Consider the following 70463-nt stretch of genomic DNA (forward strand, 5'->3'; position numbering starts at 1 on the left):
CCTATGGAGCCCGTGTGCCACAACAGCCGAGCGAGCCTGTGCTCTAGATCCTGGAAGCCACGATGCCGAGTTCACATGCTGCAGCCACTGAAGCCCGTGAGCCTGTGCCCCTCAACAAGAGGAGACACTGCAGTGAGAAGCCTGCAAACCACTAGTTATGGCCCATGCTCACCAAAACTAGAGAAAAGCCCACACACAAAGAGGCAACACAGCCAACAATCAATAAAACTGTTTTCCTAAAACAATGCATATCTGACAAAGAAACTGTATTCGAATTGTCCAAGAACACTAGAGCAAACAAGCCCATTCATAATTGGTAGCGACTGAAATAGACACCTGGCCACTGAGGGTATACTGATAGTAAACTATCATACAAAAACATACTCAAGATACTGGTGCAATGCATGCAGAGCCCCCTTTGAAAGACAATCTGACAGTTTTTTTTTCAGTAACCACGTGGGACAAGCACTGAATTCTGTGTATGACAAGCGGTGGAAGCCAGGTATCTTACCATTGGAATGCAAAGTTACAGATAAACAAAAGGAAACGTTACAATGTCCATGTCGTGGTGGATCAGGTTGGAGACATCACAAATTACCTTTAACTGAATATGTTCAAAGGTGAGCTGGAATACATGTATATATATATATATATATATCCATGTATTGTCAGCTGAGCATATTGAGCTCCTACATGTATGTTTTAAATATCATTCTCTAATAAAAGGGAACAGGAAACATCTCCAATGGCCCGGTGGTAAAGAATCTGCCTACCGATGCAGGGAACACGGGTTCAATTCCTGTGTAGGAGATTCCACACGCCCAGGGGCAATGAAGCCCTTGAACAGCTCTTGAAGTTTGCATGCTCCAGAGCCCAAGTTCTGCAAACAGAGAAAGCACTGCAATGAGAAGCCATGGCACAGCAACTAGAGGGTAGCCTCTGCTCACTACAACTAGACAAACGAGCAATAAAGACCCAGCACAGTCAAAAATAATGTAATGTTTAAAAAAAGGACAGTTCTTTGAAGAAATGACTGAGACTAGGGGTGAGACTGTAAATATATGAGACAGGGTCATCTTAAATTATGAGAAATTAAAGAAACTAAAGACAACTATCAAGCTGTCCAAACTGATACAAATGAATGATGACACAGTGTTATCTGTATACACCAGCAAATAACAATCTGAAAAGGAATTTAAACAAACGATTCCCTTTCAGTCATGTCAACATTAATAAAAGACTTTGCTATGGACAGAATGAGGATAACAAGACTGGCACACTGGAAATGATACATGATTGCTGAAAAATACCCTAAAGACATGGACAGATATGCCATAGCGATGAAAAGGCTTCAGTTGGCAATACCATGGAATGCATCTTCAATCTGAAATGAAGATTCAATATGAATTTCAAAAGGCTGAAAGGTGGTTGCTAAACCACAAAAGATGCCAGCATTCTTGGACTCCAGAGGAGAATTCAATCCAGGGCAAGTGACGAAGCTTGATGGCTCAGAGGTTTTCTGTTAAAAAGTTTTATTAAAATATAAAAGAGATCGAGAGAGCTGCTGACGTAGACAGTAAAAGGGGGAAGAGTACCCCCTGCTAGTCTTTAGCCAGATGTTATAGAGCCACTAGCAGTCTGCTAATGAAAGAAAGACAATGTGTCAGAGAATGGCACCAGGCCCCTCACCCACAGCATGCATTGAGATAACATTGGCAGCAGATGAGTCATCCCAGGCCATAAAATGATGGACATGAATCTTGAAGAAAGGCAGATTTCCAAGCAAATATATAGTTTCATTCACATAGATTAAGAGAACAAGGTATGAGTAAAACATACTGGTTTGTCAAGTTTTTTCTGAGCCTTTAGGGGAAACTGACCTGAAGACAGAGCCTTGGGTAAATACATAGTACATTAGCATACCTTAAGACAAACATTTCCATAAGAAAAATGCATTGCTTAGTTCAAGGTTTGAGGAAAGTTAAATTCAGGTGGAGCCAGGAGTGGTCATGGCAACACAGAAATTTCTGAGAAACCTTTTAAATTTGTATCAACATGGAGAAAAAAAAATGCAGCACTCTTTTGTCTCCTCCGGCCTCTTAAGAGAGAGAAAAAAACGTCTGACACTTGCAGTCTATTTTCTCTGTCTGGAGACCCCTGGCCTTCCTGCCTGTTATCCTCTCCAGGCCTGTAGGAAGCAATACACTAGGCTGCTTGGGAAAACCGCGCGGGTCTGAGCTTTATGCAAAGGGGTAAAGCAGTAAAACCCTTGACCTCAAAGGCGAGGCTTTTCTGCGACCGCCATTTTAGTCGGCTCCGAGACTGCAAACAAAGAGGGCAGAATACATGGTTCCCTGCTCCGCCCAGTCCGAGTTCCCTTACCTGTGGCCCACAGCCCTGCGCTCTGCTCGCTGGATGCCAATCGACGGGGACCCAGGAGCCCACGAAACGAGCATTCCCAGCTGCAATGGCGAGCCCTGAGAGCCCTGGCCCCCGACGCGCCGCCATGTTCATCCCGCCCCAGACCCGCTCACGTGAGCCGCGCTCCTGACCAGCAGCCCAGGCTCGCCCCGCCCCCGACGCGCTCACGGTGCGCCCCACCCCCACGCCCCCTTCCAGGACAGGCCCGCGGGACCGCGACTGCCTCCAGGTGAAACACAAGGACAAGCAAATCCACCCCACCGAGACAATCCAAGCTTTTTCTCAGCTGATCTGTCTATGATTTAGGGATAAAACTATGACTATAGAAAGCAAAGATGACCTAGGACAGCCATGATAGTCTATAGAGCCAGACCCTGGCGGGCAGAGGCTTGAAGAGGGTCCGGGAGCTCTGTCAGAACAGCAAGCCTCTGTAGCGTAGCGGTTAGGTGCACTGGTGAGCAGGCAGACGATGGTCTGTAAGTCAGGAGTTCAAGTCTGCAGCTTAACTCTTTTGCTCTTAGGGGGCGGGGGACAGCAACAGGCGGGACTTAGACCAAAAACGTTTATTTTTATTTTAGAGGTTTATTGTTTAGCTTAGGGTTAGGGTTCGGGCAACCCCCCAACTTGTTCAGGTTCGGGTTCAGGGTTAGGGTTAGAATTTGGGGATCCCCCCTCTTCTAAGAGTTCGGGTTTGGGTTAGGGTTCATGTCAGGGTCAGGGTTCGGGTTACGGTTAGGGTTAGCATTAGTGTTGGGGTTACAGCTTAAAGTGAGCCCTAATAGGGCCCATAGTTCTTTATTAGCCTGCCCTGGCGGGCCGAGGCTTGAAGAGGGTTCGGGAGCCCTGCTGAAAGCAGCAAGCCTCTGTATCATAGGGGTTAGGCGGGCCAGTAGGCGGGCAGACTATGGCCTGTAAATCAGGAGTTCAAGTCTCCAGTCTGACCTTTTCGCTTTTAAGGGGCAGGGGACTGCAAGAGCCAGGGCTTAGACCAGAAAATTTTTTTATTTTAGAGGTTTATTGTTAAGCTTAGGGTTAGGGTTCGGGCAACCCCCCCCCCCACTTGTTAGGGTTCGGGTTCAGGTTAGAATTCGGGGACCCCCCTCTTCTTAGAGTTCGGGTTTGGGTTAGGGTTCATGTCAGGGTCAGGGTTCGGGTTACGGTTAGGGTTGGCATTAACTCTAGGGTTACAGGTAAAGTGAGCGCTAATAGGGTCCATAGTTCTTTATTAGCCTGCAGTGGCGGGGTGAGGCTTGAAGAGCGCCTGGGAGCAAAACAAAACCCAGTAATCCTCTCTAGCGAAGCGGTTAGGCTGACAACCAGTTAAACATCCAACTTGGCTCTGTAGGTCAGGCATTCAAGTCCCAGTTTTGCCTCGTTTGCTTTTAGGGGGTGAGGGACAGCAAGGGGCGGGGCTTAGGCCAGAAAAGTTTATGTTTATGTTAGAGTTTTATTGTTAGGGTTAGGTTTAGGGTTCTGGCATCCCCCCAACTTGTTAGGGTTCAGGTTCAGAGTTCGGGTGCGGGGAATCCCCTCTCTACTTAGGGTTCGGGTTCAGGGTTCGTGTTTGTGGTTTGGGGTTCAGCGTTTGGGGTTAGGGGTTCGCGGTTCTAGTTTGAAGTTTGGGGTTCCGATTAGGGGTTCAAGGTTCAGCTTAGGGGTTTGGGGTTCGGGTTAGGGGTTCGCGGTTTGGGTTTGGGGTTTGGGGTTCGGGTTAGGGGTTCGCGTTTCAGATTTGGGGATCAGGTTATGGGTTCTCAGTTCAGGTTCGGGGTTCGCAGTTTGGGTTTGGGGTTTGAGGTTCAGGTAAAGGGTTTGGGGTTCGCGGTTTGGGTTTGTGGTTTGAGGTTTGGGTTTGGGGTTTGGGGATCAGGTTAGGGGCTCTCGGATTGGGTTAGGGGTTCACAGTTCGGGTTTGGGTTTGAGGTTAGGGTGAAGGGTTTGGGGTTTGGGGTTCGCGGTTTGGGTTGGAGGTTTGGGATTCGGGTTAGGGGTTTTGGGTTTGGGATTCGGGTTATGGGTTTGGGTTTTGGGGTTCGCGGTTTGGGTTTGGGGTTCTGGTTAGGGGTTCGGGGTTCGGGTTTGGGGTTTGGAGTTCGAGGTTTGGGGTTCGCGTTTCAGGTTAGGGGTTGAGGGTTGGGGTTTGGGGTTCGCGGTTTGGGATAGGGGTTCGCGGATTTGGTTAGGGGTTAGGGATTTGGGGTTTGGAGTCTGGGATTTGGGTCAGGGGTTCGTGGTTTGGGGTTCCAGTTATGGGTTTGGGGTTTGGGTTCAGGGTTGTGGGTTGGGGGTTTGGGGTTCGGTTTTTGGGTTTGCAGTTTGGGTTACGGATTAGGGGTTTGGGGTTTGGGTTTGGGGTTCGGGAATTGGGATTCGAGGATTGGGGTTGGGGGTTCCGATTAGAGGTTCAGTAAGTGAGATTTGTGGATCGGGGGTCAAGATTTGAGGTTTGGGGTTTGGGCTTCGGGGGTTTGGGTTCAGGGTTTGGGGATGGGGGTGTGAGGTGCAGTTTCGAGTTGTGCTGTTCAGGTTAGGAGTTAGGGGTTGGGAGTTCGGGGTTCGGCTTAGGGGTTTGGGGTGTGCGGTTTGGGGTTTGAGGTTTGGGGTTCCGGCTAGGGGTTTGGGGTTTGGGGTTCGGATCAGGGGTTTGGAGTTTGGGTTTGAGGGTTGGGTTTTGGGGTTTGGGTTTCGGGGTTTAGAATTCGGGTTAGGTGTTCGCAGTTTGGGTTAGGGGTTTGGGGTTTGGGTTGGGGGTGTGGGGTGTGGGGTACGGGTTAGGGGTTTGGGTTCAGGGTTTGGGGTTCACTTTATGGGTTTGCGTTTCCGGTAAGGCATTAGGGGTGTGCGGTCTGGGTGTGGGGTTCGTGTTAGCGGTTTGGGGTTGGGGGTTCGGGTTCCAGATTTGGGGTTCGGGGTTTGAGTTATGGATTCGGGGTTTGGGCTACATGGTTCGGGGTTTGTGGTATGGGGTTTGGGGGTCGGGGTTTGGGTTTGGGGCTCGGGTTAGGGGTTCGGGTACGAGTTAGGGGTTCACGGATCGGGTTAGGGGTTTGGGGTTCGGCCTTTGAGGTTCGGTTAAGGGGTTCGCTGTTCTGGTTAGGGGTTAGTGACAGGGGCTTCTGTTTTAGGGTAGGGGGTCGCAGTTCAGGTTATGGGTTAGGGGTTTGGTGTTTCGTTTTCGGGTTATGGTAAAGGGTTCAGGTAGGGGATTGGGTTAGGGGATTCGGGTTCAGGTTGGGAGTTCGGTGCTTGGGGTTAGAGATTTGGATTCGGGAAATGGGTTGGGGTTCATGGTATGGTGTTCGAGTTAGGGGTTTGGGGTTCGGAGTTTGGGGGTTCTTGTTCTGATTAGGGGCTTGGGGTTTGGGGTTCGGCTTCGGGGTTAGAGGTTTGCGGTTTGGGGTTGCGGTTTGGAGATTGGAGTTTGGGTTTGGTATTAAGGGGTAGGTGTTTTGGTTTGAGGTCGGGTTAGGGTTAAGGTATCAGGTTTCAGGTTCATTGTTTGGGGATTCGAGCTAGGCATTCAGTTTACAGGTTTGGGATATAGGGTTTTGAGGTCAGGGTGGAGTTCCGGGATTGGAGTCGCGATTAGGGGCTACTGAGTGCCGCAGAGGCAAGGGTTCCAGCAGTAAAAGCAGGCTGCGAGAAGCTGGGAGACGCTACTGGCGCCTTTCTGGCCTTAGCTCCGCTCCTGCCTTGCCTTTGCACCTAGGCCCCAGGCGTCCTTGGGAAGGGCTTAAGGGCCGGTGGCTTGCACACTGTCAAGGGCTCCAGCAGGGAGAGCTCTGTGAGAGGGAAGGGAAGGGCAAGTGCAGGGCTCCTCCAGCAGTTGCTTGGCCGCCCAGACTCAGCGCCGCACGGAGTGCACCAGGCTCCCAGGGCCCCTGGCTGGGGTCTGCAGCCCCGCACACCTGGAGGCTGATTCCCTGGGCGCCTAGCAGCTGCCTTACACACTTGGCTTCCCTAGCGCTCTCCTCCCCAGCAGAGACGTGTGCAGCTGGTTGGGGGAATGCCCCTGCGTGCCTGGGCTCCGGCCCACAGGCCCAGCTCAGGGCAAGCAGCCACTGAGCCAAGACCTGCAAGAGGCGAAGAGCGCCCCCACCTGGAAGCCGAGTGAAGAGCTGGCGGGGAGGCGAGCCTCCTCGAGGGAAGAAGAGGCAGCCCAGCCTCGTTTGGCTCAAGCCCTACTTGGCTGGAGCCGAGTGCGCCTCCAGAACGGCAGAGCTCCAGCTCTGCTCAGAGGCCCGATCTGGCAGAGATGCTGGCGCGAGGCTGCTCTGCCCTGGGCGAGCCTTGCCCAGACTTGCCTGGCTGCTAGGCTTCCTGCCCAGGAAGGAGCAGGCTGCGCGAGGCTGGGAGACGCCACTGGCGCCTTCCTGGCCTCAGCTCCGCTCCTGCCTCACCTTTGGACCTAGGCCCCAGGCGTCCTTTGGGAGGGCTTAGGGGCCGGTGGCTTGCACATGCCAAGGGCTCCAGCAGGAAGAGCTCTGTGCGAGGGAAGGGAAGGGTTAGTGCTGGGCTCCTCCAGCGGTTGCTTGGCCGCCCAGACTCAGTGCCGCACGGAGTGCACCAGGCTCCCTGGGCCGCTGGCTGGGGTCTTCAGCCCCGCACACCCGGAGGCTGACTCCCTGGGCGCCCAGCAGCTGCCTCACACACGAAGATTCCCTAGCGCTCTGCTCCCCAGCAGAGACGTGTGCAGCTGGTTGGGGCCTGCCCCTGCGTGCCTGGGCTCCCGCCCACAGCCCCAGATCAGGGCAAGCAGCCCCTGAGCGAAGACCTGCACGAGTCGCTGAGCCCCCCCACCTGGAAGCCTAGTGAACAGCTGGCGGGGAGGCGAGCCCCCTCGAGGGAAGAAGAGGCAGCCCAGCCTCGTTTGGCTCAAGCCCTACTTGGATGGAGCCGAGTGCGCCTCCAGGACGGCAGAGCTCCAGCTCTGCTCAGAGGCCCGATCTGGCAGAGTTGCTCGCGCGAGGCTGCTCTGCCCTCGGCGAGCCTTGCCCAGACTTGCCCGGCTGCTAGGCTTCCTGCCCGGAAGAAGCAGGCTGCGCGAGGCTGGGAGACGCCATTTGCCCCTTCCTGGCCTCAGCTCTGGTCCTGCCTTGCCTTTGCACCTAGGCCCCAGGCATCCTTAGGGAGGGCTTAGGGACCGGTGGCTTGCACACTGCCAAGGGTTCCAGCAGGGAGAGCTCTGTGAGAGGGAAAGAAAGGCAAGTGTAGGGCACCTCCAGCGGTTGCTTGGCCGCACAGACTCAGCGCCGAACGGAGTGTACCAGCCTCCCAGGGCCCGTGGCTTTTGTCTGCAGCCCCGCACACCCGGAGGCTGACTCCCTGGGCGCCCAGCAGCTGCCTCACACACGTAGCTTCCCTAGCGCTCTCCTCCCCAGCAGAGACGTGTGCAGCTGGTTGGGGCCTGCCCCTGCGTCCCTGGGCTCACGCCCACAGCCCCAGCTCAGGGCAAGTAGCCCCTGAGCCAAGACCTGCAGGAGGCGCAGAGCGCCCCCACCTGGAAGCCGAGTGAACAGCTGGCGGGGAGGTGAGCCTCCTTGAGGGAAGAAGAGGCAGCCCAGCCTCGTTTGGCTCAAGCCCTGCTTGGCTGGAGCCGAGTGCGCCTCCAGGACGGCAGAGCTCCAGCTCTGCTCAGAGGCCCGATCTGGCAGAGTTGCTGGCGCGAGGCTGCTGTGCCCTGGCCGAACATTGCCCAGACTTGCCTCGCTGCTAGGCTTCCTGCCCAGGAAGGAGCCGGCTGCGCGAGGCTGGGAGACGCCACTGGCGCCTTCCTGGCCTCAGCTCCGCTCCTGCCTTGCCCTTGCACCTAGGCCCCAGGCGTCCATTGGGAGGGCTTAGGGGCCAGTGGCTTGCACACTGCCAAGGGCTCAAGCCAGAAGAGCTCTGTGCGAGGGAAGAGAAGGGCTAGTGCAGGGCTCCTCCAGCGGTTGCTTGGCCGCCCAGACTCAGCGCCGCAGGGAGTGCACCAGGCTGCCAGGGACCCTGGCTGGGGTCTGCATCCCCGCCCACATGGAGGCTGACTCCCTGGGCGCCCAGCAGCTGACTCACACACGTAGCTTCCCTAGCGCTCTCCTCCCCAGCAGAGACGTGTGCAGCTGGTTGGGGCCTGCCCCTGCGTGCCTGGGCTCCCGCCCACAGCCCCAGCTCAGGGCAAGCAGCCCCTGAGCCAAGACCTGCAGGAGGCGCAGAGCGCCCCCACCTGGAAGCCGAGTGAACAGCTGGAGGGGAGCCGAGCCTCCTCGAGGGAAGAAGAGGCAGCCCAGCCTCGTTTGGCTCAAGCCCTACTTGGCTGGAGCCGAGTGCGCCTCCAGGACGGCAGAGCTCCAGCTCTGCTCAGAGGCCCGATCTGGCAGAGTTGCTGGCGCGAGACTGCTCTGCCCTGGGCGAGCCTTGCCCAGACTTGCCTCGCTGCTAGGCTTCCTGCCCAGGAAGGAGCCGGCTGCGCGAGGCTGGGAGACGCCACTGGCGCCTTCCTGGCCTCCTAGGCCCCAGGCGTCCTTTGGGAGGGCTTTGGGGCCGGTGGCTTGCACACTGCCAAGGGCTCCAGTAGGAAGAGCTCTGTGCGAGGGAAGGGAAGGGCTAGTGCAGGGCTCATCCAGCGGTTGCTGGGCTGCCCAGACTCATCGCCGCACGGAGTGCAAAAGGCTCCCAGGGTCCCTGGCTGGGGTCTGCAGCCCCGCACACCCTGAGGCTGACTCCCTGGGCGCCCAGCAGCTGCCTCTCACACGTAGATTCCCTAGCGTTCTCCTCCCCAGCAGAGACGTGTGCAGCTGGTTGGGGCCTGCCCCTGCGTGCCTGGGATCCCGCCCACAGCCCCAGCTCAGGGCAAGTAGCCCCTGAGCCAAGACCTGCACGAGTCGCTGAGCGCCCCCACCTGGAAGCCGAGTGAACAGCTGGCGGGGAGGCGAGCCCCCTCGAGGGAAGAAGAGGCAGCCCAGCCTCCTTTGGCTCAAGCCCTACTTGGCTGGAGCCGAGTGCGCCTCCAGGACGGCAGAGCTCCAGCTCTGCTCAGAGCCCCGATCTGGCAGAGTTGATGGCGCGAGGCTGCTCTGCCCTGGGCGAGCCTTGCCCAGACTTGCCTCGCTGCTAGGCTTCCTGCCCAGGAAGGAGCCGGCTGCGCGAGGCTGGGAGACGCCACCGGCTCCTTCCTCGCCTCAGCTCCGCTCCTGCCTCGCCTTTGCACCTAGGCCCCAGGCGTCCTTGGGGAGGGCTTAGGGGCCCGTGGCTAGGGCTCCAGCAGGAAGAGCTCTGTGCGAAGGAAGGGAAGGGTTAGTGCAGGGCTCCTCCAGCGGTTGCTTGGCCTCCCAGACTCAGCGCTGCACGGAGTGCACCAGGCTCCCATGGCCCCTGGCTGGGGTCTGCAGCCCTGCACACCCGGAGGCTGACTCCCTGGGCGCCCAGCAGCTGCCTCTCACACGTAGCTTCCCTAGCGCTCTCCTCCCCAGCAGAGACGTGTGCAGCTGGTTGGGGCCTGCCCCTGCGTGCCTGGGCTCCCGCCCACAGCCCCAGCTCAGGGCAAGCAGCCCCTGAGCCAAGAACTGAAGGAGGCGCAGAGCGCCCCCACCTGGAAGCCGAGTGAACAGCTGGCGGGTAGGTGAGCCTCCTTGAGGGAAGAAGAGGCAGCCCAGCCTCGTTTGGCTCAAGCCCTACTTGGCTGGAGCCGAGTGCGCCTCCAGAACGGCAGAGCTCCAGCTCTGCTCAGAGCCCCGATCTGGCAGAGTTGCAGGCGCGAGGATGCTCTGGCCTGGGCGAGCCTTGCCCAGACTTGCCTCACTGCTAGGCTTCCTGCCCAGGAAGGAGCCGGCTGCGCGAGGCTGGGAGCCGCCACTGGCGCCTTCCTGGCCTCAGCTCCGCTCCTGCCTGGCCCTTGCACCTAGTTCCCAGGCGTCCATTGGGAGGGCTTAGGGGCCGGTGGCTTGCACACTGCCAAGGGCTCCAGCAGGAAGAACTCTGTGCGAGGGAAGGGAAGGGTTAGTGCTGGGCTCCTCCAGCGGTTTCTTGACCGCCCAGACTCAGCCCCGCACTGAGTGCACCAGGCTCCCAGGGCCCCTGGCTGGGGTCTGCAGCCCCGCACACCCGGACGCTGACTCCCTGGGCGCCCAGCAGCTGCCTCACACACGTAGCTTCCCTAGCGCTCTCCTCTCCAGCAGAGACGTGTGCAGCTGGTTGGGGCCTGCCCCTGCGTGCCTGGGCTCCCGCCCACAGCCCCAGCTCAGGGCAAGCAGCCCCTGAGCCAAGACCTGCAGGAGGCGCAGAGCGCCCCCACCTGGAAGCCGAGTGAACAACTGGCGGGGAGCCGAGCCTACTCGAGGGAAGAAGAGGCAGCCCAGCCTCGTTTGGCTCAAGCCCTACTTGGCTGGAGCCGAGTGCGCCTCCAGGACGGCAGAGCTCCAGCTCTGCTCAGAGCCCCGATCTGGCAGAGTTGCTGGCACGAGGCTGCTCTGCCCTGGGCGAGCCTTGCCCAGACTTGCCTCGCTGCTAGGCTTCCTGCCCCGGAAGGAGCAGGCTGCGCGAGGCTGGGAGACGCCACCGGCTCCTTCCTCGCCTCAGCTCCTCTCCTTCCTCGCCTTTGCACCTAGGCCCCAGGCGTCCTTGGGGAGGGCTTAGGGGCCCGTGGCTAGGGCTCCAGCAGGAAGAGCTCTGTGCGAGGGAAGGGAAGGGTTAGTGCAGGGCTCCTCCAGCGGTTGCTTGGCCGCCCAGACTCAGCGCTGCACGGAGTGCACCAGGCTCCCATGGCCCCTGGCTGGGGTCTGCAGCCCCGCACACCCGGAGGCTGACTCCCTGGGCGCCCAGCAGCTGCCTCTCACACGTAGCTTCCCTAGCGCTCTCCTCCCCAGCAGAGACGTGTGCAGCTGGTTGGGGCCTGCCCCTGCGTGCCTGGGCTCCCGCCCACAGCCTCAGCTCAGGGCAAGCAGCCCCTGACCCAAGACCTGCAGGAGGAGCAGAGCGCCCCCACCTGGAAGCCGAGTGAACAGCTGGGAGGTAGGTGATACTCCTCGAGGGAAGAAGAGGCAGCCCAGCCTCGTTTGGCTCAAGCCCTACTTGGCTGGAGCCGAGTGCGCCTCCAGAACGGCAGAGCTCCAGCTCTGCTCAGAGCCCCGATCTGGCAGAGTTGCTGGCGCGAGGCTGCACTGCCCTGGGCGAGCCTTGCCCAGATTTGCCTCGCTGCAAGGCTTCCTGCGCGGAAGAAGCAGGCTGCGCGAGGCTGGGAGACGCCACTGGCGCCTTCCTGGCCTCATTTCCCCTCCTACCTTGCCTTTGCACCTAGGCCCCAGGCGTCCTTAGGGAGGGCTTAGGAGCCGGTGGCTTGCACACTGCCAAGGGTTCCAGCAGGGAGAGCTCTGTGAGAGGGAAGGAAAGGCAAGTGCAGGGCACCTCCAGCGGTTGCTTGGCCGCCCAGACTCAGCGCCGAACGGAGTGCAGCAGCCTCCCAGGACCCCTGGCTGGGGTCTGCAGCCCCGCACACCCGGAGGCTGACTCACTGGGCGCCCAGCAGCTTCCTCACACACGTAGCTTCCCTAGCGCTCTCCTCCCCAGCAGAGACGTGTGCAGCTGGTTGGGGCCTGCCCCTGCGTGGCTGGGCTCCCGCCCACAGCCCCAGTTCAGGGCAAGCAGCCCCTGAGCCAAGACTTGCACGAGTCGCTGAGCGCCCCCACCTGGAAGCCGAGTGAACAGCTGGCGGGGAGGCGAGCGCCCTCGAGGGAAGAAGAGGCAGCCCAGCGTCGTTTGTCTCAAGCCCTACTTGGCTGGAGCCGAGTGCGCCTCCAGGACGGCAAAGCTCGAGCTCTGCTGAGAGCACCGATCTGGCAGAGTTGCTGGCGCGAGGCTGCTCTACCCTGGGCAAGCCTTGCCCAGACTTGCCTCGCTGCTAGGCTTCCTGCCCAGGAAGGAGCCGGCTGAGCGAGGCTGGGAGACGCCACTGGCTCCTTCCTGGCCTCAGCTCCGCTCCTGCCTTGCCTTTGCACCTAGGCCCCAGGCTTCCTTGGGGAAGGCTTAGGGGCCGGTGGCTTGCACACTGCCAAGGGCTCCAGCAGGAAGTGCTCTGTGCCAGGGAAAGGAAGGGCTAGAGCAGGGCTCCTCCAGCGGTTGCTTGGCTGCCCAGACTCAACGCCGCACGGAGTGCACCAGGCTCCCAGGGCCCCTGGCTGGGGTCTGCAGCCCCGCACACCCGGAGGCTGACTCCCTGGGAGTCCAGCAGCTGCCTCACACACGTAGCTTCCCTAGCGCTCTCCTCCCCAGCAGAAACGTGTGCAGCTGGTTGGGGCCTGCCCCTGCGTGCCTGGGCTCCCGCCCACAGCCCCAGCTCAGGGCAAGCAGCCCCTGAGCCAAGACCTGCAGAAGGCGCAGAGCGCCCCCACCTGGAAGCCGAGTGAACAGCTGGCGGGGAGCCGAGCCTCCTCGAGGGAAGAAGAGGCAGCCCAGCCTCGTTTGGCTCAAGCCCTACTTGGCTGGAGCCGAGTGCGCCTCCAGGACGGCAGAGCTCCAGCTCTGCTCAGAGGCCCGATCTGGCAGAGTTGCTGGCGCGAGGCTGCTCTGCCCTCGGCGAGCCTTGCCCAGACTTGCCTCGCTGCTAGGCTTCCTGCCCAGGAAGGAGCCGGCTGCGCGAGGCTGGGAGACGCCACTGGCCCCTTCCTGGCCTCAGCTCCGCTCCTGCCTTGCCCTTGCACCTAGGCCCCAGGCGTCCATTGGGAGGGCTTAGGGGCCAGTGGTTGCACACTGCCACGGGCTCAAGCCGGAAGAGCTCTGTGCGAGGGAAGAGAAGGGCTAGTGCAGGGCTCCTCCAGCGGTTGCTTGGCCGCCCAGACTCAGCGCCGCACGGAGTGCACCAGGCTCCCAGGGCCCCTGGCTGGGGTCTGCAGCCCCGCACACCCGGAGGCTGACTCCCTGGGCACCCAGCAGCTGACTCACACACGTAGCTTCCCTAGCGCTCTCCTCCCTAGCAGAGACGTGTGCAGCTGGTTGGGGCCTGCCCCTGCGTGCCTGGGCTCCCGCCCACAGCCCCAGCTCAGGGCAAGCAGCCCCTGAGCCAAGACCTGCAGGAGGCGCAGAGCGCCCCCACCTGGAAGCCGAGTGAACAGCTGGCGGGGAGGCGAGCCTCCTCGAGGGAAGAAGAGGCAGCCCAGCCCCCTTTGATTCAAGCCCTACTTGGCTGGAGCCGAGTGTGCCTCCAGGACGGCAGGGCTCCAGCTCTGCTCAGAGGCCCGATCTGGCAGAGTTGCTGGCGCGAGGCTGCTCTGCCCTGGGCGAGCCTTGCCCAGACTTGCCTCACTGCTAGGCTTCCTGCCCAGGAAGGAGCAGGCTGCGTGAGCCTGGGAGACGCCACTGGCGCCTTCCTGACCTCAGCTCCTCATCTGCCTTGCCTTTGAACCTAGACCCCAGGCGTCCGTGGGTAATGCTTAGGGGCCGGTGGCTTGCATGCTGCCAAGAGCTCAGGCAGGGCGAGCTCTGTGAGAGGGAAGGGAAGGGCAAGTGCAGGGATCCTCCAGCGGTTGCTTGGTCGCCGAGACTCAGCGCCGCACGAAGAAACGCACCTCCCAGGGCCACTGGCTGGGGTCTCCATCCCGGCATACCTGGAGGCTGACTCCGTGGGTGCCGATCAGCTGCCTCTCACATGTCGTTCCCTTGCACTCTCTTCCCCAGCAGAGAAGTGTGCAGCAGTTTGGGGTATGCCCCTGCGTGTCTTGACTCCCGCCCACAGCCCCAGCTCAGGGCAAGCAGCCCCTGAGCCAAGACCTGCAGGAGGCACAGAGCTTCCGCGCCTGGAAGCCGAAGGAAGAGCATTCAAGGTGGCAAGCCTCCTCGAGGTAAGAAGAGGCAGCCCAGCCACGTGCGGCTCAAGCCCTGCTTGGCTGGATCTGAGCGCGCCTCCAGTATGGCAGATCTCCAGCTCTGCTCAGAGGCCCGATCTGGCAGAGTTCCTGGTCTGAGGCTGCTCTGCCCTGGCCGAGCCTTGCCCTGACTTGCCTGGCTGCTAGGCTTCCTGCCATGGAAGGAGCAGGCTCCTTGAGCCTGGGAGATGCCACTGTCGCCTTCCTGGCCTCAGCTCTGCTCCTGCCTTGCCTTTGCACCAGGCGTCCTTGGGGATGTCTTAGGGGCCGGTGGGTTGCACACTGCCAAGGGCTCCAGCAGGGAGAGCTCTGTCAGATGCAAGGGAAGGGCAAGTGCAGGTCTCCTCCAGCGGTTGCTTGACAGCCCAGACTCAGCGCCGCACGGTGAGCACCAGGCTCCTTGGACCCCTGGCGGGGCTCTGGAGCCCCGCACACCTCGAGTCTGACTCCGTGGGCGCCCAGTAGCTGCCTCACACACGTAGGTTCCCTAGCGCTCTCCTCTCCAGCAGAGACGTGTGCAGGTGGTTGGGTCCTGCACCTGTGTGTCTGGGCTCCTGCCCACAGCCCCAGCTCAGGGGAAGCAGCCCCTGATCCTAGACCGTAAGGAGGGGCAGGGAGCCGGCGCCTGGAAGCCGAGTGAACAGCATGCGGGAATCGAGCTTCCTAGGGGGAAGACGAAGCAGCCCAGCCGCCTTAGGCTGCAAGCCCTGCTTGGGCGGAGTCGAGTGCGCCTCCAGGATGGCAGAGCTCCAGCTCTGCTCAGAGGCCCGATCTGGCAGAGTTCCTGGTGCGAGGCTGCTCTGCCCTGGGCGAACCTTGCCCAGACTTGCCTCGCTGCTAGGCTTCCTACCCAGGAAGGAGCAGCCTTTGCGAAGTTGGGAGACGCCACTGGCGCCTTCCTGGCCTCAGCTCCACTCCTGTATTGCCTTTGCACCTAGGCCCCAGGCGTCCTTTGGGAGGCCTTAGGGGCCGGTGGGTTCCACACTGCCAAGGGCTCCCATAGTGAGAGGTCTGTTCAAGGGAAGGGATGGGTATATTTGGAGTACAATCCTGTATCAGATGTGAGGCCCACACCTTCACCCTGAACGCTCACTCTGAACCCTCACCCCGAACCCTTACCCTCACCCACGCCCTCACCCTGAACCCTCACCCTCACCCTCTCCCTGAACCCTCACCCTCTCCCTGAACCCTCACCCTCACCCTCTCCCTGAACCCTCACCCTCACCCTCTCCCTGAATCCTCACCCTCATCCTGAATCCTAACCCTCACCCTGAATCCTTACCCTCACCCTCATCCTGAACCCTCACACCTCACCCCTCACCCTAACAAGTTTGGAGGGCTCCTCCACGAACTCTAACCTTTACCCTACCCTAACCGGACCCCCATCCACATCCTAACCCTAACCCACATCATAGTCACGCCCTCAGCCCTATACTTACCCTTGAAGTACCTACCCGCATCTTCTTCATTTTTGACACTTCCCATGCATAACAAAAGACGAGGTTGTAAGGTTTCAAACATGGATCCAAGACCCATTATCCACATAAAAGGGATATAAATACTATGATCATATCATTTAAATCTCTTGCATCACCAAAATACCTCTCCACCACTTATCCAGTCGCCATTGATGGATCACATCTATCTCATACATTTTATAACTTAGCAATCAAATACGCACCAGGACTCTGGGTAATTATAGAGACAAGATTTATTTATACCATAAATATTTCAACAAATTCCACTTTCTACGATGAGTTCAATCTTCACAAAAGTAGGATGAACAGCACCTGTTTCCACTAGGATCCATAGAGCGTGAAAATCTTAATGATGACCACCAGAAAGGTCAGCACGGTTGATATCACAGATTTTTCAGTGTTCCAATACAAGTTCTACCCAAATCCATAAAGAAAGACATACGCATAGGAAACTACAAATTGAAAGCAAGTCTTTTGAGATAAATATTGGACATCAATTGTATGAATCTTTAAGGCATAACTGCAGACATTCTTCAGACATTCTTCAAATTCATAGAATGACAACAAAGTATGGCTACGTACAATCCATTCGGTTTTATGAACCACTCATGAATAACCTCACAAGCCATTTGAAACCAGATGACAATTTCAAATAGCTTTGATCTACAAACAAGGCTGTAAGACAGAAAGTTAAAATCGAAATACATGAAGTAAATCCTCAATAGATATGAAAACATCCCATGGTAGTGAAGTCAATTAGCATTAGTTATTAGGGCTTTCATGCACAGACTCATCTCTGATCGATGTGATCCCAATTCATATTTGGCAAAAAATACGAAAGCTGATCTTAACAGTCATATTATTTTTCTTTGTACCCCTAAAAAGAAAAATGAACATGAAAAACTAAATTAAGCTTGGAGGCTCACATTTCCCAATCGGTATACAAAGCAACAGCATGTCAAACTTTCTAATTCACATATGCATTTAAATGAAATTGGATGAAATACCCCTAAATAAACACATACTTCTATGCCCAATGTTTCACAAGGCAGAAAACGCTCAATGAATGAAACTGAGAGGGTAACAGCCAGGAAGGCCAGGGGTCTCCAAAGGGAGGAAATGGGGTGCAAGTGTCAGACAGTTGTTATCTGTCACTTCCGAGGCAGGAGGAAACAAGCTGTTATCTTTTTTCCCCTTCTTGATACAAATTTAAACAGAGATTTTCTCTTACAATTCTGTGTTGCTATAATGACACCTGGTTCCGCCTGAACTTCACTTTTCTCATACTTTGAGCTGACCAAGGCATTTTTCTCATGGAAAGGTTTGCCTTAAGCTATGTGAATGTACTATGTATTTACCCTAGACTCTATCTTCAAGTAGGTTCTGCCTAAAGGCTCAGAACTGACTTGACAAACCAATATGCTTTACTCATACATGGCTCTCCTGATCTATGTGAATGAAGCTATCCATTTGCTCATATCAATCGTTTTATGGCCCAGGATGACTCACCTGGTGCCACGGTCATCTCCATATATCTTGTGGGTGAGGGGTCTGCTGCCATTCCTTTCTCTAATGAGTAGACTGCTAGTAGCTAGATAACATCCAGCCAAAGATGAGTAGGGGGGCACTCTTTCTGCCCCCTTCTGATGTCTATGTCAGAAGCTTTCTCTCTTTTATACTTTAATAAAACGTTGGGACACAAAAGCTCTGACTGATCAAGCCTCATCACTGGCCCCGGGTTGAATTCTTCCTCTAAGGAGCCCAAGAATTCAAGCATCTTTCATGGTTAGACAACAACCTTTCCAAACAATGGTCTTTTCAAAAAAAAAAAATGATGATAAGTGATGAGTATGCATATGTCTACGAATGAAATGGGACCTATATGTCAAACCACATAAAAATATATCTTCCCTCAACATACATATAACACAACCAGGCCTTCACATGCATCGATTCTCCAACTATCAAGTCATACAAATATGGATGTAAAATATCACAATACATTCCAAAGTTTAAAAGTGATGGATATTGACTTTCGCCCGCTGGTGCTTCTTTTTATGTCATCTCCATTATATTAGCTATGACAACGAATCATGTGCTGTGCGAAGTCACTTACATTGTGTCCAACTCCTTGGGATCATATGGACTAGGCCCCACCAGGCTCCTCTCTCCATGAGATTCTCTAGGCAAAGATACTGGAGGGGGTTGCCATGCTCTCCCTCAGGAGATCTTCCTGCCCCAGGGATGGAATCCATACCTCCCATGTCTCCTGCATGGGTATGTTCTGCATGTTCTTTACCATTAGAACCACCTGGGAAGCCCCAAGACACATGAACATCAGTGGATTTGGGGATCCACGGGGCATATACAGAACCATTCCTCCAACAAAACTGAAGAATGACTTTAAAATCTCAAACAAAACATGAGTATATGTGTTCACAAACTTCATGGAGCAAGGGTTTCTTCGATCTGAAAACTGGCATCGATGAAGGACTGTGTGAAGAATACTTCAAAGTCTATTTGGCAAACACAGCCTACGTTGGCTATATTTAGTCCTCAGTTGAATGGAATGTCATGAGTACTGGTCATTTCAAATAAGTAGCCTATGACGCTGTTTACACTTATTGGGACGCGTGGTATACCACATTCACACATTTCAGTAGCATTGGTGCAAAAACGATACATTTCTCAGGGGAAGCTTCTACATGGACTCCTGGGATCAGAGCTCTAACTCATACACACATACTTTTCCTTTTAAAATGATCCTGCATGATAAGCAAACAAAACACTGGATGAACACCTAGACGGTGAGCTCTGTACTAAATGATTTTAAAGCCAGTAGATGGAATGAGCTGATGAGGAAGACTACAAACGAGTCATCTTCTTCAACTTGGTCAAACTGCTCATAGTCATACAAGTGAATGAAAAGTTGAGCCTGTTGTCATTAAATCTGTTTAAAAGAAATAGAATAATAAAACAAATTAGTAAATCTTATTTTCTTAATAAACATTGTATTATTTCTGCACAGCTTTGTTACTGGCATGAATAGAATATCTACAATAATAACTTGTCACAGTGAAATGGATTCACATTCGATATCGATTCACATCTATAATTGATGCCATAGCTGTTTGATACTATTGCTTGAATGAATGCAACTTATGTGACTTCACAAACTACAAACACGACTAACATAATAGGTATTAAAAAACCTTGAGTGACATGAGCGTGAAGACTTAGTAGAGTTGCTCTCAAGAATAATGATACTATTATTCGCTCTAGCCATAGTACTGGAATCTGTACATTAACACCCCTGCAAAACAAAAGGAAAGGATAGAATAATAATAAAGGAACTTCATAACTATATTCCTACTGTAAACATTCAACACTATGTTTTCTTTTAAACTGACTTTCATATTTGGTCTACTGTAACCTCTTCTGTGTTCATTTTATGCTAAACTTATTGCTAACAGTAAAATTACCATACGAGCTCTAATTAATTTTTTTTTTTACTTGCAAAGCTACTGATAGAACCAAAGGCCAATATCTACATCAAACAGGAGAAACGGAATGGAAACTGTAAACAATTTTATGGAAGAACATTTCCGTGCTCCTATTCAGTCAAATGGGCATTCAAAAGGATGTGATTTTTCTGAAAGTTTATTTCAGAAACTTGGAATTGGATGACTGCAAACAATAAAACTAACAATATATTGATACATAATATTAATAATATACAGTGGGTCATTCTTTTTTTATTCTGCCACAGCTAACAGACAGAAAGTCAGTTGTCATAACTACTACTAACATAAGACCCTCACCGATAAGTGAAGATATATAGGAAAATCCATAATAGCTCTAAAAACCATCAAAGATAAAATGGTAATTAAAAAATACACTGACAGTTTAGCTGGTATAAGAAACAGGATGATTATGAAAGCAAAGCCAACAATCATGGATAGGCCATGGAAGCCCGTGGCTGTCACCAGTGTTGACTTATATCCTTCATCTGAGGTTGTTAAAAGCGCTTGGTAAAATCCAGAGGTTTGCAGCAGTGGTAACCTCCTGAACAGACTGAAATAAAAAGGGTTTCCAGAATATCCTGATGATTTCCATCTACTAGGCTGTGATGAGCTCAAGCAATGCATACTCCAGAGGACAGAAGACAGACAGGTTGGGAACACGTCTACTGCACTTACGGAGAAAGGGAATGTTGCTGCTCAGCCTAGTACAAGTGTAGAAGCAACACCTTGGTGATTCGACCTTTAAAGACTCGATACATATGAGAACGACTGGTATGAATAAACCTTCAGAAGTGCTTTCTCAGACCTCCTCCCATCATAAGCACAAGCATAATGAAAACGCTGAGTTTTCATGGTCTCACCCAAAATAAGACTCACTTATGGCTTTGCTTTGAGAATAGTTGAACTACTCATTGTTCAAGAGAAATGATCCTTTCTTCTCTGAAGATTTGTGAATCATTCACAGGGTGTGGTGAATAAACTACTTAAGGGTCTAATACATAAAAATGCAATAGGCTAAGCACAGAGATGTTTTTCTCCCTTTCTCAAAGGATGGAACATTTTGTATTTGCACTGATTTTATGTCTTGACTTCATGTACAATTATATACTGATTTTTTTAGTTGACATACAATAGGACTAAAAATATTGATATAATACTGATAACTCATGTTGGTATGTGTGGTTGTCACATAGGATTCACAGGAGATTTAAATTCACAGTTGTCAACGTAAAGGATGAATGCTATTTAGCTTCTTCGTGAATCTAGACCACGAATGAAGAGTTTTCCTCAACATATTTCACTGAGAGAAATACAAGGATGATAGGCATAATACTATGCTTCGACTCATGGATATCTAAGCATTGCTCACAATACAGATCTGATTTTCAACATCAGGGTTCTTTCAGTGTCCTTGAACAGCATTTGTTTTTCTGTATACAGAAGAAAAAACTCATGAGTATCAAACTGGTTCACATAAAACATGTGTATGAATTGTTATCTTCCTGAACCAGGGATCAAACCCACATCACTTCCCCCTCCTGCACTGGTAGGCAGATTTTTTATTTATCAACTGTGCCACCTAGGAATCGACATACATTTCAAGGACCACTGCCATCAGCTTCTACTGTTCATGACCAAAGTAGGAGAAACAACATTGGAAGAAGTACTCATAAGGGTACTCATAGGAAGTACTCATAAGTCAAGGAACTGTTATACTGGGTACTCTCGTTGTTACTGGGACAAGTCAGTTCCTCCGATGATGATGGGTATAACTGAAAAATTATTACAAATGCATGGGCTGCGATGTCTACGTGATAAATGTGTTCCTCTTATACTATTGCTTCAGGGATGCCTACTTCAGCATGAAGGAATGCACTTCAAGGGATGCCCGCTATTCCAGCTCAAGCAACAGATAGTGAAGTGCAGATCATTGTCCTTTGTTGAAAATAATCAGCACTTTGTCAACATAGGGAACATGCCAGAGGGACCCTTGGGATGGAACTCTAAAAACAGGTTGGGCCCTCTTTTTGCCAAGCCCTGCGATAAAATACAAATCAGAAAAAGAAAAATAGCATCGGTTTTGTCAGGACTTCCTCATCTTTTCTTTCTCGGTAGCAGGAAGCAGACATTGAGGCCAGAGGACTGCAGGATTTCATTGTGAACTAACGTTGGGTGGGGTGGAAGCTCATCACTCTAGTAAGAATGTGGTTCAATAAAATGGAATTTCATTCACTTCATGGACATAGAGTTCTATAATCCTTCATTAAGGAATTCAATAAGCTATATTTCCTTACACCTTCACAATCTCTTGGTTTACGAGAACATCAATTGCTAGTCCAGCACTTATACAATGAGTGTTACAGGTAGTATGAATGTATAAATGATGATGAGCAATGACAGGAAGTTTATTTAATCTCTGTTTGAATTCTTGATTTTTTATATAATTTTTTATAATATCCTTACAGATGTGAATATTTTACTGACATGTATAAATACACGTTGAGTAGTGCTATGATAACTCATAGTGTTGGCACAATAAATATCATGGTTACTATGTGCTTTTCATATATTCCTTTTGAGATTCTCTTCCATTATACATTATCATAAGATATTTAATAGTTTCCTAAACTGTACAGTAGGTCCTTGTGGCTTCTTTTATATATAGTAATGTACTTGTTAATAATTCAAACAAAAACTGGTACACAAATACTCATAGTGACATTCACAATAGCTCAAAGGTAGAACTCATTCAAGTGTCCGTTGGTGGGAGACTGAATATGCAACACAAGGTATATTCAGAAGCTTGAACGGTATTCCACCATACGAAAAAGTACATTAAATGGTGCTGCCACTCTGCAAGACATTACAGAAATGACTCCAAAACAAACACATGGAATAAATACATAGTTCGATTCCAATTCAAGCTATGTACCCAAAAGGATTGGGAAAGGGGGCTGAAAAAATGGATACTTCTTCCGTCATACTCACAACAGCATGATTCACACTGGCAAACAAACAGAAGTGATCTAAGTGTCCATGGCAGCCAATTCCATAAACAAACTGTGGTATACACACAATGGAATCTGATTCGGCCCTTCAAAGTCAGTAATTCTGACAATGCGACAATGTGGACAAACCTTATGGTCATTAGATCATGTGAAATAAACCAGACCAAGAAAAGACAAACGTTCTGTGATTCCACTCATACGAGATATCCAAACAAGTCAAATCTGTCAGAAATAGCAGAGAGTGATTCCGACCGATCGAAAAGAGTTCATGTTTCATGGACCTCAGTTTCCCTTGGAAAAACTGACTTCCCGTGATATCTCCAAAACCAATTAGACAAATAATTGGAAGCTATATCCAGTCAAATGAATGTAGACATAATGTTATATACAGTGTACACCAAACTCACTCAAACTTCTTAACAGACAAAAGGCAAAACTGTATCTATGGTACCTCAGCTTAGCTTAAAACTGTATCTACAGTACCTCACTTCTGCTTATAAAATTTAACAACAACAACAACAACACACTAAAGTCTATCCAAAAAAGGATATAAAACATATATAACATTAACTTTAAAGAATTAGACATTTAAACTGTGAAAAACCTTATTCACAAAACTTAAACACAAGCCACAGGAAAATATATTTATAAAATACATATCTGATAAAGGATTGTACTCCAAATATACCAAAAAATCTAGAACAATCTCATAAAAAATGTATACACCTAAACACCTGGCCTACAAAAATATAAAGATAGCAAATAAGCCTATCAAAAAGACTCAAAATCACATATCATTAGGAAATTACAAACTAAAATAACAGTGAGGTAGCACTGCACACCTATTAGATCCAGTAAACTCAAAAAAAAAAAACGGGGGTAGGGCACAACTTCTCCGGTGGCTCAGTGGTAAAGAATCTGCCTGACAATGCAAGACACTCTAGTTTGATCCCTTACCCCAGAAGATCCCACATGCCACAGAGAAACATAGCTGGATTTTTCCACAGCTAAACAAAGCTCACCTGTGACCTGAATACTATATGGCTAGCACTTACTAAACAGCTTTGAAAACGTCCAGACAAAAAGTATCACATGATTATATACAACAGCTCTACTTGTAATAACTAAAAACTTTCAAATATCAGGATGTCTTCAGTAGATGACAGTGTAAACAAATGGGGATACATCCAAAGTGAAGGGGAGCAAATGCTACCACAAAATATACCACCTCAGCATGAGAATTAGTGGGACCCAATTAACTTTTTTTTTTAGAGGACACATGATCATCTCTGAAACCCAAGTTCAAGACAGCTCTTCTGTGAGTCACATTTACCAGAGAAATCTCATTTCAAAGGAATCCTCTCTATATGCCAGATAGAAGGATGAGACACAGTCTTTTGAAACTCTTTTTTCTTTTCTATCGATAGGGAAAGCTAAGCCGTAAATCTGCACAACAACCATACCCTTCCTTTCCTTTGGTTGTATCTGTAAAATATTTGTTTCTTTTTTAATTTGGCTGCGCCAGGTCAACCTTCATTGAGGTAAGCCAGATATTTAGCTACAACATGCAAATTCTCCTTTGTGGCATGGGAGATCTAGCTCTTGGATCAGGGAATGAACCTGGGCCTCCTTCTTTGGGAGTGTCCAGTCTCAGCCACTGGACCACCAGAAAGTGCCTGTTTTGTTTTCAGATGAAGATGGAATCTAAGGTGATATCTTGGGCCATTTCAGTCACTGACTCAGTTTCCTGAGTTTCTCCAAAGCACGCACAAGGTGCACATTATTAAACTGGTTTGCAAAACAAGAAAAGGTTGTCTGCTACAACACTGTATGCTTACAAATATCTAAATGGTAAATGGCATATTATTTATTTTTAATTACTATGGGGGGGGGGGAGAAAGAATGCAGGATTCATACATGTTACCACATGAATAAATATTAAAACCATCTTCAGTGAAAAAGAAATCCACATAGAAAAGGCCACCCAGAACCCTTATTCACCATGTCTGCTTTCAATCCATCAAGTTTGTCCAAATAACTGAAAATCTCAGTAACACTCTAAATAAAGAAAAAAGGATGACGATGGAAACAAAAGATATATTCATACACTTGAACAATTGCTAAAAGTGGAAGTGGGGCAGTGGATTACATTATAATGTAGGTACCATATGATTTCCTGATTTTGGAGATTATGTGCTGGTTCTGCAGAAGGTACCCATTTTGGATAAAACACATAGAGTATTTTAGATGATGTGGCAAATGCTAGCACTTGTTCCCATTGCTAGGCATTTTCTGTACATTTTAAATGACTGGAAAGTATACTAGGTTTCAAAACAACCATGTCAATACCACAAAAGAAATTTAGAGCAGACAGGCAGGAAACTTTCTGATACAGGCCAAGACTTACCCAGATGAAGTTCAAGGGAAGCTGCGATGCTCACTGCCCGTGAAGGAGTCCACGTGGAATGAAGAAGTAGTGTGGGAAGTCTATTAGTAACCACCATGTCTTGGGTCCTCTGGATGACCTACTGCAGGAGAAACAGATCTTACAGATAAAATGTTCCACATCACTTCACAAAAAGTTGTTAGACTACATTCAGTAAAGCTGAATCATTTTGGATTAATTTACAATCATAAAATACTACCCTTTACAGTCCAAAAATCACTTGCATTTCTATACACTAATAACAATCAGAAAAAAATATTAAGAAAATCCCACTTAAATAAAACATCTAGCAACAAACTTAATCAAGAACATAAAAAACCAGTAGTCAGAAAACTAGAAGGCACTGATAAAGAAACCAAAGAAAATACAAACACACAGAAAATTATTCCACGCTCATGCACTGGAACAATGAGGAATTAAAAGGTCCATTCCAACCAAAGTCATCAACAAATACACGGACTGCAATCACAAAATAATATTCAATGGCATTTTTCACAGAAATAGAAATATTCCTAATATTAGGCTGCTACTGTTGAACAGGACCTTAAACGGCCAAAAAGACTCTGAGAAAGAGGAACACAGCTGGAGGCATCTTCCTATCCCTCTTCAAACTACATCACGGAGCTGTAGTGACCACCACAGTGAGGAACTGGCAGGAACACAGACACATGGACTCCAGGAGAGAATAGAGAGCCCAGAAACGAACCCACCTGTACATGGTCAGTTCCTGAAAATCAAACCAGGAACGAGCGAAGAGGAAAGGACAGTCTTCTCAAGAAACAGTGACAGGAAAATGGCCACCTACACGGAAGAACATCAGTGTTCATCCTCTACATCATCTAACGCAAATCTAACTGAAAACCCACCGCTTTGCACACGGAGCTCTTTCCCCCTGAGTCCTCTGAGATGGACCTCCAGTCAGCCCTCAGCTGGACACAGGAAACGTCTACTCCATCCTCATTTTTCGCTCTTGCAGCGCCTCCCTGCTGGTGGGCACTGAGGCAACCCTGCTCCTCTCAGCCTGGATGCAGCCCTGTTATCCAGAAGCCTGAGCCCCGATGGTCCTGAGGAGACAAAGCTCCCGCCAGCTGCTCACGGAGCAGAGTCTAAAGGCAAAGCGTCCTGCGCCCGCGGGTCAGAGGGGCCTTTGGCGCCCCCTGCGGGCCACAAGAGAAGAGCGGGCAGCCCGGTGCTCACAGACCTCAGAGGGCTCACCCAGAAGCAGCTCTGCTGCGAGCACTCAGACTGGAAGCCCAAACTGAAATGGAGCAGAATAGCTCCATGACCCTCCGCAAAACATGGCTAAGGAACAATCAGAGCCTGCATGGAATGCAGCCATAAAAAGGAACACATTTGAGTTTGTTCTAATAAAGGGGAGGGAAGTCAGTCAAAGAGAGAAAAACATGGAATCTAGAAGGATGGTACTGACGAGTCTGTTCACAGAGCAGCAATGGAGGTGCAGACATAGAGAACAGACTTACAGACGAGGGTGGGGAACAAGAGGGAGAGGGTGAGATGAATGGAGAGAGCAGCATGGATGCAGGTACACCTACATTTGTAAATAGACAACCAATGGGAATTTGCTGTATGATTCAGGGAACTCAAACTGGGGCTCAGTAGTAACCTGGAGAGGTGGGAATGCGTGCGAGGTGGGAGGGAGATTCAAGAGCAAGAGGACATAGGTACACCTATGGTTAATTCATGTGGATGTATGACAAATCAAACCAATATTGTAAAGCAATGATCAATCAACTAAAAGAAATAACTTTAAAAAAATATGAACATAAACACAAACTTTGCAACAAGGTAACTCCATTTAAAAAACTATAGAATTTTAGAAAACTGCAAAAGTTCTACATGACCGTTGGTCTGGTGATCAGGTCTAACATACACAAAACAAGCCAACTTACCAAATTATGAATATAAATTATTTAAAACATTGCCTTTTATCATTTCATACATTTACCCTGTGGAGGACCTTACTCGAGAGAACCAAAAACAAACTGTTAAATGAACCACGGACCACCCACCCTGGCCAGGCAACAGAGAAAAGAAAACACTTGCAGGAATCATCTTACAACAGGAGGTCCTGGGAAGGAACAAGGAACGAACAAGCTACCACCAACCAGAATTCTGGAGAGGTCAGGAGATGGGAGGCTCCAGTTCAGAGGTCCTACCAACCTCCCAGGATCCACTTCGCTGGAATCCATCTCAGCTGAGTGATGCGTGTGCCCCCAAGAAGGATCCCAATTCAGAATGCCTGGCAAGAGACAAACCAGAAATGAGCCCGATGACCATAAAACCTGAGACTGTGAGCCACGTGACAGAGTGGTTCTCTCCGTTTCCCTCACCCTCCTGCCCTCCACCCTGGCAGCCCTTCCCAATAAAGCCTCTCGCTTGGACAGCACTCCTCTCCTCAGACAACTCATTGCCCAGTGTCAGACAAGAACTCACTCTCAAGCCCTGAAAGGGATCCCCCTTCCTTCATCAAAAGCAATATCCAGGAGAAAATATCTTCAAAACGCTATCTTGCAGAGAAGGAAATCAGAGAAGGCAATGGCAGCCCACTCCAGTACCATTGCCTGGAGAATCCCACGGACAGAGGAGCCTGGTAGGCTGCAACCCCGGGGTCACTAAGAGACGGACACGACTTCACTGAGTGGCTTCACTTTCACTTTTCACTTTCATGCACTGGAGAAGGACATGGCAACCCACTCCAGTGTTCTTGCCTGGAGAATCCCAGGGACAGAGGAGCCTGGTAGGCTGCTGTCTATGGGATCGCGCAGAGTCAGGCACGACTGAAGCGACGCAGCAGCAGCAGCAGCAGCAGCAGCAGCAGCAGCAGCAGCAGCAGCAGCAGCAGAGAAGGAAATGGCACCACCTGCAGTACTCTGGTCTCAGAAATCCCAGGGACAGAGGAGCTTGGTGGGCTACAGTCCAAAAGCAGGGCATTTCTGATGGGAGGAAACAGTCCCAGGGAAGCTGAGCTGCTCACCAAAGGCCCCAGAGCTTTGGATAGCACACCAGAGCTGGGGCTGAGGATTCCCAGCTGCCATGCCTCTTGATCCTGGCCTCTTTCACTAGATACATGTGTGGAAAACTAGTCTAAAATATGCCCTGGTGGTTCCATAGTAAAGAATCCACCCCCCGGTGCTGGAGATGCATGTGCGATCCCTAGGATGGGAAGATCCCACATCCTATGGAGCCCGTGTGCCACAACAGCCGAGCGAGCCTGTGCTCTAGATCCTGGAAGCCACGATGCCGAGTTCACATGCTGCAGCCACTGAAGCCCGTGAGCCTGTGCCCCTCAACAAGAGGAGACACTGCAGTGAGAAGCCTGCAAACCACTAGTTATGGCCCATGCTCACCAAAACTAGAGAAAAGCCCACACACAAAGAGGCAACACAGCCAACAATCAATAAAACTGTTTTCCTAAAACAATGCATATCTGACAAAGAAACTGTATTCGAATTGTCCAAGAACACTAGAGCAAACAAGCCCATTCATAATTGGTAGCGACTGAAATAGACACCTGGCCACTGAGGGTATACTGATAGTAAACTATCATACAAAAACATACTCAAGATACTGGTGCAATGCATGCAGAGCCCCCTTTGAAAGACAATCTGACAGTTTTTTTTTCAGTAACCACGTGGGACAAGCACTGAATTCTGTGTATGACAAGCGGTGGAAGCCAGGTATCTTACCATTGGAATGCAAAGTTACAGATAAACAAAAGGAAACGTTACAATGTCCATGTCGTGGTGGATCAGGTTGGAGACATCACAAATTACCTTTAACTGAATATGTTCAAAGGTGAGCTGGAATACATGTATATATATATATATATATATCCATGTATTGTCAGCTGAGCATATTGAGCTCCTACATGTATGTTTTAAATATCATTCTCTAATAAAAGGGAACAGGAAACATCTCCAATGGCCCGGTGGTAAAGAATCTGCCTACCGATGCAGGGAACACGGGTTCAATTCCTGTGTAGGAGATTCCACACGCCCAGGGGCAATGAAGCCCTTGAACAGCTCTTGAAGTTTGCATGCTCCAGAGCCCAAGTTCTGCAAACAGAGAAAGCACTGCAATGAGAAGCCATGGCACAGCAACTAGAGGGTAGCCTCTGCTCACTACAACTAGACAAACGAGCAATAAAGACCCAGCACAGTCAAAAATAATGTAATGTTTAAAAAAAGGACAGTTCTTTGAAGAAATGACTGAGACTAGGGGTGAGACTGTAAATATATGAGACAGGGTCATCTTAAATTATGAGAAATTAAAGAAACTAAAGACAACTATCAAGCTGTCCAAACTGATACAAATGAATGATGACACAGTGTTATCTGTATACACCAGCAAATAACAATCTGAAAAGGAATTTAAACAAACGATTCCCTTTCAGTCATGTCAACATTAATAAAAGACTTTGCTATGGACAGAATGAGGATAACAAGACTGGCACACTGGAAATGATACATGATTGCTGAAAAATACCCTAAAGACATGGACAGATATGCCATAGCGATGAAAAGGCTTCAGTTGGCAATACCATGGAATGCATCTTCAATCTGAAATGAAGATTCAATATGAATTTCAAAAGGCTGAAAGGTGGTTGCTAAACCACAAAAGATGCCAGCATTCTTGGACTCCAGAGGAGAATTCAATCCAGGGCAAGTGACGAAGCTTGATGGCTCAGAGGTTTTCTGTTAAAAAGTTTTATTAAAATATAAAAGAGATCGAGAGAGCTGCTGACGTAGACAGTAAAAGGGGGAAGAGTACCCCCTGCTAGTCTTTAGCCAGATGTTATAGAGCCACTAGCAGTCTGCTAATGAAAGAAAGACAATGTGTCAGAGAATGGCACCAGGCCCCTCACCCACAGCATGCATTGAGATAACATTGGCAGCAGATGAGTCATCCCAGGCCATAAAATGATGGACATGAATCTTGAAGAAAGGCAGATTTCCAAGCAAATATATAGTTTCATTCACATAGATTAAGAGAACAAGGTATGAGTAAAACATACTGGTTTGTCAAGTTTTTTCTGAGCCTTTAGGGGAAACTGACCTGAAGACAGAGCCTTGGGTAAATACATAGTACATTAGCATACCTTAAGACAAACATTTCCATAAGAAAAATGCATTGCTTAGTTCAAGGTTTGAGGAAAGTTAAATTCAGGTGGAGCCAGGAGTGGTCATGGCAACACAGAAATTTCTGAGAAACCTTTTAAATTTGTATCAACATGGAGAAAAAAAAATGCAGCACTCTTTTGTCTCCTCCGGCCTCTTAAGAGAGAGAAAAAAACGTCTGACACTTGCAGTCTATTTTCTCTGTCTGGAGACCCCTGGCCTTCCTGCCTGTTATCCTCTCCAGGCCTGTAGGAAGCAATACACTAGGCTGCTTGGGAAAACCGCGCGGGTCTGAGCTTTATGCAAAGGGGTAAAGCAGTAAAACCCTTGACCTCAAAGGCGAGGCTTTTCTGCGACCGCCATTTTAGTCGGCTCCGAGACTGCAAACAAAGAGGGCAGAATACATGGTTCCCTGCTCCGCCCAGTCCGAGTTCCCTTACCTGTGGCCCACAGCCCTGCGCTCTGCTCGCTGGATGCCAATCGACGGGGACCCAGGAGCCCACGAAACGAGCATTCCCAGCTGCAATGGCGAGCCCTGAGAGCCCTGGCCCCCGACGCGCCGCCATGTTCATCCCGCCCCAGACCCGCTCACGTGAGCCGCGCTCCTGACCAGCAGCCCAGGCTCGCCCCGCCCCCGACGCGCTCACGGTGCGCCCCACCCCCACGCCCCCTTCCAGGACAGGCCCGCGGGACCGCGACTGCCTCCAGGTGAAACACAAGGACAAGCAAATCCACCCCACCGAGACAATCCAAGCTTTTTCTCAGCTGATCTGTCTATGATTTAGGGATAAAACTATGACTATAGAAAGCAAAGATGACCTAGGACAGCCATGATAGTCTATAGAGCCAGACCCTGGCGGGCAGAGGCTTGAAGAGGGTCCGGGAGCTCTGTCAGAACAGCAAGCCTCTGTAGCGTAGCGGTTAGGTGCACTGGTGAGCAGGCAGACGATGGTCTGTAAGTCAGGAGTTCAAGTCTGCAGCTTAACTCTTTTGCTCTTAGGGGGCGGGGGACAGCAACAGGCGGGACTTAGACCAAAAACGTTTATTTTTATTTTAGAGGTTTATTGTTTAGCTTAGGGTTAGGGTTCGGGCAACCCCCCAACTTGTTCAGGTTCGGGTTCAGGGTTAGGGTTAGAATTTGGGGATCCCCCCTCTTCTAAGAGTTCGGGTTTGGGTTAGGGTTCATGTCAGGGTCAGGGTTCGGGTTACGGTTAGGGTTAGCATTAGTGTTGGGGTTACAGCTTAAAGTGAGCCCTAATAGGGCCCATAGTTCTTTATTAGCCTGCCCTGGCGGGCCGAGGCTTGAAGAGGGTTCGGGAGCCCTGCTGAAAGCAGCAAGCCTCTGTATCATAGGGGTTAGGCGGGCCAGTAGGCGGGCAGACTATGGCCTGTAAATCAGGAGTTCAAGTCTCCAGTCTGACCTTTTCGCTTTTAAGGGGCAGGGGACTGCAAGAGCCAGGGCTTAGACCAGAAAATTTTTTTATTTTAGAGGTTTATTGTTAAGCTTAGGGTTAGGGTTCGGGCAACCCCCCCCCCCACTTGTTAGGGTTCGGGTTCAGGTTAGAATTCGGGGACCCCCCTCTTCTTAGAGTTCGGGTTTGGGTTAGGGTTCATGTCAGGGTCAGGGTTCGGGTTACGGTTAGGGTTGGCATTAACTCTAGGGTTACAGGTAAAGTGAGCGCTAATAGGGTCCATAGTTCTTTATTAGCCTGCAGTGGCGGGGTGAGGCTTGAAGAGCGCCTGGGAGCAAAACAAAACCCAGTAATCCTCTCTAGCGAAGCGGTTAGGCTGACAACCAGTTAAACATCCAACTTGGCTCTGTAGGTCAGGCATTCAAGTCCCAGTTTTGCCTCGTTTGCTTTTAGGGGGTGAGGGACAGCAAGGGGCGGGGCTTAGGCCAGAAAAGTTTATGTTTATGTTAGAGTTTTATTGTTAGGGTTAGGTTTAGGGTTCTGGCATCCCCCCAACTTGTTAGGGTTCAGGTTCAGAGTTCGGGTGCGGGGAATCCCCTCTCTACTTAGGGTTCGGGTTCAGGGTTCGTGTTTGTGGTTTGGGGTTCAGCGTTTGGGGTTAGGGGTTCGCGGTTCTAGTTTGAAGTTTGGGGTTCCGATTAGGGGTTCAAGGTTCAGCTTAGGGGTTTGGGGTTCGGGTTAGGGGTTCGCGGTTTGGGTTTGGGGTTTGGGGTTCGGGTTAGGGGTTCGCGTTTCAGATTTGGGGATCAGGTTATGGGTTCTCAGTTCAGGTTCGGGGTTCGCAGTTTGGGTTTGGGGTTTGAGGTTCAGGTAAAGGGTTTGGGGTTCGCGGTTTGGGTTTGTGGTTTGAGGTTTGGGTTTGGGGTTTGGGGATCAGGTTAGGGGCTCTCGGATTGGGTTAGGGGTTCACAGTTCGGGTTTGGGTTTGAGGTTAGGGTGAAGGGTTTGGGGTTTGGGGTTCGCGGTTTGGGTTGGAGGTTTGGGATTCGGGTTAGGGGTTTTGGGTTTGGGATTCGGGTTATGGGTTTGGGTTTTGGGGTTCGCGGTTTGGGTTTGGGGTTCTGGTTAGGGGTTCGGGGTTCGGGTTTGGGGTTTGGAGTTCGAGGTTTGGGGTTCGCGTTTCAGGTTAGGGGTTGAGGGTTGGGGTTTGGGGTTCGCGGTTTGGGATAGGGGTTCGCGGATTTGGTTAGGGGTTAGGGATTTGGGGTTTGGAGTCTGGGATTTGGGTCAGGGGTTCGTGGTTTGGGGTTCCAGTTATGGGTTTGGGGTTTGGGTTCAGGGTTGTGGGTTGGGGGTTTGGGGTTCGGTTTTTGGGTTTGCAGTTTGGGTTACGGATTAGGGGTTTGGGGTTTGGGTTTGGGGTTCGGGAATTGGGATTCGAGGATTGGGGTTGGGGGTTCCGATTAGAGGTTCAGTAAGTGAGATTTGTGGATCGGGGGTCAAGATTTGAGGTTTGGGGTTTGGGCTTCGGGGGTTTGGGTTCAGGGTTTGGGGATGGGGGTGTGAGGTGCAGTTTCGAGTTTTGCTGTTCAGGTTAGGAGTTAGGGGTTGGGAGTTCGGGGTTCGGCTTAGGGGTTTGGGGTGTGCGGTTTGGGGTTTGAGGTTTGGGGTTCCGGCTAGGGGTTTGGGGTTTGGGGTTCGGATCAGGGGTTTGGAGTTTGGGTTTGAGGGTTGGGTTTTGGGGTTTGGGTTTCGGGGTTTAGAATTCGGGTTAGGTGTTCGCAGTTTGGGTTAGGGGTTTGGGGTTTGGGTTGGGGGTGTGGGGTGTGGGGTACGGGTTAGGGGTTTGGGTTCAGGGTTTGGGGTTCACTTTATGGGTTTGCGTTTCCGGTAAGGCATTAGGGGTGTGCGGTCTGGGTGTGGGGTTCGTGTTAGCGGTTTGGGGTTGGGGGTTCGGGTTCCAGATTTGGGGTTCGGGGTTTGAGTTATGGATTCGGGGTTTGGGCTACATGGTTCGGGGTTTGTGGTATGGGGTTTGGGGGTCGGGGTTTGGGTTTGGGGCTCGGGTTAGGGGTTCGGGTACGAGTTAGGGGTTCACGGATCGGGTTAGGGGTTTGGGGTTCGGCCTTTGAGGTTCGGTTAAGGGGTTCGCTGTTCTGGTTAGGGGTTAGTGACAGGGGCTTCTGTTTTAGGGTAGGGGGTCGCAGTTCAGGTTATGGGTTAGGGGTTTGGTGTTTCGTTTTCGGGTTATGGTAAAGGGTTCAGGTAGGGGATTGGGTTAGGGGATTCGGGTTCAGGTTGGGAGTTCGGTGCTTGGGGTTAGAGATTTGGATTCGGGAAATGGGTTGGGGTTCATGGTATGGTGTTCGAGTTAGGGGTTTGGGGTTCGGAGTTTGGGGGTTCTTGTTCTGATTAGGGGCTTGGGGTTTGGGGTTCGGCTTCGGGGTTAGAGGTTTGCGGTTTGGGGTTGCGGTTTGGAGATTGGAGTTTGGGTTTGGTATTAAGGGGTAGGTGTTTTGGTTTGAGGTCGGGTTAGGGTTAAGGTATCAGGTTTCAGGTTCATTGTTTGGGGATTCGAGCTAGGCATTCAGTTTACAGGTTTGGGATATAGGGTTTTGAGGTCAGGGTGGAGTTCCGGGATTGGAGTCGCGATTAGGGGCTACTGAGTGCCGCAGAGGCAAGGGTTCCAGCAGTAAAAGCAGGCTGCGAGAAGCTGGGAGACGCTACTGGCGCCTTTCTGGCCTTAGCTCCGCTCCTGCCTTGCCTTTGCACCTAGGCCCCAGGCGTCCTTGGGAAGGGCTTAAGGGCCGGTGGCTTGCACACTGTCAAGGGCTCCAGCAGGGAGAGCTCTGTGAGAGGGAAGGGAAGGGCAAGTGCAGGGCTCCTCCAGCAGTTGCTTGGCCGCCCAGACTCAGCGCCGCACGGAGTGCACCAGGCTCCCAGGGCCCCTGGCTGGGGTCTGCAGCCCCGCACACCTGGAGGCTGATTCCCTGGGCGCCTAGCAGCTGCCTTACACACTTGGCTTCCCTAGCGCTCTCCTCCCCAGCAGAGACGTGTGCAGCTGGTTGGGGGAATGCCCCTGCGTGCCTGGGCTCCGGCCCACAGGCCCAGCTCAGGGCAAGCAGCCACTGAGCCAAGACCTGCAAGAGGCGAAGAGCGCCCCCACCTGGAAGCCGAGTGAAGAGCTGGCGGGGAGGCGAGCCTCCTCGAGGGAAGAAGAGGCAGCCCAGCCTCGTTTGGCTCAAGCCCTACTTGGCTGGAGCCGAGTGCGCCTCCAGAACGGCAGAGCTCCAGCTCTGCTCAGAGGCCCGATCTGGCAGAGATGCTGGCGCGAGGCTGCTCTGCCCTGGGCGAGCCTTGCCCAGACTTGCCTGGCTGCTAGGCTTCCTGCCCAGGAAGGAGCAGGCTGCGCGAGGCTGGGAGACGCCACTGGCGCCTTCCTGGCCTCAGCTCCGCTCCTGCCTCACCTTTGGACCTAGGCCCCAGGCGTCCTTTGGGAGGGCTTAGGGGCCGGTGGCTTGCACATGCCAAGGGCTCCAGCAGGAAGAGCTCTGTGCGAGGGAAGGGAAGGGTTAGTGCTGGGCTCCTCCAGCGGTTGCTTGGCCGCCCAGACTCAGTGCCGCACGGAGTGCACCAGGCTCCCTGGGCCGCTGGCTGGGGTCTTCAGCCCCGCACACCCGGAGGCTGACTCCCTGGGCGCCCAGCAGCTGCCTCACACACGAAGATTCCCTAGCGCTCTGCTCCCCAGCAGAGACGTGTGCAGCTGGTTGGGGCCTGCCCCTGCGTGCCTGGGCTCCCGCCCACAGCCCCAGATCAGGGCAAGCAGCCCCTGAGCGAAGACCTGCACGAGTCGCTGAGCCCCCCCACCTGGAAGCCTAGTGAACAGCTGGCGGGGAGGCGAGCCCCCTCGAGGGAAGAAGAGGCAGCCCAGCCTCGTTTGGCTCAAGCCCTACTTGGATGGAGCCGAGTGCGCCTCCAGGACGGCAGAGCTCCAGCTCTGCTCAGAGGCCCGATCTGGCAGAGTTGCTCGCGCGAGGCTGCTCTGCCCTCGGCGAGCCTTGCCCAGACTTGCCCGGCTGCTAGGCTTCCTGCCCGGAAGAAGCAGGCTGCGCGAGGCTGGGAGACGCCATTTGCCCCTTCCTGGCCTCAGCTCTGGTCCTGCCTTGCCTTTGCACCTAGGCCCCAGGCATCCTTAGGGAGGGCTTAGGGACCGGTGGCTTGCACACTGCCAAGGGTTCCAGCAGGGAGAGCTCTGTGAGAGGGAAAGAAAGGCAAGTGTAGGGCACCTCCAGCGGTTGCTTGGCCGCACAGACTCAGCGCCGAACGGAGTGTACCAGCCTCCCAGGGCCCGTGGCTTTTGTCTGCAGCCCCGCACACCCGGAGGCTGACTCCCTGGGCGCCCAGCAGCTGCCTCACACACGTAGCTTCCCTAGCGCTCTCCTCCCCAGCAGAGACGTGTGCAGCTGGTTGGGGCCTGCCCCTGCGTCCCTGGGCTCACGCCCACAGCCCCAGCTCAGGGCAAGTAGCCCCTGAGCCAAGACCTGCAGGAGGCGCAGAGCGCCCCCACCTGGAAGCCGAGTGAACAGCTGGCGGGGAGGTGAGCCTCCTTGAGGGAAGAAGAGGCAGCCCAGCCTCGTTTGGCTCAAGCCCTGCTTGGCTGGAGCCGAGTGCGCCTCCAGGACGGCAGAGCTCCAGCTCTGCTCAGAGGCCCGATCTGGCAGAGTTGCTGGCGCGAGGCTGCTGTGCCCTGGCCGAACATTGCCCAGACTTGCCTCGCTGCTAGGCTTCCTGCCCAGGAAGGAGCCGGCTGCGCGAGGCTGGGAGACGCCACTGGCGCCTTCCTGGCCTCAGCTCCGCTCCTGCCTTGCCCTTGCACCTAGGCCCCAGGCGTCCATTGGGAGGGCTTAGGGGCCAGTGGCTTGCACACTGCCAAGGGCTCAAGCCAGAAGAGCTCTGTGCGAGGGAAGAGAAGGGCTAGTGCAGGGCTCCTCCAGCGGTTGCTTGGCCGCCCAGACTCAGCGCCGCAGGGAGTGCACCAGGCTGCCAGGGACCCTGGCTGGGGTCTGCATCCCCGCCCACATGGAGGCTGACTCCCTGGGCGCCCAGCAGCTGACTCACACACGTAGCTTCCCTAGCGCTCTCCTCCCCAGCAGAGACGTGTGCAGCTGGTTGGGGCCTGCCCCTGCGTGCCTGGGCTCCCGCCCACAGCCCCAGCTCAGGGCAAGCAGCCCCTGAGCCAAGACCTGCAGGAGGCGCAGAGCGCCCCCACCTGGAAGCCGAGTGAACAGCTGGAGGGGAGCCGAGCCTCCTCGAGGGAAGAAGAGGCAGCCCAGCCTCGTTTGGCTCAAGCCCTACTTGGCTGGAGCCGAGTGCGCCTCCAGGACGGCAGAGCTCCAGCTCTGCTCAGAGGCCCGATCTGGCAGAGTTGCTGGCGCGAGACTGCTCTGCCCTGGGCGAGCCTTGCCCAGACTTGCCTCGCTGCTAGGCTTCCTGCCCAGGAAGGAGCCGGCTGCGCGAGGCTGGGAGACGCCACTGGCGCCTTCCTGGCCTCCTAGGCCCCAGGCGTCCTTTGGGAGGGCTTTGGGGCCGGTGGCTTGCACACTGCCAAGGGCTCCAGTAGGAAGAGCTCTGTGCGAGGGAAGGGAAGGGCTAGTGCAGGGCTCATCCAGCGGTTGCTGGGCTGCCCAGACTCATCGCCGCACGGAGTGCAAAAGGCTCCCAGGGTCCCTGGCTGGGGTCTGCAGCCCCGCACACCCTGAGGCTGACTCCCTGGGCGCCCAGCAGCTGCCTCTCACACGTAGATTCCCTAGCGTTCTCCTCCCCAGCAGAGACGTGTGCAGCTGGTTGGGGCCTGCCCCTGCGTGCCTGGGATCCCGCCCACAGCCCCAGCTCAGGGCAAGTAGCCCCTGAGCCAAGACCTGCACGAGTCGCTGAGCGCCCCCACCTGGAAGCCGAGTGAACAGCTGGCGGGGAGGCGAGCCCCCTCGAGGGAAGAAGAGGCAGCCCAGCCTCCTTTGGCTCAAGCCCTACTTGGCTGGAGCCGAGTGCGCCTCCAGGACGGCAGAGCTCCAGCGCTGCTCAGAGCCCCGATCTGGCAGAGTTGATGGCGCGAGGCTGCTCTGCCCTGGGCGAGCCTTGCCCAGACTTGCCTCGCTGCTAGGCTTCCTGCCCAGGAAGGAGCCGGCTGCGCGAGGCTGGGAGACGCCACCGGCTCCTTCCTCGCCTCAGCTCCGCTCCTGCCTCGCCTTTGCACCTAGGCCCCAGGCGTCCTTGGGGAGGGCTTAGGGGCCCGTGGCTAGGGCTCCAGCAGGAAGAGCTCTGTGCGAAGGAAGGGAAGGGTTAGTGCAGGGCTCCTCCAGCGGTTGCTTGGCCTCCCAGACTCAGCGCTGCACGGAGTGCACCAGGCTCCCATGGCCCCTGGCTGGGGTCTGCAGCCCTGCACACCCGGAGGCTGACTCCCTGGGCGCCCAGCAGCTGCCTCTCACACGTAGCTTCCCTAGCGCTCTCCTCCCCAGCAGAGACGTGTGCAGCTGGTTGGGGCCTGCCCCTGCGTGCCTGGGCTCCCGCCCACAGCCCCAGCTCAGGGCAAGCAGCCCCTGAGCCAAGAACTGAAGGAGGCGCAGAGCGCCCCCACCTGGAAGCCGAGTGAACAGCTGGCGGGTAGGTGAGCCTCCTTGAGGGAAGAAGAGGCAGCCCAGCCTCGTTTGGCTCAAGCCCTACTTGGCTGGAGCCGAGTGCGCCTCCAGAACGGCAGAGCTCCAGCTCTGCTCAGAGCCCCGATCTGGCAGAGTTGCAGGCGCGAGGATGCTCTGGCCTGGGCGAGCCTTGCCCAGACTTGCCTCACTGCTAGGCTTCCTGCCCAGGAAGGAGCCGGCTGCGCGAGGCTGGGAGCCGCCACTGGCGCCTTCCTGGCCTCAGCTCCGCTCCTGCCTGGCCCTTGCACCTAGTTCCCAGGCGTCCATTGGGAGGGCTTAGGGGCCGGTGGCTTGCACACTGCCAAGGGCTCCAGCAGGAAGAACTCTGTGCGAGGGAAGGGAAGGGTTAGTGCTGGGCTCCTCCAGCGGTTTCTTGACCGCCCAGACTCAGCCCCGCACTGAGTGCACCAGGCTCCCAGGGCCCCTGGCTGGGGTCTGCAGCCCCGCACACCCGGACGCTGACTCCCTGGGCGCCCAGCAGCTGCCTCACACACGTAGCTTCCCTAGCGCTCTCCTCTCCAGCAGAGACGTGTGCAGCTGGTTGGGGCCTGCCCCTGCGTGCCTGGGCTCCCGCCCACAGCCCCAGCTCAGGGCAAGCAGCCCCTGAGCCAAGACCTGCAGGAGGCGCAGAGCGCCCCCACCTGGAAGCCGAGTGAACAACTGGCGGGGAGCCGAGCCTACTCGAGGGAAGAAGAGGCAGCCCAGCCTCGTTTGGCTCAAGCCCTACTTGGCTGGAGCCGAGTGCGCCTCCAGGACGGCAGAGCTCCAGCTCTGCTCAGAGCCCCGATCTGGCAGAGTTGCTGGCACGAGGCTGCTCTGCCCTGGGCGAGCCTTGCCCAGACTTGCCTCGCTGCTAGGCTTCCTGCCCCGGAAGGAGCAGGCTGCGCGAGGCTGGGAGACGCCACCGGCTCCTTCCTCGCCTCAGCTCCTCTCCTTCCTCGCCTTTTCACCTAGGCCCCAGGCGTCCTTGGGGAGGGCTTAGGGGCCCGTGGCTAGGGCTCCAGCAGGAAGAGCTCTGTGCGAGGGAAGGGAAGGGTTAGTGCAGGGCTCCTCCAGCGGTTGCTTGGCCGCCCAGACTCAGCGCTGCACGGAGTGCACCAGGCTCCCATGGCCCCTGGCTGGGGTCTGCAGCCCCGCACACCCGGAGGCTGACTCCCTGGGCGCCCAGCAGCTGCCTCTCACACGTAGCTTCCCTAGCGCTCTCCTCCCCAGCAGAGACGTGTGCAGCTGGTTGGGGCCTGCCCCTGCGTGCCTGGCCTCCCGCCCACAGCCTCAGCTCAGGGCAAGCAGCCCCTGACCCAAGACCTGCAGGAGGAGCAGAGCGCCCCCACCTGGAAGCCGAGTGAACAGCTGGGAGGTAGGTGATACTCCTCGAGGGAAGAAGAGGCAGCCCAGCCTCGTTTGGCTCAAGCCCTACTTGGCTGGAGCCGAGTGCGCCTCCAGAACGGCAGAGCTCCAGCTCTGCTCAGAGCCCCGATCTGGCAGAGTTGCTGGCGCGAGGCTGCACTGCCCTGGGCGAGCCTTGCCCAGATTTGCCTCGCTGCAAGGCTTCCTGCGCGGAAGAAGCAGGCTGCGCGAGGCTGGGAGACGCCACTGGCGCCTTCCTGGCCTCATTTCCCCTCCTACCTTGCCTTTGCACCTAGGCCCCAGGCGTCCTTAGGGAGGGCTTAGGAGCCGGTGGCTTGCACACTGCCAAGGGTTCCAGCAGGGAGAGCTCTGTGAGAGGGAAGGAAAGGCAAGTGCAGGGCACCTCCAGCGGTTGCTTGGCCGCCCAGACTCAGCGCCGAACGGAGTGCAGCAGCCTCCCAGGACCCCTGGCTGGGGTCTGCAGCCCCGCACACCCGGAGGCTGACTCACTGGGCGCCCAGCAGCTTCCTCACACACGTAGCTTCCCTAGCGCTCTCCTCCCCAGCAGAGACGTGTGCAGCTGGTTGGGGCCTGCCCCTGCGTGGCTGGGCTCCCGCCCACAGCCCCAGTTCAGGGCAAGCAGCCCCTGAGCCAAGACTTGCACGAGTCGCTGAGCGCCCCCACCTGGAAGCCGAGTGAACAGCTGGCGGGGAGGCGAGCGCCCTCGAGGGAAGAAGAGGCAGCCCAGCGTCGTTTGTCTCAAGCCCTACTTGGCTGGAGCCGAGTGCGCCTCCAGGACGGCAAAGCTCGAGCTCTGCTGAGAGCACCGATCTGGCAGAGTTGCTGGCGCGAGGCTGCTCTACCCTGGGCAAGCCTTGCCCAGACTTGCCTCGCTGCTAGGCTTCCTGCCCAGGAAGGAGCCGGCTGAGCGAGGCTGGGAGACGCCACTGGCTCCTTCCTGGCCTCAGCTCCGCTCCTGCCTTGCCTTTGCACCTAGGCCCCAGGCTTCCTTGGGGAAGGCTTAGGGGCCGGTGGCTTGCACACTGCCAAGGGCTCCAGCAGGAAGTGCTCTGTGCCAGGGAAAGGAAGGGCTAGAGCAGGGCTCCTCCAGCGGTTGCTTGGCTGCCCAGACTCAACGCCGCACGGAGTGCACCAGGCTCCCAGGGCCCCTGGCTGGGGTCTGCAGCCCCGCACACCCGGAGGCTGACTCCCTGGGAGTCCAGCAGCTGCCTCACACACGTAGCTTCCCTAGCGCTCTCCTCCCCAGCAGAAACGTGTGCAGCTGGTTGGGGCCTGCCCCTGCGTGCCTGGGCTCCCGCCCACAGCCCCAGCTCAGGGCAAGCAGCCCCTGAGCCAAGACCTGCAGAAGGCGCAGAGCGCCCCCACCTGGAAGCCGAGTGAACAGCTGGCGGGGAGCCGAGCCTCCTCGAGGGAAGAAGAGGCAGCCCAGCCTCGTTTGGCTCAAGCCCTACTTGGCTGGAGCCGAGTGCGCCTCCAGGACGGCAGAGCTCCAGCTCTGCTCAGAGGCCCGATCTGGCAGAGTTGCTGGCGCGAGGCTGCTCTGCCCTCGGCGAGCCTTGCCCAGACTTGCCTCGCTGCTAGGCTTCCTGCCCAGGAAGGAGCCGGCTGCGCGAGGCTGGGAGACGCCACTGGCCCCTTCCTGGCCTCAGCTCCGCTCCTGCCTTGCCCTTGCACCTAGGCCCCAGGCGTCCATTGGGAGGGCTTAGGGGCCAGTGGTTGCACACTGCCACGGGCTCAAGCCGGAAGAGCTCTGTGCGAGGGAAGAGAAGGGCTAGTGCAGGGCTCCTCCAGCGGTTGCTTGGCCGCCAAGACTCAGCGCCGCACGGAGTGCACCAGGCTCCCAGGGCCCCTGGCTGGGGTCTGCAGCCCCGCACACCCGGAGGCTGACTCCCTGGGCACCCAGCAGCTGACTCACACACGTAGCTTCCCTAGCGCTCTCCTCCCTAGCAGAGACGTGTGCAGCTGGTTGGGGCCTGCCCCTGCGTGCCTGGGCTCCCGCCCACAGCCCCAGCTCAGGGCAAGCAGCCCCTGAGCCAAGACCTGCAGGAGGCGCAGAGCGCCCCCACCTGGAAGCCGAGTGAACAGCTGGCGGGGAGGCGAGCCTCCTCGAGGGAAGAAGAGGCAGCCCAGCCCCCTTTGATTCAAGCCCTACTTGGCTGGAGCCGAGTGTGCCTCCAGGACGGCAGGGCTCCAGCTCTGCTCAGAGGCCCGATCTGGCAGAGTTGCTGGCGCGAGGCTGCTCTGCCCTGGGCGAGCCTTGCCCAGACTTGCCTCACTGCTAGGCTTCCTGCCCAGGAAGGAGCAGGCTGCGTGAGCCTGGGAGACGCCACTGGCGCCTTCCTGACCTCAGCTCCTCATCTGCCTTGCCTTTGAACCTAGACCCCAGGCGTCCGTGGGTAATGCTTAGGGGCCGGTGGCTTGCATGCTGCCAAGAGCTCAGGCAGGGCGAGCTCTGTGAGAGGGAAGGGAAGGGCAAGTGCAGGGATCCTCCAGCGGTTGCTTGGTCGCCGAGACTCAGCGCCGCACGAAGAAACGCACCTCCCAGGGCCACTGGCTGGGGTCTCCATCCCGGCATACCTGGAGGCTGACTCCGTGGGTGCCGATCAGCTGCCTCTCACATGTCGTTCCCTTGCACTCTCTTCCCCAGCAGAGAAGTGTGCAGCAGTTTGGGGTATGCCCCTGCGTGTCTTGACTCCCGCCCACAGCCCCAGCTCAGGGCAAGCAGCCCCTGAGCCAAGACCTGCAGGAGGCACAGAGCTTCCGCGCCTGGAAGCCGAAGGAAGAGCATTCAAGGTGGCAAGCCTCCTCGAGGTAAGAAGAGGCAGCCCAGCCACGTGCGGCTCAAGCCCTGCTTGGCTGGATCTGAGCGCGCCTCCAGTATGGCAGATCTCCAGCTCTGCTCAGAGGCCCGATCTGGCAGAGTTCCTGGTCTGAGGCTGCTCTGCCCTGGCCGAGCCTTGCCCTGACTTGCCTGGCTGCTAGGCTTCCTGCCATGGAAGGAGCAGGCTCCTTGAGCCTGGGAGATGCCACTGTCGCCTTCCTGGCCTCAGCTCTGCTCCTGCCTTGCCTTTGCACCAGGCGTCCTTGGGGATGTCTTAGGGGCCGGTGGGTTGCACACTGCCAAGGGCTCCAGCAGGGAGAGCTCTGTCAGATGCAAGGGAAGGGCAAGTGCAGGTCTCCTCCAGCGGTTGCTTGACAGCCCAGACTCAGCGCCGCACGGTGAGCACCAGGCTCCTTGGACCCCTGGCGGGGCTCTGGAGCCCCGCACACCTCGAGTCTGACTCCGTGGGCGCCCAGTAGCTGCCTCACACACGTAGGTTCCCTAGCGCTCTCCTCTCCAGCAGAGACGTGTGCAGGTGGTTGGGTCCTGCACCTGTGTGTCTGGGCTCCTGCCCACAGCCCCAGCTCAGGGGAAGCAGCCCCTGATCCTAGACCGTAAGGAGGGGCAGGGAGCCGGCGCCTGGAAGCCGAGTGAACAGCATGCGGGAATCGAGCTTCCTAGGGGGAAGACGAAGCAGCCCAGCCGCCTTAGGCTGCAAGCCCTGCTTGGGCGGAGTCGAGTGCGCCTCCAGGATGGCAGAGCTCCAGCTCTGCTCAGAGGCCCGATCTGGCAGAGTTCCTGGTGCGAGGCTGCTCTGCCCTGGGCGAACCTTGCCCAGACTTGCCTCGCTGCTAGGCTTCCTACCCAGGAAGGAGCAGCCTTTGCGAAGTTGGGAGACGCCACTGGCGCCTTCCTGGCCTCAGCTCCACTCCTGTATTGCCTTTGCACCTAGGCCCCAGGCGTCCTTTGGGAGGCCTTAGGGGCCGGTGGGTTCCACACTGCCAAGGGCTCCCATAGTGAGAGGTCTGTTCAAGGGAAGGGATGGGTATATTTGGAGTACAATCCTGTATCAGATGTGAGGCCCACACCTTCACCCTGAACGCTCACTCTGAACCCTCACCCCGAACCCTTACCCTCACCCACGCCCTCACCCTGAACCCTCACCCTCACCCTCTCCCTGAACCCTCACCCTCACCCTCTCCCTGAACCCTCACCCTCACCCTCTCCCTGAACCCTCACCCTCACCCTCTCCCTGAATCCTCACCCTCATCCTGAATCCTAACCCTCACCCTGAATCCTTACCCTCACCCTCATCCTGAACCCTCACACCTCACCCCTCACCCTAACAAGTTTGGAGGGCTCCTCCACGAACTCTAACCTTTACCCTACCCTAACCGGACCCCCATCCACATCCTAACCCTAACCCACATCATAGTCACGCCCTCAGCCCTATACTTACCCTTGAAGTACCTACCCGCATCTTCTTCATTTTTGACACTTCCCATGCATAACAAAAGACGAGGTTGTAAGGTTTCAAACATGGATCCAAGACCCATTATCCACATAAAAGGGATATAAATACTATGATCATATCATTTAAATCTCTTGCATCACCAAAATACCTCTCCACCACTTATCCAGTCGCCATTGATGGATCACATCTATCTCATACATTTTATAACTTAGCAATCAAATACGCACCAGGACTCTGGGTAATTATAGAGACAAGATTTATTTATACCATAAATATTTCAACAAATTCCACTTTCTACGATGAGTTCAATCTTCACAAAAGTAGGATGAACAGCACCTGTTTCCACTAGGATCCATAGAGCGTGAAAATCTTAATGATGACCACCAGAAAGGTCAGCACGGTTGATATCACAGATTTTTCAGTGTTCCAATACAAGTTCTACCCAAATCCATAAAGAAAGACATACGCATAGGAAACTACAAATTGAAAGCAAGTCTTTTGAGATAAATATTGGACATCAATTGTATGAATCTTTAAGGCATAACTGCAGACATTCTTCAGACATTCTTCAAATTCATAGAATGACAACAAAGTATGGCTACGTACAATCCATTCGGTTTTATGAACCACTCATGAATAACCTCACAAGCCATTTGAAACCAGATGACAATTTCAAATAGCTTTGATCTACAAACAAGGCTGTAAGACAGAAAGTTAAAATCGAAATACATGAAGTAAATCCTCAATAGATATGAAAACATCCCATGGTAGTGAAGTCAATTAGCATTAGTTATTAGGGCTTTCATGCACAGACTCATCTCTGATCGATGTGATCCCAATTCATATTTGGCAAAAAATACGAAAGCTGATCTTAACAGTCATATTATTTTTCTTTGTACCCCTAAAAAGAAAAATGAACATGAAAAACTAAATTAAGCTTGGAGGCTCACATTTCCCAATCGGTATACAAAGCAACAGCATGTCAAACTTTCTAATTCACATATGCATTTAAATGAAATTGGATGAAATACCCCTAAATAAACACATACTTCTATGCCCAATGTTTCACAAGGCAGAAAACGCTCAATGAATGAAACTGAGAGGGTAACAGCCAGGAAGGCCAGGGGTCTCCAAAGGGAGGAAATGGGGTGCAAGTGTCAGACAGTTGTTATCTGTCACTTCCGAGGCAGGAGGAAACAAGCTGTTATCTTTTTTCCCCTTCTTGATACAAATTTAAACAGAGATTTTCTCTTACAATTCTGTGTTGCTATAATGACACCTGGTTCCGCCTGAACTTCACTTTTCTCATACTTTGAGCTGACCAAGGCATTTTTCTCATGGAAAGGTTTGCCTTAAGCTATGTGAATGTACTATGTATTTACCCTAGACTCTATCTTCAAGTAGGTTCTGCCTAAAGGCTCAGAACTGACTTGACAAACCAATATGCTTTACTCATACATGGCTCTCCTGATCTATGTGAATGAAGCTATCCATTTGCTCATATCAATCGTTTTATGGCCCAGGATGACTCACCTGGTGCCACGGTCATCTCCATATATCTTGTGGGTGAGGGGTCTGCTGCCATTCCTTTCTCTAATGAGTAGACTGCTAGTAGCTAGATAACATCCAGCCAAAGATGAGTAGGGGGGCACTCTTTCTGCCCCCTTCTGATGTCTATGTCAGAAGCTTTCTCTCTTTTATACTTTAATAAAACGTTGGGACACAAAAGCTCTGACTGATCAAGCCTCATCACTGGCCCCGGGTTGAATTCTTCCTCTAAGGAGCCCAAGAATTCAAGCATCTTTCATGGTTAGACAACAACCTTTCCAAACAATGGTCTTTTCAAAAAAAAAAAATGATGATAAGTGATGAGTATGCATATGTCTACGAATGAAATGGGACCTATATGTCAAACCACATAAAAATATATCTTCCCTCAACATACATATAACACAACCAGGCCTTCACATGCATCGATTCTCCAACTATCAAGTCATACAAATATGGATGTAAAATATCACAATACATTCCAAAGTTTAAAAGTGATGGATATTGACTTTCGCCCGCTGGTGCTTCTTTTTATGTCATCTCCATTATATTAGCTATGACAACGAATCATGTGCTGTGCGAAGTCACTTACATTGTGTCCAACTCCTTGGGATCATATGGACTAGGCCCCACCAGGCTCCTCTCTCCATGAGATTCTCTAGGCAAAGATACTGGAGGGGGTTGCCATGCTCTCCCTCAGGAGATCTTCCTGCCCCAGGGATGGAATCCATACCTCCCATGTCTCCTGCATGGGTATGTTCTGCATGTTCTTTACCACTAGAACCACCTGGGAAGCCCCAAGACACATGAACATCAGTGGATTTGGGGATCCACGGGGCATATACAGAACCATTCCTCCAACAAAACTGAAGAATGACTTTAAAATCTCAAACAAAACATGAGTATATGTGTTCACAAACTTCATGGAGCAAGGGTTTCTTCGATCTGAAAACTGGCATCGATGAAGGACTGTGTGAAGAATACTTCAAAGTCTATTTGGCAAACACAGCCTACGTTGGCTATATTTAGTCCTCAGTTGAATGGAATGTCATGAGTACTGGTCATTTCAAATAAGTAGCCTATGACGCTGTTTACACTTATTGGGACGCGTGGTATACCACATTCACACATTTCAGTAGCATTGGTGCAAAAACGATACATTTCTCAGGGGAAGCTTCTACATGGACTCCTGGGATCAGAGCTCTAACTCATACACACATACTTTTCCTTTTAAAATGATCCTGCATGATAAGCAAACAAAACACTGGATGAACACCTAGACGGTGAGCTCTGTACTAAATGATTTTAAAGCCAGTAGATGGAATGAGCTGATGAGGAAGACTACAAACGAGTCATCTTCTTCAACTTGGTCAAACTGCTCATAGTCATACAAGTGAATGAAAAGTTGAGCCTGTTGTCATTAAATCTGTTTAAAAGAAATAGAATAATAAAACAAATTAGTAAATCTTATTTTCTTAATAAACATTGTATTATTTCTGCACAGCTTTGTTACTGGCATGAATAGAATATCTACAATAATAACTTGTCACAGTGAAATGGATTCACATTCGATATCGATTCACATCTATAATTGATGCCATAGCTGTTTGATACTATTGCTTGAATGAATGCAACTTATGTGACTTCACAAACTACAAACACGACTAACATAATAGGTATTAAAAAACCTTGAGTGACATGAGCGTGAAGACTTAGTAGAGTTGCTCTCAAGAATAATGATACTATTATTCGCTCTAGCCATAGTACTGGAATCTGTACATTAACACCCCTGCAAAACAAAAGGAAAGGATAGAATAATAATAAAGGAACTTCATAACTATATTCCTACTGTAAACATTCAACACTATGTTTTCTTTTAAACTGACTTTCATATTTGGTCTACTGTAACCTCTTCTGTGTTCATTTTATGCTAAACTTATTGCTAACAGTAAAATTACCATACGAGCTCTAATTAATTTTTTTTTTTACTTGCAAAGCTACTGATAGAACCAAAGGCCAATATCTACATCAAACAGGAGAAACGGAATGGAAACTGTAAACAATTTTATGGAAGAACATTTCCGTGCTCCTATTCAGTCAAATGGGCATTCAAAAGGATGTGATTTTTCTGAAAGTTTATTTCAGAAACTTGGAATTGGATGACTGCAAACAATAAAACTAACAATATATTGATACATAATATTAATAATATACAGTGGGTCATTCTTTTTTTATTCTGCCACAGCTAACAGACAGAAAGTCAGTTGTCATAACTACTACTAACATAAGACCCTCACCGATAAGTGAAGATATATAGGAAAATCCATAATAGCTCTAAAAACCATCAAAGATAAAATGGTAATTAAAAAATACACTGACAGTTTAGCTGGTATAAGAAACAGGATGATTATGAAAGCAAAGCCAACAATCATGGATAGGCCATGGAAGCCCGTGGCTGTCACCAGTGTTGACTTATATCCTTCATCTGAGGTTGTTAAAAGCGCTTGGTAAAATCCAGAGGTTTGCAGCAGTGGTAACCTCCTGAACAGACTGAAATAAAAAGGGTTTCCAGAATATCCTGATGATTTCCATCTACTAGGCTGTGATGAGCTCAAGCAATGCATACTCCAGAGGACAGAAGACAGACAGGTTGGGAACACGTCTACTGCACTTACGGAGAAAGGGAATGTTGCTGCTCAGCCTAGTACAAGTGTAGAAGCAACACCTTGGTGATTCGACCTTTAAAGACTCGATACATATGAGAACGACTGGTATGAATAAACCTTCAGAAGTGCTTTCTCAGACCTCCTCCCATCATAAGCACAAGCATAATGAAAACGCTGAGTTTTCATGGTCTCACCCAAAATAAGACTCACTTATGGCTTTGCTTTGAGAATAGTTGAACTACTCATTGTTCAAGAGAAATGATCCTTTCTTCTCTGAAGATTTGTGAATCATTCACAGGGTGTGGTGAATAAACTACTTAAGGGTCTAATACATAAAAATGCAATAGGCTAAGCACAGAGATGTTTTTCTCCCTTTCTCAAAGGATGGAACATTTTGTATTTGCACTGATTTTATGTCTTGACTTCATGTACAATTATATACTGATTTTTTTAGTTGACATACAATAGGACTAAAAATATTGATATAATACTGATAACTCATGTTGGTATGTGTGGTTGTCACATAGGATTCACAGGAGATTTAAATTCACAGTTGTCAACGTAAAGGATGAATGCTATTTAGCTTCTTCGTGAATCTAGACCACGAATGAAGAGTTTTCCTCAACATATTTCACTGAGAGAAATACAAGGATGATAGGCATAATACTATGCTTCGACTCATGGATATCTAAGCATTGCTCACAATACAGATCTGATTTTCAACATCAGGGTTCTTTCAGTGTCCTTGAACAGCATTTGTTTTTCTGTATACAGAAGAAAAAACTCATGAGTATCAAACTGGTTCACATAAAACATGTGTATGAATTGTTATCTTCCTGAACCAGGGATCAAACCCACATCACTTCCCCCTCCTGCACTGGTAGGCAGATTTTTTATTTATCAACTGTGCCACCTAGGAATCGACATACATTTCAAGGACCACTGCCATCAGCTTCTACTGTTCATGACCAAAGTAGGAGAAACAACATTGGAAGAAGTACTCATAAGGGTACTCATAGGAAGTACTCATAAGTCAAGGAACTGTTATACTGGGTACTCTCGTTGTTACTGGGACAAGTCAGTTCCTCCGATGATGATGGGTATAACTGAAAAATTATTACAAATGCATGGGCTGCGATGTCTACGTGATAAATGTGTTCCTCTTATACTATTGCTTCAGGGATGCCTACTTCAGCATGAAGGAATGCACTTCAAGGGATGCCCGCTATTCCAGCTCAAGCAACAGATAGTGAAGTGCAGATCATTGTCCTTTGTTGAAAATAATCAGCACTTTGTCAACATAGGGAACATGCCAGAGGGACCCTTGGGATGGAACTCTAAAAACAGGTTGGGCCCTCTTTTTGCCAAGCCCTGCGATAAAATACAAATCAGAAAAAGAAAAATAGCATCGGTTTTGTCAGGACTTCCTCATCTTTTCTTTCTCGGTAGCAGGAAGCAGACATTGAGGCCAGAGGACTGCAGGATTTCATTGTGAACTAACGTTGGGTGGGGTGGAAGCTCATCACTCTAGTAAGAATGTGGTTCAATAAAATGGAATTTCATTCACTTCATGGACATAGAGTTCTATAATCCTTCATTAAGGAATTCAATAAGCTATATTTCCTTACACCTTCACAATCTCTTGGTTTACGAGAACATCAATTGCTAGTCCAGCACTTATACAATGAGTGTTACAGGTAGTATGAATGTATAAATGATGATGAGCAATGACAGGAAGTTTATTTAATCTCTGTTTGAATTCTTGATTTTTTATATAATTTTTTATAATATCCTTACAGATGTGAATATTTTACTGACATGTATAAATACACGTTGAGTAGTGCTATGATAACTCATAGTGTTGGCACAATAAATATCATGGTTACTATGTGCTTTTCATATATTCCTTTTGAGATTCTCTTCCATTATACATTATCATAAGATATTTAATAGTTTCCTAAACTGTACAGTAGGTCCTTGTGGCTTCTTTTATATATAGTAATGTACTTGTTAATAATTCAAACAAAAACTGGTACACAAATACTCATAGTGACATTCACAATAGCTCAAAGGTAGAACTCATTCAAGTGTCCGTTGGTGGGAGACTGAATATGCAACACAAGGTATATTCAGAAGCTTGAACGGTATTCCACCATACGAAAAAGTACATTAAATGGTGCTGCCACTCTGCAAGACATTACAGAAATGACTCCAAAACAAACACATGGAATAAATACATAGTTCGATTCCAATTCAAGCTATGTACCCAAAAGGATTGGGAAAGGGGGCTGAAAAAATGGATACTTCTTCCGTCATACTCACAACAGCATGATTCACACTGGCAAACAAACAGAAGTGATCTAAGTGTCCATGGCAGCCAATTCCATAAACAAACTGTGGTATACACACAATGGAATCTGATTCGGCCCTTCAAAGTCAGTAATTCTGACAATGCGACAATGTGGACAAACCTTATGGTCATTAGATCATGTGAAATAAACCAGACCAAGAAAAGACAAACGTTCTGTGATTCCACTCATACGAGATATCCAAACAAGTCAAATCTGTCAGAAATAGCAGAGAGTGATTCCGACCGATCGAAAAGAGTTCATGTTTCATGGACCTCAGTTTCCCTTGGAAAAACTGACTTCCCGTGATATCTCCAAAACCAATTAGACAAATAATTGGAAGCTATATCCAGTCAAATGAATGTAGACATAATGTTATATACAGTGTACACCAAACTCACTCAAACTTCTTAACAGACAAAAGGCAAAACTGTATCTATGGTACCTCAGCTTAGCTTAAAACTGTATCTACAGTACCTCACTTCTGCTTATAAAATTTAACAACAACAACAACAACACACTAAAGTCTATCCAAAAAAGGATATAAAACATATATAACATTAACTTTAAAGAATTAGACATTTAAACTGTGAAAAACCTTATTCACAAAACTTAAACACAAGCCACAGGAAAATATATTTATAAAATACATATCTGATAAAGGATTGTACTCCAAATATACCAAAAAATCTAGAACAATCTCATAAAAAATGTATACACCTAAACACCTGGCCTACAAAAATATAAAGATAGCAAATAAGCCTATCAAAAAGACTCAAAATCACATATCATTAGGAAATTACAAACTAAAATAACAGTGAGGTAGCACTGCACACCTATTAGATCCAGTAAACTCAAAAAAAAAAAAACGGGGGTAGGGCACAACTTCTCCGGTGGCTCAGTGGTAAAGAATCTGCCTGACAATGCAAGACACTCTAGTTTGATCCCTTACCCCAGAAGATCCCACATGCCACAGAGAAACATAGCTGGATTTTTCCACAGCTAAACAAAGCTCACCTGTGACCTGAATACTATATGGCTAGCACTTACTAAACAGCTTTGAAAACGTCCAGACAAAAAGTATCACATGATTATATACAACAGCTCTACTTGTAATAACTAAAAACTTTCAAATATCAGGATGTCTTCAGTAGATGACAGTGTAAACAAATGGGGATACATCCAAAGTGAAGGGGAGCAAATGCTACCACAAAATATACCACCTCAGCATGAGAATTAGTGGGACCCAATTAACTTTTTTTTTTAGAGGACACATGATCATCTCTGAAACCCAAGTTCAAGACAGCTCTTCTGTGAGTCACATTTACCAGAGAAATCTCATTTCAAAGGAATCCTCTCTATATGCCAGATAGAAGGATGAGACACAGTCTTTTGAAACTCTTTTTTCTTTTCTATCGATAGGGAAAGCTAAGCCGTAAATCTGCACAACAACCATACCCTTCCTTTCCTTTGGTTGTATCTGTAAAATATTTGTTTCTTTTTTAATTTGGCTGCGCCAGGTCAACCTTCATTGAGGTAAGCCAGATATTTAGCTACAACATGCAAATTCTCCTTTGTGGCATGGGAGATCTAGCTCTTGGATCAGGGAATGAACCTGGGCCTCCTTCTTTGGGAGTGTCCAGTCTCAGCCACTGGACCACCAGAAAGTGCCTGTTTTGTTTTCAGATGAAGATGGAATCTAAGGTGATATCTTGGGCCATTTCAGTCACTGACTCAGTTTCCTGAGTTTCTCCAAAGCACGCACAAGGTGCACATTATTAAACTGGTTTGCAAAACAAGAAAAGGTTGTCTGCTACAACACTGTATGCTTACAAATATCTAAATGGTAAATGGCATATTATTTATTTTTAATTACTATGGGGGGGGGGGGAGAAAGAATGCAGGATTCATACATGTTACCACATGAATAAATATTAAAACCATCTTCAGTGAAAAAGAAATCCACATAGAAAAGGCCACCCAGAACCCTTATTCACCATGTCTGCTTTCAATCCATCAAGTTTGTCCAAATAACTGAAAATCTCAGTAACACTCTAAATAAAGAAAAAAGGATGACGATGGAAACAAAAGATATATTCATACACTTGAACAATTGCTAAAAGTGGAAGTGGGGCAGTGGATTACATTATAATGTAGGTACCATATGATTTCCTGATTTTGGAGATTATGTGCTGGTTCTGCAGAAGGTACCCATTTTGGATAAAACACATAGAGTATTTTAGATGATGTGGCAAATGCTAGCACTTGTTCCCATTGCTAGGCATTTTCTGTACATTTTAAATGACTGGAAAGTATACTAGGTTTCAAAACAACCATGTCAATACCACAAAAGAAATTTAGAGCAGACAGGCAGGAAACTTTCTGATACAGGCCAAGACTTACCCAGATGAAGTTCAAGGGAAGCTGCGATGCTCACTGCCCGTGAAGGAGTCCACGTGGAATGAAGAAGTAGTGTGGGAAGTCTATTAGTAACCACCATGTCTTGGGTCCTCTGGATGACCTACTGCAGGAGAAACAGATCTTACAGATAAAATGTTCCACATCACTTCACAAAAAGTTGTTAGACTACATTCAGTAAAGCTGAATCATTTTGGATTAATTTACAATCATAAAATACTACCCTTTACAGTCCAAAAATCACTTGCATTTCTATACACTAATAACAATCAGAAAAAAATATTAAGAAAATCCCACTTAAATAAAACATCTAGCAACAAACTTAATCAAGAACATAAAAAACCAGTAGTCAGAAAACTAGAAGGCACTGATAAAGAAACCAAAGAAAATACAAACACACAGAAAATTATTCCACGCTCATGCACTGGAACAATGAGGAATTAAAAGGTCCATTCCAACCAAAGTCATCAACAAATACACGGACTGCAATCACAAAATAATATTCAATGGCATTTTTCACAGAAATAGAAATATTCCTAATATTAGGCTGCTACTGTTGAACAGGACCTTAAACGGCCAAAAAGACTCTGAGAAAGAGGAACACAGCTGGAGGCATCTTCCTATCCCTCTTCAAACTACATCACGGAGCTGTAGTGACCACCACAGTGAGGAACTGGCAGGAACACAGACACATGGACTCCAGGAGAGAATAGAGAGCCCAGAAACGAACCCACCTGTACATGGTCAGTTCCTGAAAATCAAACCAGGAACGAGCGAAGAGGAAAGGACAGTCTTCTCAAGAAACAGTGACAGGAAAATGGCCACCTACACGGAAGAACATCAGTGTTCATCCTCTACATCATCTAAGGCAAATCTAACTGAAAACCCACCGCTTTGCACACGGAGCTCTTTCCCCCTGAGTCCTCTGAGATGGACCTCCAGTCAGCCCTCAGCTGGACACAGGAAACGTCTACTCCATCCTCATTTTTCGCTCTTGCAGCGCCTCCCTGCTGGTGGGCACTGAGGCAACCCTGCTCCTCTCAGCCTGGATGCAGCCCTGTTATCCAGAAGCCTGAGCCCCGATGGTCCTGAGGAGACAAAGCTCCCGCCAGCTGCTCACGGAGCAGAGTCTAAAGGCAAAGCGTCCTGCGCCCGCGGGTCAGAGGGGCCTTTGGCGCCCCCTGCGGGCCACAAGAGAAGAGCGGGCAGCCCGGTGCTCACAGACCTCAGAGGGCTCACCCAGAAGCAGCTCTGCTGCGAGCACTCAGACTGGAAGCCCAAACTGAAATGGAGCAGAATAGCTCCATGACCCTCCGCAAAACATGGCTAAGGAACAATCAGAGCCTGCATGGAATGCAGCCATAAAAAGGAACACATTTGAGTTTGTTCTAATAAAGGGGAGGGAAGTCAGTCAAAGAGAGAAAAACATGGAATCTAGAAGGATGGTACTGACGAGTCTGTTCACAGAGCAGCAATGGAGGTGCAGACATAGAGAACAGACTTACAGACGAGGGTGGGGAACAAGAGGGAGAGGGTGAGATGAATGGAGAGAGCAGCATGGATGCAGGTACACCTACATTTGTAAATAGACAACCAATGGGAATTTGCTGTATGATTCAGGGAACTCAAACTGGGGCTCAGTAGTAACCTGGAGAGGTGGGAATGCGTGCGAGGTGGGAGGGAGATTCAAGAGCAAGAGGACATAGGTACACCTATGGTTAATTCATGTGGATGTATGACAAATCAAACCAATATTGTAAAGCAATGATCAATCAACTAAAAGAAATAACTTTAAAAAAATATGAACATAAACACAAACTTTGCAACAAGGTAACTCCATTTAAAAAACTATAGAATTTTAGAAAACTGCAAAAGTTCTACATGACCGTTGGTCTGGTGATCAGGTCTAACATACACAAAACAAGCCAACTTACCAAATTATGAATATAAATTATTTAAAACATTGCCTTTTATCATTTCATACATTTACCCTGTGGAGGACCTTACTCGAGAGAACCAAAAACAAACTGTTAAATGAACCACGGACCACCCACCCTGGCCAGGCAACAGAGAAAAGAAAACACTTGCAGGAATCATCTTACAACAGGAGGTCCTGGGAAGGAACAAGGAACGAACAAGCTACCACCAACCAGAATTCTGGAGAGGTCAGGAGATGGGAGGCTCCAGTTCAGAGGTCCTACCAACCTCCCAGGATCCACTTCGCTGGAATCCATCTCAGCTGAGTGATGCGTGTGCCCCCAAGAAGGATCCCAATTCAGAATGCCTGGCAAGAGACAAACCAGAAATGAGCCCGATGACCATAAAACCTGAGACTGTGAGCCACGTGACAGAGTGGTTCTCTCCGTTTCCCTCACCCTCCTGCCCTCCACCCTGGCAGCCCTTCCCAATAAAGCCTCTCGCTTGGACAGCACTCCTCTCCTCAGACAACTCATTGCCCAGTGTCAGACAAGAACTCACTCTCAAGCCCTGAAAGGGATCCCCCTTCCTTCATCAAAAGCAATATCCAGGAGAAAATATCTTCAAAACGCTATCTTGCAGAGAAGGAAATCAGAGAAGGCAATGGCAGCCCACTCCAGTACCATTGCCTGGAGAATCCCACGGACAGAGGAGCCTGGTAGGCTGCAACCCCGGGGTCACTAAGAGACGGACACGACTTCACTGAGTGGCTTCACTTTCACTTTTCACTTTCATGCACTGGAGAAGGACATGGCAACCCACTCCAGTGTTCTTGCCTGGAGAATCCCAGGGACAGAGGAGCCTGGTAGGCTGCTGTCTATGGGATCGCGCAGAGTCAGGCACGACTGAAGCGACGCAGCAGCAGCAGCAGCAGCAGCAGCAGCAGCAGCAGCAGCAGCAGCAGCAGCAGCAGCAGAGAAGGAAATGGCACCACCTGCAGTACTCTGGTCTCAGAAATCCCAGGGACAGAGGAGCTTGGTGGGCTACAGTCCAAAAGCAGGGCATTTCTGATGGGAGGAAACAGTCCCAGGGAAGCTGAGCTGCTCACCAAAGGCCCCAGAGCTTTGGATAGCACACCAGAGCTGGGGCTGAGGATTCCCAGCTGCCATGCCTCTTGATCCTGGCCTCTTTCACTAGATACATGTGTGGAAAACTAGTCTAAAATATGCCCTGGTGGTTCCATAGTAAAGAATCCACCCCCCGGTGCTGGAGATGCATGTGCGATCCCTAGGATGGGAAGATCCCACATCCTATGGAGCCCGTGTGCCACAACAGCCGAGCGAGCCTGTGCTCTAGATCCTGGAAGCCACGATGCCGAGTTCACATGCTGCAGCCACTGAAGCCCGTGAGCCTGTGCCCCTCAACAAGAGGAGACACTGCAGTGAGAAGCCTGCAAACCACTAGTTATGGCCCATGCTCACCAAAACTAGAGAAAAGCCCACACACAAAGAGGCAACACAGCCAACAATCAATAAAACTGTTTTCCTAAAACAATGCATATCTGACAAAGAAACTGTATTCGAATTGTCCAAGAACACTAGAGCAAACAAGCCCATTCATAATTGGTAGCGACTGAAATAGACACCTGGCCACTGAGGGTATACTGATAGTAAACTATCATACAAAAACATACTCAAGATACTGGTGCAATGCATGCAGAGCCCCCTTTGAAAGACAATCTGACAGTTTTTTTTTCAGTAACCACGTGGGACAAGCACTGAATTCTGTGTATGACAAGCGGTGGAAGCCAGGTATCTTACCATTGGAATGCAAAGTTACAGATAAACAAAAGGAAACGTTACAATGTCCATGTCGTGGTGGATCAGGTTGGAGACATCACAAATTACCTTTAACTGAATATGTTCAAAGGTGAGCTGGAATACATGTATATATATATATATATATATCCATGTATTGTCAGCTGAGCATATTGAGCTCCTACATGTATGTTTTAAATATCATTCTCTAATAAAAGGGAACAGGAAACATCTCCAATGGCCCGGTGGTAAAGAATCTGCCTACCGATGCAGGGAACACGGGTTCAATTCCTGTGTAGGAGATTCCACACGCCCAGGGGCAATGAAGCCCTTGAACAGCTCTTGAAGTTTGCATGCTCCAGAGCCCAAGTTCTGCAAACAGAGAAAGCACTGCAATGAGAAGCCATGGCACAGCAACTAGAGGGTAGCCTCTGCTCACTACAACTAGACAAACGAGCAATAAAGACCCAGCACAGTCAAAAATAATGTAATGTTTAAAAAAAGGACAGTTCTTTGAAGAAATGACTGAGACTAGGGGTGAGACTGTAAATATATGAGACAGGGTCATCTTAAATTATGAGAAATTAAAGAAACTAAAGACAACTATCAAGCTGTCCAAACTGATACAAATGAATGATGACACAGTGTTATCTGTATACACCAGCAAATAACAATCTGAAAAGGAATTTAAACAAACGATTCCCTTTCAGTCATGTCAACATTAATAAAAGACTTTGCTATGGACAGAATGAGGATAACAAGACTGGCACACTGGAAATGATACATGATTGCTGAAAAATACCCTAAAGACATGGACAGATATGCCATAGCGATGAAAAGGCTTCAGTTGGCAATACCATGGAATGCATCTTCAATCTGAAATGAAGATTCAATATGAATTTCAAAAGGCTGAAAGGTGGTTGCTAAACCACAAAAGATGCCAGCATTCTTGGACTCCAGAGGAGAATTCAATCCAGGGCAAGTGACGAAGCTTGATGGCTCAGAGGTTTTCTGTTAAAAAGTTTTATTAAAATATAAAAGAGATCGAGAGAGCTGCTGACGTAGACAGTAAAAGGGGGAAGAGTACCCCCTGCTAGTCTTTAGCCAGATGTTATAGAGCCACTAGCAGTCTGCTAATGAAAGAAAGACAATGTGTCAGAGAATGGCACCAGGCCCCTCACCCACAGCATGCATTGAGATAACATTGGCAGCAGATGAGTCATCCCAGGCCATAAAATGATGGACATGAATCTTGAAGAAAGGCAGATTTCCAAGCAAATATATAGTTTCATTCACATAGATTAAGAGAACAAGGTATGAGTAAAACATACTGGTTTGTCAAGTTTTTTCTGAGCCTTTAGGGGAAACTGACCTGAAGACAGAGCCTTGGGTAAATACATAGTACATTAGCATACCTTAAGACAAACATTTCCATAAGAAAAATGCATTGCTTAGTTCAAGGTTTGAGGAAAGTTAAATTCAGGTGGAGCCAGGAGTGGTCATGGCAACACAGAAATTTCTGAGAAACCTTTTAAATTTGTATCAACATGGAGAAAAAAAAATGCAGCACTCTTTTGTCTCCTCCGGCCTCTTAAGAGAGAGAAAAAAACGTCTGACACTTGCAGTCTATTTTCTCTGTCTGGAGACCCCTGGCCTTCCTGCCTGTTATCCTCTCCAGGCCTGTAGGAAGCAATACACTAGGCTGCTTGGGAAAACCGCGCGGGTCTGAGCTTTATGCAAAGGGGTAAAGCAGTAAAACCCTTGACCTCAAAGGCGAGGCTTTTCTGCGACCGCCATTTTAGTCGGCTCCGAGACTGCAAACAAAGAGGGCAGAATACATGGTTCCCTGCTCCGCCCAGTCCGAGTTCCCTTACCTGTGGCCCACAGCCCTGCGCTCTGCTCGCTGGATGCCAATCGACGGGGACCCAGGAGCCCACGAAACGAGCATTCCCAGCTGCAATGGCGAGCCCTGAGAGCCCTGGCCCCCGACGCGCCGCCATGTTCATCCCGCCCCAGACCCGCTCACGTGAGCCGCGCTCCTGACCAGCAGCCCAGGCTCGCCCCGCCCCCGACGCGCTCACGGTGCGCCCCACCCCCACGCCCCCTTCCAGGACAGGCCCGCGGGACCGCGACTGCCTCCAGGTGAAACACAAGGACAAGCAAATCCACCCCACCGAGACAATCCAAGCTTTTTCTCAGCTGATCTGTCTATGATTTAGGGATAAAACTATGACTATAGAAAGCAAAGATGACCTAGGACAGCCATGATAGTCTATAGAGCCAGACCCTGGCGGGCAGAGGCTTGAAGAGGGTCCGGGAGCTCTGTCAGAACAGCAAGCCTCTGTAGCGTAGCGGTTAGGTGCACTGGTGAGCAGGCAGACGATGGTCTGTAAGTCAGGAGTTCAAGTCTGCAGCTTAACTCTTTTGCTCTTAGGGGGCGGGGGACAGCAACAGGCGGGACTTAGACCAAAAACGTTTATTTTTATTTTAGAGGTTTATTGTTTAGCTTAGGGTTAGGGTTCGGGCAACCCCCCAACTTGTTCAGGTTCGGGTTCAGGGTTAGGGTTAGAATTTGGGGATCCCCCCTCTTCTAAGAGTTCGGGTTTGGGTTAGGGTTCATGTCAGGGTCAGGGTTCGGGTTACGGTTAGGGTTAGCATTAGTGTTGGGGTTACAGCTTAAAGTGAGCCCTAATAGGGCCCATAGTTCTTTATTAGCCTGCCCTGGCGGGCCGAGGCTTGAAGAGGGTTCGGGAGCCCTGCTGAAAGCAGCAAGCCTCTGTATCATAGGGGTTAGGCGGGCCAGTAGGCGGGCAGACTATGGCCTGTAAATCAGGAGTTCAAGTCTCCAGTCTGACCTTTTCGCTTTTAAGGGGCAGGGGACTGCAAGAGCCAGGGCTTAGACCAGAAAATTTTTTTATTTTAGAGGTTTATTGTTAAGCTTAGGGTTAGGGTTCGGGCAACCCCCCCCCCCACTTGTTAGGGTTCGGGTTCAGGTTAGAATTCGGGGACCCCCCTCTTCTTAGAGTTCGGGTTTGGGTTAGGGTTCATGTCAGGGTCAGGGTTCGGGTTACGGTTAGGGTTGGCATTAACTCTAGGGTTACAGGTAAAGTGAGCGCTAATAGGGTCCATAGTTCTTTATTAGCCTGCAGTGGCGGGGTGAGGCTTGAAGAGCGCCTGGGAGCAAAACAAAACCCAGTAATCCTCTCTAGCGAAGCGGTTAGGCTGACAACCAGTTAAACATCCAACTTGGCTCTGTAGGTCAGGCATTCAAGTCCCAGTTTTGCCTCGTTTGCTTTTAGGGGGTGAGGGACAGCAAGGGGCGGGGCTTAGGCCAGAAAAGTTTATGTTTATGTTAGAGTTTTATTGTTAGGGTTAGGTTTAGGGTTCTGGCATCCCCCCAACTTGTTAGGGTTCAGGTTCAGAGTTCGGGTGCGGGGAATCCCCTCTCTACTTAGGGTTCGGGTTCAGGGTTCGTGTTTGTGGTTTGGGGTTCAGCGTTTGGGGTTAGGGGTTCGCGGTTCTAGTTTGAAGTTTGGGGTTCCGATTAGGGGTTCAAGGTTCAGCTTAGGGGTTTGGGGTTCGGGTTAGGGGTTCGCGGTTTGGGTTTGGGGTTTGGGGTTCGGGTTAGGGGTTCGCGTTTCAGATTTGGGGATCAGGTTATGGGTTCTCAGTTCAGGTTCGGGGTTCGCAGTTTGGGTTTGGGGTTTGAGGTTCAGGTAAAGGGTTTGGGGTTCGCGGTTTGGGTTTGTGGTTTGAGGTTTGGGTTTGGGGTTTGGGGATCAGGTTAGGGGCTCTCGGATTGGGTTAGGGGTTCACAGTTCGGGTTTGGGTTTGAGGTTAGGGTGAAGGGTTTGGGGTTTGGGGTTCGCGGTTTGGGTTGGAGGTTTGGGATTCGGGTTAGGGGTTTTGGGTTTGGGATTCGGGTTATGGGTTTGGGTTTTGGGGTTCGCGGTTTGGGTTTGGGGTTCTGGTTAGGGGTTCGGGGTTCGGGTTTGGGGTTTGGAGTTCGAGGTTTGGGGTTCGCGTTTCAGGTTAGGGGTTGAGGGTTGGGGTTTGGGGTTCGCGGTTTGGGATAGGGGTTCGCGGATTTGGTTAGGGGTTAGGGATTTGGGGTTTGGAGTCTGGGATTTGGGTCAGGGGTTCGTGGTTTGGGGTTCCAGTTATGGGTTTGGGGTTTGGGTTCAGGGTTGTGGGTTGGGGGTTTGGGGTTCGGTTTTTGGGTTTGCAGTTTGGGTTACGGATTAGGGGTTTGGGGTTTGGGTTTGGGGTTCGGGAATTGGGATTCGAGGATTGGGGTTGGGGGTTCCGATTAGAGGTTCAGTAAGTGAGATTTGTGGATCGGGGGTCAAGATTTGAGGTTTGGGGTTTGGGCTTCGGGGGTTTGGGTTCAGGGTTTGGGGATGGGGGTGTGAGGTGCAGTTTCGAGTTTTGCTGTTCAGGTTAGGAGTTAGGGGTTGGGAGTTCGGGGTTCGGCTTAGGGGTTTGGGGTGTGCGGTTTGGGGTTTGAGGTTTGGGGTTCCGGCTAGGGGTTTGGGGTTTGGGGTTCGGATCAGGGGTTTGGAGTTTGGGTTTGAGGGTTGGGTTTTGGGGTTTGGGTTTCGGGGTTTAGAATTCGGGTTAGGTGTTCGCAGTTTGGGTTAGGGGTTTGGGGTTTGGGTTGGGGGTGTGGGGTGTGGGGTACGGGTTAGGGGTTTGGGTTCAGGGTTTGGGGTTCACTTTATGGGTTTGCGTTTCCGGTAAGGCATTAGGGGTGTGCGGTCTGGGTGTGGGGTTCGTGTTAGCGGTTTGGGGTTGGGGGTTCGGGTTCCAGATTTGGGGTTCGGGGTTTGAGTTATGGATTCGGGGTTTGGGCTACATGGTTCGGGGTTTGTGGTATGGGGTTTGGGGGTCGGGGTTTGGGTTTGGGGCTCGGGTTAGGGGTTCGGGTACGAGTTAGGGGTTCACGGATCGGGTTAGGGGTTTGGGGTTCGGCCTTTGAGGTTCGGTTAAGGGGTTCGCTGTTCTGGTTAGGGGTTAGTGACAGGGGCTTCTGTTTTAGGGTAGGGGGTCGCAGTTCAGGTTATGGGTTAGGGGTTTGGTGTTTCGTTTTCGGGTTATGGTAAAGGGTTCAGGTAGGGGATTGGGTTAGGGGATTCGGGTTCAGGTTGGGAGTTCGGTGCTTGGGGTTAGAGATTTGGATTCGGGAAATGGGTTGGGGTTCATGGTATGGTGTTCGAGTTAGGGGTTTGGGGTTCGGAGTTTGGGGGTTCTTGTTCTGATTAGGGGCTTGGGGTTTGGGGTTCGGCTTCGGGGTTAGAGGTTTGCGGTTTGGGGTTGCGGTTTGGAGATTGGAGTTTGGGTTTGGTATTAAGGGGTAGGTGTTTTGGTTTGAGGTCGGGTTAGGGTTAAGGTATCAGGTTTCAGGTTCATTGTTTGGGGATTCGAGCTAGGCATTCAGTTTACAGGTTTGGGATATAGGGTTTTGAGGTCAGGGTGGAGTTCCGGGATTGGAGTCGCGATTAGGGGCTACTGAGTGCCGCAGAGGCAAGGGTTCCAGCAGTAAAAGCAGGCTGCGAGAAGCTGGGAGACGCTACTGGCGCCTTTCTGGCCTTAGCTCCGCTCCTGCCTTGCCTTTGCACCTAGGCCCCAGGCGTCCTTGGGAAGGGCTTAAGGGCCGGTGGCTTGCACACTGTCAAGGGCTCCAGCAGGGAGAGCTCTGTGAGAGGGAAGGGAAGGGCAAGTGCAGGGCTCCTCCAGCAGTTGCTTGGCCGCCCAGACTCAGCGCCGCACGGAGTGCACCAGGCTCCCAGGGCCCCTGGCTGGGGTCTGCAGCCCCGCACACCTGGAGGCTGATTCCCTGGGCGCCTAGCAGCTGCCTTACACACTTGGCTTCCCTAGCGCTCTCCTCCCCAGCAGAGACGTGTGCAGCTGGTTGGGGGAATGCCCCTGCGTGCCTGGGCTCCGGCCCACAGGCCCAGCTCAGGGCAAGCAGCCACTGAGCCAAGACCTGCAAGAGGCGAAGAGCGCCCCCACCTGGAAGCCGAGTGAAGAGCTGGCGGGGAGGCGAGCCTCCTCGAGGGAAGAAGAGGCAGCCCAGCCTCGTTTGGCTCAAGCCCTACTTGGCTGGAGCCGAGTGCGCCTCCAGAACGGCAGAGCTCCAGCTCTGCTCAGAGGCCCGATCTGGCAGAGATGCTGGCGCGAGGCTGCTCTGCCCTGGGCGAGCCTTGCCCAGACTTGCCTGGCTGCTAGGCTTCCTGCCCAGGAAGGAGCAGGCTGCGCGAGGCTGGGAGACGCCACTGGCGCCTTCCTGGCCTCAGCTCCGCTCCTGCCTCACCTTTGGACCTAGGCCCCAGGCGTCCTTTGGGAGGGCTTAGGGGCCGGTGGCTTGCACATGCCAAGGGCTCCAGCAGGAAGAGCTCTGTGCGAGGGAAGGGAAGGGTTAGTGCTGGGCTCCTCCAGCGGTTGCTTGGCCGCCCAGACTCAGTGCCGCACGGAGTGCACCAGGCTCCCTGGGCCGCTGGCTGGGGTCTTCAGCCCCGCACACCCGGAGGCTGACTCCCTGGGCGCCCAGCAGCTGCCTCACACACGAAGATTCCCTAGCGCTCTGCTCCCCAGCAGAGACGTGTGCAGCTGGTTGGGGCCTGCCCCTGCGTGCCTGGGCTCCCGCCCACAGCCCCAGATCAGGGCAAGCAGCCCCTGAGCGAAGACCTGCACGAGTCGCTGAGCCCCCCCACCTGGAAGCCTAGTGAACAGCTGGCGGGGAGGCGAGCCCCCTCGAGGGAAGAAGAGGCAGCCCAGCCTCGTTTGGCTCAAGCCCTACTTGGATGGAGCCGAGTGCGCCTCCAGGACGGCAGAGCTCCAGCTCTGCTCAGAGGCCCGATCTGGCAGAGTTGCTCGCGCGAGGCTGCTCTGCCCTCGGCGAGCCTTGCCCAGACTTGCCCGGCTGCTAGGCTTCCTGCCCGGAAGAAGCAGGCTGCGCGAGGCTGGGAGACGCCATTTGCCCCTTCCTGGCCTCAGCTCTGGTCCTGCCTTGCCTTTGCACCTAGGCCCCAGGCATCCTTAGGGAGGGCTTAGGGACCGGTGGCTTGCACACTGCCAAGGGTTCCAGCAGGGAGAGCTCTGTGAGAGGGAAAGAAAGGCAAGTGTAGGGCACCTCCAGCGGTTGCTTGGCCGCACAGACTCAGCGCCGAACGGAGTGTACCAGCCTCCCAGGGCCCGTGGCTTTTGTCTGCAGCCCCGCACACCCGGAGGCTGACTCCCTGGGCGCCCAGCAGCTGCCTCACACACGTAGCTTCCCTAGCGCTCTCCTCCCCAGCAGAGACGTGTGCAGCTGGTTGGGGCCTGCCCCTGCGTCCCTGGGCTCACGCCCACAGCCCCAGCTCAGGGCAAGTAGCCCCTGAGCCAAGACCTGCAGGAGGCGCAGAGCGCCCCCACCTGGAAGCCGAGTGAACAGCTGGCGGGGAGGTGAGCCTCCTTGAGGGAAGAAGAGGCAGCCCAGCCTCGTTTGGCTCAAGCCCTGCTTGGCTGGAGCCGAGTGCGCCTCCAGGACGGCCGAGCTCCAGCTCTGCTCAGAGGCCCGATCTGGCAGAGTTGCTGGCGCGAGGCTGCTGTGCCCTGGCCGAACATTGCCCAGACTTGCCTCGCTGCTAGGCTTCCTGCCCAGGAAGGAGCCGGCTGCGCGAGGCTGGGAGACGCCACTGGCGCCTTCCTGGACTCAGCTCCGCTCCTGCCTTGCCCTTGCACCTAGGCCCCAGGCGTCCATTGGGAGGGCTTAGGGGCCAGTGGCTTGCACACTGCCAAGGGCTCAAGCCAGAAGAGCTCTGTGCGAGGGAAGAGAAGGGCTAGTGCAGGGCTCCTCCAGCGGTTGCTTGGCCGCCCAGACTCAGCGCCGCAGGGAGTGCACCAGGCTGCCAGGGACCCTGGCTGGGGTCTGCATCCCCGCCCACATGGAGGCTGACTCCCTGGGCGCCCAGCAGCTGACTCACACACGTAGCTTCCCTAGCGCTCTCCTCCCCAGCAGAGACGTGTGCAGCTGGTTGGGGCCTGCCCCTGCGTGCCTGGGCTCCCGCCCACAGCCCCAGCTCAGGGCAAGCAGCCCCTGAGCCAAGACCTGCAGGAGGCGCAGAGCGCCCCCACCTGGAAGCCGAGTGAACAGCTGGAGGGGAGCCGAGCCTCCTCGAGGGAAGAAGAGGCAGCCCAGCCTCGTTTGGCTCAAGCCCTACTTGGCTGGAGCCGAGTGCGCCTCCAGGACGGCAGAGCTCCAGCTCTGCTCAGAGGCCCGATCTGGCAGAGTTGCTGGCGCGAGACTGCTCTGCCCTGGGCGAGCCTTGCCCAGACTTGCCTCGCTGCTAGGCTTCCTGCCCAGGAAGGAGCCGGCTGCGCGAGGCTGGGAGACGCCACTGGCGCCTTCCTGGCCTCCTAGGCCCCAGGCGTCCTTTGGGAGGGCTTTGGGGCCGGTGGCTTGCACACTGCCAAGGGCTCCAGTAGGAAGAGCTCTGTGCGAGGGAAGGGAAGGGCTAGTGCAGGGCTCATCCAGCGGTTGCTGGGCTGCCCAGACTCATCGCCGCACGGAGTGCAAAAGGCTCCCAGGGTCCCTGGCTGGGGTCTGCAGCCCCGCACACCCTGAGGCTGACTCCCTGGGCGCCCAGCAGCTGCCTCTCACACGTAGATTCCCTAGCGTTCTCCTCCCCAGCAGAGACGTGTGCAGCTGGTTGGGGCCTGCCCCTGCGTGCCTGGGATCCCGCCCACAGCCCCAGCTCAGGGCAAGTAGCCCCTGAGCCAAGACCTGCACGAGTCGCTGAGCGCCCCCACCTGGAAGCCGAGTGAACAGCTGGCGGGGAGGCGAGCCCCCTCGAGGGAAGAAGAGGCAGCCCAGCCTCCTTTGGCTCAAGCCCTACTTGGCTGGAGCCGAGTGCGCCTCCAGGACGGCAGAGCTCCAGCTCTGCTCAGAGGCCCGATCTGGCAGAGTTGATGGCGCGAGGCTGCTCTGCCCTGGGCGAGCCTTGCCCAGACTTGCCTCGCTGCTAGGCTTCCTGCCCAGGAAGGAGCCGGCTGCGCGAGGCTGGGAGACGCCACCGGCTCCTTCCTCGCCTCAGCTCCGCTCCTGCCTCGCCTTTGCACCTAGGCCCCAGGCGTCCTTGGGGAGGGCTTAGGGGCCCGTGGCTAGGGCTCCAGCAGGAAGAGCTCTGTGCGAAGGAAGGGAAGGGTTAGTGCAGGGCTCCTCCAGCGGTTGCTTGGCCTCCCAGACTCAGCGCTGCACGGAGTGCACCAGGCTCCCATGGCCCCTGGCTGGGGTCTGCAGCCCTGCACACCCGGAGGCTGACTCCCTGGGCGCCCAGCAGCTGCCTCTCACACGTAGCTTCCCTAGCGCTCTCCTCCCCAGCAGAGACGTGTGCAGCTGGTTGGGGCCTGCCCCTGCGTGCCTGGGCTCCCGCCCACAGCCCCAGCTCAGGGCAAGCAGCCCCTGAGCCAAGAACTGAAGGAGGCGCAGAGCGCCCCCACCTGGAAGCCGAGTGAACAGCTGGCGGGTAGGTGAGCCTCCTTGAGGGAAGAAGAGGCAGCCCAGCCTCGTTTGGCTCAAGCCCTACTTGGCTGGAGCCGAGTGCGCCTCCAGAACGGCAGAGCTCCAGCTCTGCTCAGAGCCCCGATCTGGCAGAGTTGCAGGCGCGAGGATGCTCTGGCCTGGGCGAGCCTTGCCCAGACTTGCCTCACTGCTAGGCTTCCTGCCCAGGAAGGAGCCGGCTGCGCGAGGCTGGGAGCCGCCACTGGCGCCTTCCTGGCCTCAGCTCCGCTCCTGCCTGGCCCTTGCACCTAGTTCCCAGGCGTCCATTGGGAGGGCTTAGGGGCCGGTGGCTTGCACACTGCCAAGGGCTCCAGCAGGAAGAACTCTGTGCGAGGGAAGGGAAGGGTTAGTGCTGGGCTCCTCCAGCGGTTTCTTGACCGCCCAGACTCAGCCCCGCACTGAGTGCACCAGGCTCCCAGGGCCCCTGGCTGGGGTCTGCAGCCCCGCACACCCGGACGCTGACTCCCTGGGCGCCCAGCAGCTGCCTCACACACGTAGCTTCCCTAGCGCTCTCCTCTCCAGCAGAGACGTGTGCAGCTGGTTGGGGCCTGCCCCTGCGTGCCTGGGCTCCCGCCCACAGCCCCAGCTCAGGGCAAGCAGCCCCTGAGCCAAGACCTGCAGGAGGCGCAGAGCGCCCCCACCTGGAAGCCGAGTGAACAACTGGCGGGGAGCCGAGCCTACTCGAGGGAAGAAGAGGCAGCCCAGCCTCGTTTGGCTCAAGCCCTACTTGGCTGGAGCCGAGTGCGCCTCCAGGACGGCAGAGCTCCAGCTCTGCTCAGAGCCCCGATCTGGCAGAGTTGCTGGCACGAGGCTGCTCTGCCCTGGGCGAGCCTTGCCCAGACTTGCCTCGCTGCTAGGCTTCCTGCCCCGGAAGGAGCAGGCTGCGCGAGGCTGGGAGACGCCACCGGCTCCTTCCTCGCCTCAGCTCCTCTCCTTCCTCGCCTTTGCACCTAGGCCCCAGGCGTCCTTGGGGAGGGCTTAGGGGCCCGTGGCTAGGGCTCCAGCAGGAAGAGCTCTGTGCGAGGGAAGGGAAGGGTTAGTGCAGGGCTCCTCCAGCGGTTGCTTGGCCGCCCAGACTCAGCGCTGCACGGAGTGCACCAGGCTCCCATGGCCCCTGGCTGGGGTCTGCAGCCCCGCACACCCGGAGGCTGACTCCCTGGGCGCCCAGCAGCTGCCTCTCACACGTAGCTTCCCTAGCGCTCTCCTCCCCAGCAGCGACGTGTGCAGCTGGTTGGGGCCTGCCCCTGCGTGCCTGGGCTCCCGCCCACAGCCTCAGCTCAGGGCAAGCAGCCCCTGACCCAAGACCTGCAGGAGGAGCAGAGCGCCCCCACCTGGAAGCCGAGTGAACAGCTGGGAGGTAGGTGATACTCCTCGAGGGAAGAAGAGGCAGCCCAGCCTCGTTTGGCTCAAGCCCTACTTGGCTGGAGCCGAGTGCGCCTCCAGAACGGCAGAGCTCCAGCTCTGCTCAGAGCCCCGATCTGGCAGAGTTGCTGGCGCGAGGCTGCACTGCCCTGGGCGAGCCTTGCCCAGATTTGCCTCGCTGCAAGGCTTCCTGCGCGGAAGAAGCAGGCTGCGCGAGGCTGGGAGACGCCACTGGCGCCTTCCTGGCCTCATTTCCCCTCCTACCTTGCCTTTGCACCTAGGCCCCAGGCGTCCTTAGGGAGGGCTTAGGAGCCGGTGGCTTGCACACTGCCAAGGGTTCCAGCAGGGAGAGCTCTGTGAGAGGGAAGGAAAGGCAAGTGCAGGGCACCTCCAGCGGTTGCTTGGCCGCCCAGACTCAGCGCCGAACGGAGTGCAGCAGCCTCCCAGGACCCCTGGCTGGGGTCTGCAGCCCCGCACACCCGGAGGCTGACTCACTGGGCGCCCAGCAGCTTCCTCACACACGTAGCTTCCCTAGCGCTCTCCTCCCCAGCAGAGACGTGTGCAGCTGGTTGGGGCCTGCCCCTGCGTGGCTGGGCTCCCGCCCACAGCCCCAGTTCAGGGCAAGCAGCCCCTGAGCCAAGACTTGCACGAGTCGCTGAGCGCCCCCACCTGGAAGCCGAGTGAACAGCTGGCGGGGAGGCGAGCGCCCTCGAGGGAAGAAGAGGCAGCCCAGCGTCGTTTGTCTCAAGCCCTACTTGGCTGGAGCCGAGTGCGCCTCCAGGACGGCAAAGCTCGAGCTCTGCTGAGAGCACCGATCTGGCAGAGTTGCTGGCGCGAGGCTGCTCTACCCTGGGCAAGCCTTGCCCAGACTTGCCTCGCTGCTAGGCTTCCTGCCCAGGAAGGAGCCGGCTGAGCGAGGCTGGGAGACGCCACTGGCTCCTTCCTGGCCTCAGCTCCGCTCCTGCCTTGCCTTTGCACCTAGGCCCCAGGCTTCCTTGGGGAAGGCTTAGGGGCCGGTGGCTTGCACACTGCCAAGGGCTCCAGCAGGAAGTGCTCTGTGCCAGGGAAAGGAAGGGCTAGAGCAGGGCTCCTCCAGCGGTTGCTTGGCTGCCCAGACTCAACGCCGCACGGAGTGCACCAGGCTCCCAGGGCCCCTGGCTGGGGTCTGCAGCCCCGCACACCCGGAGGCTGACTCCCTGGGAGTCCAGCAGCTGCCTCACACACGTAGCTTCCCTAGCGCTCTCCTCCCCAGCAGAAACGTGTGCAGCTGGTTGGGGCCTGCCCCTGCGTGCCTGGGCTCCCGCCCACAGCCCCAGCTCAGGGCAAGCAGCCCCTGAGCCAAGACCTGCAGAAGGCGCAGAGCGCCCCCACCTGGAAGCCGAGTGAACAGCTGGCGGGGAGCCGAGCCTCCTCGAGGGAAGAAGAGGCAGCCCAGCCTCGTTTGGCTCAAGCCCTACTTGGCTGGAGCCGAGTGCGCCTCCAGGACGGCAGAGCTCCAGCTCTGCTCAGAGGCCCGATCTGGCAGAGTTGCTGGCGCGAGGCTGCTCTGCCCTCGGCGAGCCTTGCCCAGACTTGCCTCGCTGCTAGGCTTCCTGCCCAGGAAGGAGCCGGCTGCGCGAGGCTGGGAGACGCCACTGGCCCCTTCCTGGCCTCAGCTCCGCTCCTGCCTTGCCCTTGCACCTAGGCCCCAGGCGTCCATTGGGAGGGCTTAGGGGCCAGTGGTTGCACACTGCCACGGGCTCAAGCCGGAAGAGCTCTGTGCGAGGGAAGAGAAGGGCTAGTGCAGGGCTCCTCCAGCGGTTGCTTGGCCGCCCAGACTCAGCGCCGCACGGAGTGCACCAGGCTCCCAGGGCCCCTGGCTGGGGTCTGCAGCCCCGCACACCCGGAGGCTGACTCCCTGGGCACCCAGCAGCTGACTCACACACGTAGCTTCCCTAGCGCTCTCCTCCCTAGCAGAGACGTGTGCAGCTGGTTGGGGCCTGCCCCTGCGTGCCTGGGCTCCCGCCCACAGCCCCAGCTCAGGGCAAGCAGCCCCTGAGCCAAGACCTGCAGGAGGCGCAGAGCGCCCCCACCTGGAAGCCGAGTGAACAGCTGGCGGGGAGGCGAGCCTCCTCGAGGGAAGAAGAGGCAGCCCAGCCCCCTTTGATTCAAGCCCTACTTGGCTGGAGCCGAGTGTGCCTCCAGGACGGCAGGGCTCCAGCTCTGCTCAGAGGCCCGATCTGGCAGAGTTGCTGGCGCGAGGCTGCTCTGCCCTGGGCGAGCCTTGCCCAGACTTGCCTCACTGCTAGGCTTCCTGCCCAGGAAGGAGCAGGCTGCGTGAGCCTGGGAGACGCCACTGGCGCCTTCCTGACCTCAGCTCCTCATCTGCCTTGCCTTTGAACCTAGACCCCAGGCGTCCGTGGGTAATGCTTAGGGGCCGGTGGCTTGCATGCTGCCAAGAGCTCAGGCAGGGCGAGCTCTGTGAGAGGGAAGGGAAGGGCAAGTGCAGGGATCCTCCAGCGGTTGCTTGGTCGCCGAGACTCAGCGCCGCACGAAGAAACGCACCTCCCAGGGCCACTGGCTGGGGTCTCCATCCCGGCATACCTGGAGGCTGACTCCGTGGGTGCCGATCAGCTGCCTCTCACATGTCGTTCCCTTGCACTCTCTTCCCCAGCAGAGAAGTGTGCAGCAGTTTGGGGTATGCCCCTGCGTGTCTTGACTCCCGCCCACAGCCCCAGCTCAGGGCAAGCAGCCCCTGAGCCAAGACCTGCAGGAGGCACAGAGCTTCCGCGCCTGGAAGCCGAAGGAAGAGCATTCAAGGTGGCAAGCCTCCTCGAGGTAAGAAGAGGCAGCCCAGCCACGTGCGGCTCAAGCCCTGCTTGGCTGGATCTGAGCGCGCCTCCAGTATGGCAGATCTCCAGCTCTGCTCAGAGGCCCGATCTGGCAGAGTTCCTGGTCTGAGGCTGCTCTGCCCTGGCCGAGCCTTGCCCTGACTTGCCTGGCTGCTAGGCTTCCTGCCATGGAAGGAGCAGGCTCCTTGAGCCTGGGAGATGCCACTGTCGCCTTCCTGGCCTCAGCTCTGCTCCTGCCTTGCCTTTGCACCAGGCGTCCTTGGGGATGTCTTAGGGGCCGGTGGGTTGCACACTGCCAAGGGCTCCAGCAGGGAGAGCTCTGTCAGATGCAAGGGAAGGGCAAGTGCAGGTCTCCTCCAGCGGTTGCTTGACAGCCCAGACTCAGCGCCGCACGGTGAG

The 70463-nt window shown here is 53.0% G+C and overlaps 2 long non-coding RNA genes across 2 annotated transcripts; both read right to left on the reverse strand.

Annotated features, from left to right (window-relative positions):
* Nucleotides 1–15941: 15941 nt before the first annotated feature.
* On the reverse strand, nucleotides 15942–30436 carry LOC138427683 (uncharacterized). The gene is made up of 5 exons (XR_011252133.1): nucleotides 30287–30436; nucleotides 26835–26968; nucleotides 24670–24790; nucleotides 17847–18680; nucleotides 15942–16607 (listed from the first exon to the last, which is right to left on the reverse strand). It is a non-coding gene; the product is annotated as an uncharacterized lncRNA (long non-coding RNA).
* Nucleotides 30437–43848: 13412 nt separating this feature from the next.
* LOC138427684 (uncharacterized) lies at nucleotides 43849–58358 on the reverse strand. The gene is made up of 4 exons (XR_011252134.1): nucleotides 58205–58358; nucleotides 54747–54880; nucleotides 52582–52702; nucleotides 43849–46590 (listed from the first exon to the last, which is right to left on the reverse strand). It is a non-coding gene; the product is annotated as an uncharacterized lncRNA (long non-coding RNA).
* Nucleotides 58359–70463: the final 12105 nt, after the last annotated feature.

Source organism: Ovis canadensis, chromosome 22, assembly GCF_042477335.2.
Source record: "Ovis canadensis isolate MfBH-ARS-UI-01 breed Bighorn chromosome 22, ARS-UI_OviCan_v2, whole genome shotgun sequence".
NCBI lineage: Eukaryota > Metazoa > Chordata > Mammalia > Artiodactyla > Bovidae > Ovis > Ovis canadensis.